Raw genomic sequence first — 63,842 nt, 5'->3', positions numbered from 1 at the left:
TGCCATGGTCTGACAGCACCATTGGAACCACTGCAGAGCACTTGCAGGAGGGGTTGGCTGTCCAATGGCAGCTTTTGGGACCTTTGTACATACTAGTGAGCTCTGTACTCTTAGTAGATTTCCTGTGAGCTCCAGTGTCCCAATCACCCCTGGTGTCCCAACAATCCTAATGCTCCAGGCTTTGCTTTCTCCAAGCACCTGCTAATGCTCCCACCTGCCCATTCCCTGGTTGTGCCACCCATGAGCATCCTGCCCTACAGATGCTGCTGTTTGACGCAATCTTGTCTTTGCTCCTTCCTGTCACTCCGTGTTTGAATTTTCTCCTTTCCAGGTCCCTGGGGTCCTGGGAAGCAGGGACAGAATTGCCCTGGACATTCCTCTTGCAGAAGTGTGAGAAGCTGCAATAAACAACATCTTTGCTGTTTTTTGGCTTCATGTGAGGGGGCAGATGGCTCAAGAGGACCCTTATAGCACCTCTGGGTTCTGGATGCAGGTGCTTTGCAGCCTGGCTGGGTTGCTGGAGTGGGACTGCAAGTCTTCACATCTATCTGTTTTGGGGACTGACTGTGCCCCTGCAGCACCACCTGCTCAGACCCGGAACTCGACCTTCCTCTTCTCAGGGTGACAGTACTAAGGAGCTTCTGCTTGGTTTCCCTGTGCTGCAATGGTGTCTGTGTGCTTAGCTTGGGGTGAGAAGTAAGGGATGAGGCCACTACCAACATTCAGTAATTGAGGGTGGTGGGGATTGTGTTGGTGGTAGTTTCAGGTTCTAGCTTGTTTTCATAATGGTTTATAAATGCTGAAAATAATTCATTTGGAAAACAGAACTCAAATTTTGTGTGAACGTAAAAACTGCACTCTGCTGGTAGAGCATCTCGATCAGGCTTCAGACTGATTCACCTCCTTGTGTCTGGTGTGTATGGCTTCGGTGTTCCTTCATGATCCCCCATGAAAACATGGATAACTAAGTGTTCCAGACTCCTGGTTTGTGAGCACGCATCTTGTGCTGCCCTGAGTCTGAGCCCAGGGAAGGTTTCCGGTGGGCCTGGTGTGGGAGAGCTACCAGCCACATGGAGTCAGTGCTGCTCCATTTGGAAGACTTCCCACTGAATTCTCGCAAAGCATGGGCTGAGCAATGTCAGAGGAGCTAATCTGCCCTCTGTTCTGACAGCTTTCCCAGGGAACAGAGGGGTATCTTTCCTTAAAGCAATACCTTTCTGGGATTTATTTTCATGAAACCTGGCTGGAAGTAGGGAAAAAAACCCTTCCCTGGCTGACTGCTGCAGTACCTTTGCATTTAGCAGTCAGCTGGCCTGGAAGCAGCCACAGAAATGTCTCAGTACAGGTGCTTGTGCTTTAATGGGGTCGGATAGGCAAGGGAGTATCCCTTATCAGGGCTGTGTGCAGGAGATGCTGCTGGCCATCACACACAGGAATCCATGGCATACATCTTGCTGGTGGCTGTCCGGGTGGCTGTTTGGCCCCAGGGGTGGGGATGCCTCTGGGGCTGACAGCAGCTGCTGGGGGCTACCAGGAAAGAGTTGGGAGTTGTGGTCACGGCCAGCAGTTGCAGGGTGACTTGGGACTGCCACACCATGGGGGCACGGCAGGAGAAAATAACTTGGGCAGCCAGCAGGGTTAACTTCTATCCCATAGGACCAGGCATAAGGATTGGAGATGACGTCTGGGGAGGCATCACCTGCCCAATGTCACTGACTGGGGGGGCTGTATTTCAACCAGCACATCCCTGCACCCACAGTCTCAGGCTTTGGCTGATGGCAGGGATTCAAGTCCAGCACAGCCACTGCTCTGAGTAAACATTAGCACACCTCCACCAGGACCTGGAGGCCCACTGATGTGGATGGATCCCTGCACCCTCTTCATGCCCTTACAGGGTTTATGGAGCCCCTCAGCCATGTTCTGCCTTGTGTAGCCTTCCCAGACAAGGGGCACAAGCTGGGCACAGAGGGGTCCCCCTTGGTTAGGCTAGACCCAGCAAGAAGCTTCTGTGCCCCCTGAGCTGGTCCTTCACCCCTTATCCCTGCAGGTCAAAAAGCTACTTAAGATAGGATGGGGTGGAATGAGACGGACTGACCTGTGCAGGCATAGAGACAGCAGGTCAGCAGGACAGATGCCACAAAGCATCCCATGGAGCCAGCCATTCCCAGCCAGCATGACCACCCAAAGTCATAGTGGACTCCCAGGAATATATTGTGTGACACCAGCATGACCCTCTCCATGTAGACATCCACTGCATACCACACGGAGCCTACGAGCCCCAGGATGCCTAGGAGGAATGGGGCTTGTTAAAAAAAAACATACAACACCCAAGCCCCACTGAGGAGGTGCCGCTAGCTCCTGGCATGCTCCCCAGCTCCCTGTGGGACATGAGGTCTGTCTGCTCCAAAGCTCTCCCAGCCACGCACTCCCAGCGCAGAGTATGACTCCAGCTCCATAGCACATCTTCAGTTTAACACAAGGATCTTCCTTGAGGAACGTGATGCAGTCGAGCCCAAGGACCAATGTAGCCAAAGCCAGGCCAGCCAGGAGGTCTGCCATGATCATCAGGGTCCGTGTCACCACAATCTTCACTGGGCAGGGAAGTTAAAACAATCAGAAATAGGAATGAGGAATTATCAGAGGAACAGGTGTCTCCACTCCAGATTTCTGCCCATGTCCTTTTTGAGTCACCCAGCTCACCAGTGGCCATCACATTGGAACCCACCAATCCCCATCCCTGCCATGAGCCAAAGGAAGGTGCTCAACAAGCTTATCAGAAACTTAATAAGGACCCATGATTAGACCAGCTCAAGAAACCAAACAACTCAAGGTATACCCATCAGCGCCTAGTATGTGGTCACCTGCTCAAGCCATTCTTGAGCAGAAGACACTGCTGTCCACACTGGTTTTTCCTCCAAGTTGTGTAGCAGGTGTTTTGAATAGCAAATATCAATATACCAGTGAAAAACTAGAGCTGTCATGGATCATATCACCAACTGTGATGGGACTGTACCCTGCAAAGCTTCCTTCTCCACAGAGCAAGGTGGCAGCCCCCCTTAGTCCATACCAACTACTTTCCTTCTCCATTGCCTGAATCTGTGTTTTTCCATGTCATGACCCAACAGAAAAGTTCTCCCTACAGGGCCTGATGTGCCCTGTGCAGGCCAGAAGAAATGTCCCTACTCTGATGTGACTCTCCCTGAGCTTTGGCATGAGTCCTTGGCCAGTGGGAATGGTCTTTGCTCTGCCTGCAGCATAGTGGGTAGTAAATCCTAGGCTCTGTATGCTGGAACATGCTTGTTGTGAGGTGGCACAGCTTCATAGCCTCTATTCTGCCTGATGTCCCCATGGCAGGTCTGGCTGCCAAGTTTCTGCCAAGACCAGGCTATTGGGGCAGGAGAACAAGAGCATGGGTGTGGCTGACTGACAAAGGGCAGCTTGGTGCAATGACAATCACTTTCCCTCTTCCCTTTCAAGAAGACTGAGCTGTGAATTTAATAAATGCCTCCAGGCCAGGTCAGCTCACCTGGGTGGTCAGCCAGAATTGAGTCATATTGGTCGCAGGTCCTGACCCCATCCTGCATGTTGGTGACACACTCTCTCCAAAGGCCCCGGCATTTGTGACTTACCTGGAAGCAGGAGAAAGGCACTAATGGAAAAAGCACTAGGGTTTTCCCAGCTTCTCATGGATCTCCCAGCTCAGCAGGGCAGATTTCAATTTCCCACCACTACACCTGGACATGTCCTGGTGACTCCCTGCACATACCTGCTCTCTGTTTTCTCCTGCTCCATCCCTCTATAATTTTCTAATCCTTCAACACAAGAAGCAGTGGGTTTGTCCCACCATGTCCCTTTTCCAAGCCAGCGGAGACATGGTGCAACCTCATGGATGGCAGGGCACTCACCTTGCTCTCAGCTGCTCACCTTGAGGATGATGGTTGCTCTGTGCACCTTAAAGGTGCACTTTGCTCACCTTCCAGGTGATTCCTCTGCTCACCTCCAAGCTGTCATCAGCATTGACCATCCAGCAGTCCGTGCATGTAGCCAGGAGTAAGAAGAGTGTTGAGAGAAGAGCGAGACCAAATGCTGTCACCTGCAGGGCTGCACTCATGGGGTGACCTGCAAGGGCAGAGAGATGTTCACCAACTCTGCTCTGGCTACTTCCAGACACCCAGTCTTACAAGGACAAAGTGCCACCAAGGCCAGGCATTCTCTGGATACCTAGGAGTCATCTTGGTCCTGTCTCACAGTGCTCACTTGCTGCCAAAATGCTCTAATATCCTCAACCAAGGTTAGGTCATCAGGTTTACATTTAGAGAGAGCTTTTAGACACACAGTAATTTTGTGGTGGATACATTCCCACATTGGTTCCCTCTCTTCTAAATAGAAGATGCCAACCATCAGTACTTGCCCTTTGGCAATCAAGAGCTGTTGGAAACCACTGTCAATTAACTGCTACTACGAAAACCTGTGACCTAAGCATGTCTCCAGAGAACCTCTAAAGATCTCCATCCCTGCCATATGACTTGGTGGGTACATCCTCTCCCTTTTCTTGCTTTTGTTTTTCACTCCAAGAAAAACTATGAGGTGTTGAACATCCAGGTTGGAGCACAAGCAAGTGTCCCATGGAGGTATCCTAATCTTAAGCACAAGCCCAAAGACATAGCTCCCATTCCAAGGGGGACAAAGGATGCTTGGGGCATGATGTTGGTGCCCTGAGGAGCTGCCAAGGCTTTCCACACAGGAGAAGGGATAGCACTACTTGTTTTCCATTCTAGATGGATTTTTCCCATTCCTAGATAAAGGGACTCTGCAGAGAGGGGAGTTGTGCCCAAGGTTTGAGCAGGGGACATTGTGTCTGCAAACCCTGGGCAGGAATCCTACTTTGTCATGTTTTGCAACCCAAAATGACAAATATTTTACTGTCTGAAGTTGCAACCACTGCAATAGCCCTTTGGACAGGGGTTCATGCAAATGTGTTAATTAGCAAGACCAGATAAGTTTCTATACTACACGAGTTAATTACCATGAGATGATAACTCATCATCACCAGGTTTAATACCTCCAGCCACAGGCTGCCCACCCTGGCATGGCATAGGCTCCCTGTGGGGCAAAGGTGGGAAGAAGGGTTGTGGTCCCCATACCCAATGTGCCCCCACATCTACCCCCACATCCCCTCTTGGGATGTTACTGGTAGTAGAGACATTACTCTCCCATCATCTCTGAGCACTTCTATCAGCTTCACTCCAAGTGAGCAATCTCTTAGACCCCAATTTACAATAAGTTTTTTAAAATTCCCCAGGCTCCCTTCTGAGCTAATTCCCCGGAGCCTTATTTGTTTCTGCTAGACCCTAGCTGTTTTGGAGCCTTTGAAGAAAATCTGTTCAGACACTTCAGCTATATAAGCAAGAAAAAAAAAGGAATAGAAACAAATTCTTAATGCTGGGAAAAATCAGCTCTAAAACTTGTTGATAATCAAAGATGTTCATGGGGAGCATTACCTTTACTGCAGGCTGATCCTTGTTGCAGAGGGGTGATGAGAGAATGTCTTTGTTGCTGATGATTTGGGATAAGGGATGTAGATCTGGAAGGCTTTTAAGTGCAGATGGAGTTGGATCCTGACTTACCTAATGGAGTCATGGATACACAGTACCAGCTGGAGCTTGTGCTGGGCTATTTAAGGTTTGTCCAAGGCAGGTCAGCTGGATTTTGTGCTCTGAAACATGATGGACATCCCTGCAGTTAGAGCAGTCATAGGCTAGGAACAGAGCCTCCCCAAAAATGTCACATGAGGAAACCATTGGAAACCTGCTGGGAACTCTCCCCAGGTGGGGGAACTATGTGTCCTGGACAAATAACCCGTTTTTTAATTAGACCTTTCAATTACTGCCTAAGAATGAGTGGCCTAAGACACTGGAACGGCCTAAGATCCAGGAGTGGTACCAGAGTTCAGAGGGTTGGAAGGGGCCAAAGAAAGGAGCTGGAATGCCAGGGTGATAATGAGCCTCTTTGGCTGGCAATTAATTCCTTTCTTTTTTTCTCATTAAGCAGAAAACAAGTGAAAACTACTGCAGTGGTGATGGCTCAGGTAACATGTCTGGTCAGCCCCCAAGGTGGTGCCCGTGAACCTGGGTAGCAGCACCCCAGCTGTCTGGCACTTGGAGCTGCCCTAAAAGCTTCAGGTTTGTTCTCTAATCCCCTACTGTTTGGGGATTACACAGGATCTGTGTTACAGCATCCTCTGAGCATCTGCACCTCATGGCTCTGCCACTGCTCATCCTTATCTCTCATTTCCATTTGTAGGTCATAGTTGAGGTGCACTTGTGTTTTTTAGGGTGGGTTTGGTTTTTGTGGTTTTTTTTTGTTTTGTTTTTTTTTTTTTTTTTCCTGTAGATAATCCTCTGCAGCATTTCGCAATAGGCATTTTGGCAAAACACCAATCTTGGCAAATCCTTCAACCCTGTAGAGATGCCCAGGTGTCTGATGTGAGACGTTCCTGGGGCTTTGAGTTATTCTATTTTCCCAGAATTCTGGCACATGGCAAATCTAATGCTTTGGAATGTAGCAATGAATCAAGGCTCAGAATGTTCAGAAGGGTTTGTGAACCTTCATTTTCCAGCCTTTACAGTTCAAGAATTTATGGTTCTTGGACATCTGTGACACATGAAATACTGTGTGACCCAAAGTGATACAAAACTATATCTCCATGGTCTTGGCAACACCTATAAAATAGGTGTATTTATATTTTCTGTTCTGTCTAAACACTAAATTTATGATATATCAAACAAATCTGCCTTGTTAATCCCCATCTGAAACTTTTTTGGGGGTAAAAAGAGGCAGGTAGAGGAGCAGAACTAGGAGTAGTCTGTCACAGCACAGGTAGTCTGTAGCTAAACAAGGTAAATCTGGCCATAACAAATCCAATTCAACTGACCTGGCTCATTCTAGAAAAAAGGTAACAAAGACCTCAGCCAACCCTGTTCAAGCATAGATGCAGATATACCACTGGCCAGAGAGCTGGGAGGAGAGAGGTCCCATCATCAGCTAAGCTGGAAGATTACAACACCTTATAATGTTAATTATAACATTATATATATATATATATATATAATGGGCAGCCATATTAAGCTCAACGCTCTTTGCTGATGACTCTCCGTTTTGTGTCCTGTGTCTCTCTCCAGCCCACAACTCCACACAACAGTAGTCAAATGATTAAGCTCCTTTCCCAGGTTAATGACAGTGAAAATCAGATCTTGGATTCTGTGAGGTTTGTCAAAACCATGTGTTAAAAAAGTTCTGACAAGACCCAAACCTTGAACTTCAGCAAATATTTTATTAAAAAGAACCTGCTGTGGCTGGAAGGGAAAAAAAGAAAAATGTTTTCTGAGATGGGATCATCTCACAGAACTAGAGAGGACTCAGGAGATGCTGTAGGGACAGAACACTGAATAAGAATTATTAAAACCACCACTAAATTCAAACAGCCATGGCTCAGATGTGTGAGAAGAGCCTTCTGCATGCCTATGTGTGGGAGTCATTTTCCCTTTTCCCTCATTTCTGCCTATTTAAAAAATGAATGTTGTTTCACAGTGTTTTGGCTGAAAGCAAGAGGTATGACCCAAAATCTCAATAGTGCTCATGAAACTGGTGTCTTTGTTTGAAGGACTGGAGTTTACTAGGGAAGGCAGGAGCCTACCTTGGAATGGAGAATGTAAACCCCCTCCTCCCGAATTATTATGATTTTGAACTTAAGGGGCTCTCAGGCAAAGATATGAAGATGCAGATAAGAGTTCTTTACTAGAATGTATAACAAGGCAAAGAAACAATAACTATGACATTAACAACAGAACCAGGGACCCAGTAAAAGCCTTTTTTGGCTGCTGGCACTTTCCCCTTTGGTGCAGTTATCGTCACAGCTGGTAGCAAATGAGAAAAAAAAAAACCCGGGGTGGTGGACTAGATGTATTAGAAGTTCCACAGTGGTAGCTGAAACTCAGGGATGGTGCCAGCTACAGCACGGAGAAACCCAGAGCCGTAGTGAAAACAGCGGGGATGGGGCAGGGACGGCCCGGCTCCGAGCTTTGCAGGGAGAGGCGAAGTTCAGCATTCTCAGGGCACACGACCAGCTGGGGGTCCATCCCTCAGAGCTGAACTCTGGCGGTGCCGGTGAATTCTCCTTGCAGTATGCGACAGCCTGGCCGTCCTCTTCCGATGCCGAAGAGCAAGAGCGCCCAGCTGCCTCCAACCCTGTCTTTTTACCTGACACCCCCCCCGCCCCGCCCATTCCCGCGGTATCTCTGTCCCTCGGAGAGAAACTCTCCGAGAAAAAAAAGGTATAGCCAGATGGTCCATTCTTCTCCCGTCTTCAGACACAGTCTTTTGTCTTTCTTAAGTACCCATAAGTATCCAGTAGTAAATTTCCTAGCATCGTATGGGGAAAAAAATTCTGTAAGAAACCCAATACCCAACAACTGGTTTAATGACCAAAAGATGTTCGTCGGAGGGGGGAAACTGTTTCAGCCTGCCTGTGCTGTGAACAAAGGTAGATCTCCCTCTTGGATGTGCTTCCAGCCTACATGTCCATCCCCAGGGAGTGTTCAGGTGACTATTGTGACTTAGGTCACAGCAACCACCCAGGACAGCAAATCCCTGGGTTTGAGGTGGGACGGGATGTATTTCTGGACCAGGTGCAGGGGCAAGACAAGGATCCTAAGACGACACAGCAGCCATGCAAAAACCTGGATGGAAAACATGATCTCTGAAGAAAAACATTCATAGCAGGGGTCATGTCCCTGCATAGGGGAGTAGAAATCAGCTTAAATTAGTAAATACCCAATTAGGCACAAGTCAGCTCTGAATTCATGGAAAATGGGAGAAAACAGGGAGACTTCAGCTATGAGGGCTCATGAGGGCTCATAAGAAGGCCCATAACTGGAAGATCCTGGTTGCATTTCAGCCTTTGGAAGAGACTTGTGGAGGGGCCAAGCTGGATTCCCAAGGATTTAACCAGAAGTTAAGAAATTTGTAAGACCACATCCCCAGCTTTGAGAGCAACATGTGGCAAAAGACGCAGTATATTTAGCCAGGAGGGCAAGAAGTGTTCAGGATTGGGGAGAGGCTCCTGCCACACTGCAGAAGTGGCTCTGAACCAGTACTGGAGTCACTGGAGGGGACTCGTCCAGATGGGGAGTGAGAGGAGATCAAAGAGACAGTTCCAGAAAGATACCCATGATTGAAAATATTTTAATACCACCAAGTCACAATTTTAAGTACAAAAAGCAAAGAAGAAAGAAAAAAAAAAGCATTCAAAAATCCTGACCCATCCCATTTCCAAGGTCATGCATCCTATGGAAAAGTTAATGGAATTTATATTAATAGAATAAAAACATTCTTTACACTGAAATATAAAAAGGCCTTTTTAGTGTGTTTGTTTTTTTTTGGGGGGGGGTTGCCTTTGTCTCTTTAAAACTTTGTTTTGAAGCACAAAGTTCCTTTTCAATCCTTACTGCAGTGGCTTTGTTTGGTGTTTTTCAAACCCCCAAATCTGCGTTCAGCACCTGATGAGTGATGCCAGCCTACAAGCACTGCTCTCCCCTGAGGGATGCAGGTCCCAGTTTTACAGGGGGACTGCAACCTAAAAGAGATAAAGGCAGTTAATGCCAGGGAGAAAGAGAGAAATCACCCACCCGGGTGGGAAAACATTGTTTCTCCTCCAGCACAGCCAGGGACCCAGACCTGCGCATGGACATATCATCAAATAGAGGGAAAGGAAATAAAACAGAATGAAAGAAAATAAAACAGAGAAAAGTAGAGTAAAATAAAATAGAGCAAAATAAAACAGAGAACTAGAAAATAAAATCAAGTAAAATAAAATAATAAAGCAAAATAAAATAGAGCAACCCAAAATTTTAAAAAATCAGCTTTCTCTTCATATTTGGGTTTTAAAATAAAATAAAATAAAATAATAGATAATGAAGCTGTTTGGATAATTTCCAGTGTCCTTCCCTGTGGGTTGGTTGGCCCAACACCTGCAGCAGGGCTGGAGGGATGGAGTACAGAGAGTTTGGAGGATTTACAGATTAAATTGGAGCTTTGGCAGTTGCAAAACAATTAGTAGCAGTAGAATAGAGGTACAAAGTGGTGGAGGTAATTAGCACGTTGTGTTTGGAACCTTCACTGTCTGCTCTAGGGGATCCTGGCGGGGAAGAGGGATTTGGACGCAGCAGGGAGGCACCAAAACTCAGGGTTGAGTCCATCTGCCACTCAAAATAGTTGTGTTAGGCACCAAAACTAAAAACAAATAATTTGTGGTCAGAGCCCCTTTTTGCTGCTTTAATTTGCCCAAACTAATTTTTTCTTGTTTAACAAGGCACAGCCTGGTCCTGGACAGGAACAAGTCCAAGGTAGTTTGGGCTGGCAGAGCTCAGTTGGAGCAACTGGCCTCCAGGCAGGAATCAATAATAATTAATAGTAATATTTAAGTGTTGCTTTTCAGTAGCAATGAGGCAGGGGAATGCTGCACCCTGAAAGCATGCCTCTGCCAATAGTGGGATGTGGGGATGCTTGAACCCTGAATTCGGCTGGTGCTGTTAGAAGTGAAAACCTCATCCAAGGAAAACCAAGCACTGGCTTTCCTCCCTGCTTGTTCCTGAAAACAGGATGTGGGAGAAGGGTAGCCATAGTACAAAGTGCTTCTGTGCAGCACACCCTCATGGGATTGGCAAATTGGCTCTGTGCCTCTGTGTCACTGGCATCAGCCTCTCTGCATCACCCCTGTGATAGACAGACATGGCCTGACCACAATGTGGGACTGGGGGGTGTCACCCCACCCAGCTGAGAACACAGCAATGATGGATATGGGAGGTGTGATACTTAAAACCTCTACTTTAGAGGCTGGCACTGAAAATGGTACTGAAATCTGGAAGGTAAGGAGAAAGGTCTCACAGGGAATTCAGGGTCTAGGCAGGGTGGGAGTACCAGGGTCTTGCCTGGTTTTGGGGGGGAAGGGAGGCACTGGGCAGCAGGAGCGCAGGGTTAGGGCTCAGACATACTCCCGGGCTGCAGAGGGCTGTGACTGCAGATGGTACTGCTGTCCTCGGCGCTCCTTGGCAGGGCAGGAGCAGCACAGGAGGGACCCCCCCAACATGGAGAGGCTGGCGGCCCCCCAGCCCACGAAGAGAGCAGAGCCAAATTCGTACCTGTGATGAAAGGGGCGAGGGAGCATGAGGGAGGGGCAGAGAGGCACAGGTGCAAACTAAGATGGGCAACAGGATACTCAAAACCCTGATGAGGTGATCAAGGTTATGTCAAGGCAGATTTTGGTTCTTCCCTCTCCATCCTCATCTTTCCTGTTGGCTGTATCCAGCTCCCATGTGTCCCCATGTTTTAATCCTCCCCTGGGCTGAAATTCCATATGTACACCATTACACTTATTACCCTTTCCCAGCTGGTAACAGCTAAAGCTTTAGCACCAGGGACATCTTCTGCAAGGTGGCAGCGAGGGCTTGCAGAGGTCCCACCCGTGGGACACACTGGCCCACAATGCTGTGCCTCATCAAAACCAGCAAGGGAAGGTCCAATGGGAAGTGCAGGGACAAGACAGGATTCAGAAGGGCACCCCCTGAGGCAGGCTCTTACCTAGCGTTGATGGGGATGGTGCTCTCTCTGAAGAACTCATAGGTCACCTGTGTTGCATACAATGACACGGCAGCCAATGTGCACAGACCTGGGCACAGAATCATGGAATCACAGAATGTTTTGGGTTGGAAGGGACCATTAAAGATCACCTAGTCCAAAGCCCGTGCTGTGAGAGAGTTGTCTAGCTTTTCCACTAGACATCAAACATTGATTGTCAGTGACATCCAGCCCTCACCAAACCTCTCCCCTTCCTCTATCAGTGTTGAAAGGAGTTTGAGGATTCCTGTACCACTGATGTATGAAGGCTAGAGCTACCTTACCAGAGAGAACGAAGAGAACACCTCCAGCAACAGCTATGCGGCTTTTGGTGATAGGATCCTCCTCCCCGACTTTAGTGCATTTCATGCCCATCACACTCACGATGATGCCAAAGAAGCCCAGGAGGAGAGAAATGACCATGAGAGCCCGGGATGTCTGGAAGTGAACTGCAAGGGGAGAAGAAAAACTGCTCCCAGCAGGTGCCTTTGGCCACAGCCGGGCACTGGAAGCAAGGTCACTGTATTCCATACTGGTGATGGATCTGTCCTTAACCCTGTCCTTGCTGTGTAGCTCCTGTGTCATATCCTCCCTACTTGACAGATACGGGCACCTCAGCTCAGCTCAAGATACTGCTCCCAATGCCTTCCCTGACCTTCTTCCCTGCCACCCTCATCCTGGTCATGACCAGGCTGGGCTAGGAAACACCTTGCCAGGACCAGAACCACAGTCACCAAATGCCAAAAGGGTGATGAACATCCATGGAGTGGGAGGGTTTTGATGTCCCCATGGGGCACTCTTGGTATCTATATGTGATGCCCATACTGGAGTTCAAACCTGCTGGGGCCAGGAGCGTCCCAGCCACACAAAGGGGCTCAAATTCATGGGGCCAAGAGAGGCTCAGTCTGGGGATGGGGAGGTTGCGGCCCAAGATTCACAGATGGAGAGGGAAGCCTGGACCCGCATCGAGGCTCAGCTCAGTGGATGAGTGGACTCAGACCCTTCTGAGGAGAGTCAGACCTACAATAGGGGTGGGGGCAAGAAGGACTTGGACCCGAAGGTGACTCAGGCTCCAGAAAGAGCCAGGGGAGCTCAAATGCATCCAGATATGAAGAGGGTACAGACCTGTTGGGAATCTGTGTTCAAACTTATACAGGTGGGTTCAAACACAGAGAAGGGCTCAGAGCCATATGGGGAAGGGTCAAACCCACAGCGGGGCACAGACTTACAAAAAGGGGCAAGGGCAGCTCAGGATCCCAGGGGAGCCCAGACCGAAGGCGGAGACAGGCTGGGGGGAGTGCACGCAGGAAAGAAAGCGGGGCTCATCCTACGGGGTCCCGGGCCCCTGTACCCACCTTCGAGGGAGAGCAGCGAGTCGTGCAGGCGACACTGCACCTGCCCGGTGCTCTGCGCGGCGCAACTCATCCACAGCCCCTCGTGGAGCCCCACGGCCGTGATGATGGCGTCCCCGGCGTACGAGCTCTGCCGCCAGTGCGGCAGCACGGCGGCCGCCAGAGCCGCCCCCCAGCCGACCAGCGCCGCCAGGTACCCGGCCAGCTGCCGCCCGCCGCCCATCGCCGCCGCGCCCGCCCGGCCCGCCCCGCCGGACGGGCCGTGGGAGGAGGGAAAGGGCCGGAGCGGGGGAAGGCGGGTGGGGAGTGCGGCAGTGTCGGGGGAGGATTTAAGGTGAAGGGAGAGATATGGGTCTTGCGCGGTGAGATTTAGGCCCCGGGGGGGATTTTTTGATTCGTCGAGTAGGAGAGCTGGGGCCAAGGGGGTGGGTTACTTGGAGTTTAGAGGGAATTGGGTACCGGGAGGCGGGAATTAGAAGCCTGGAAGGGGAGCACTGGGGCCCAGGGAAGAGCATTAGGTCTGAGGAGGAAAGATTTGAATCTGAGGAGAGTGATATGGAGTTGGAGGCAAGGGATTTGAATCCTAGAGGGAAGAATGTGGTCTTAGGGGAAAGATTTGGGGCATGGAGGGTATTTGGGTCCTACAGGAGAGATCTAAGTTTTGAGAGAGACAGAAACCCTCAAGTGACAGTGGAGGGATATGGGAAAATGGGGCTCCCCGACAGGAGGAGGAAGTGGGTTAATGGGAAGTTACCATCCTTGACCCCCTGCTGTGGGCTGGCAGACCCCAGAGGTCACTCCAGGAATTCAACAGGAAGCAGGGAAACGGTTCATTCAGTGAGGGAATTCAGGCACACCATGCCACCAACAAGAGAAGCCATTGTCAGTGTAGGAGAGGGACAGGGGGTGTGGGGAACACGTGTCACCACCCTGGTGACACCAGGCCCATTGCAGCCCCAGGACCTGGCAATCGTTAACTGCCATGGCCTCATCAGCAGTCTGCTCACGCGCTCAGGCAGCTGGGGGTGGACGCTGGGATGGTGGGCAGCCTGCACTGGGACTGTATGTTCACCCTGGAGACAACATCCTTCAGATCCCCCCTTGCCCACCCCAATGCTGAATGGCCCTCCAAGTGAGACTGGGGTGCTGGGTGGCTGCACACGGGGCAGGATTTATTTGCCCACATTCCTGGGACGGTTATAGTAATGGCCGGACATCTGTGGGAAGAATTCAATGTCCTGGGCGGGGTGGGGGGGGCGGGGGTGCCAGGGTGCTCAATGTCCTTATTCAAGGACAGTTCCCTCCTCGCTGGAATGTCCCACTTTATGGAAGCAGGGTCCAGGGGATGCTCAGCTGGAGATTGCATTGCACCTACTGCCCCTGAGGCACCTTGTCTCCCACGAACACCTCTGTGAGGCTACAGGGCTACAATACTCCTGGGCAGATGCTTGCCAGGAGGGAAGGTTGAACCCCAATACCGATGACAGCCAAAGGGTGGCACCAACCTTCAGTCCCCACTCGGAAAGTAACAGCTTAGAAAAAAAAATACATTTATTCACCCATTTTCTGCAGAAGGCACTTAAATAGGTGCAAGTTCAGGAAAAGCACACAGCTGCACCTGTTGGCACCATGGCCCCACCCCTAACACAGCATCCCTCCCTCGTCCCCATGTCACCCATCCCTGAGCCTCCATCACACACCCCACGTCAGCTCCGCAGAGGGATACTGGATGCTGCAGGGGTAGTACCTGGCATTCCCCAAAGCCCCATTCCAACTGGGCTGGGGGCAGAGGAGGTCCCATATGTTACCCTTATGACTGTGAACCCAAAGCCACAATGCTGACTTGACTAGTCCCAGCAGAGATGTCCTGGTCCCCGTAGGATGTCACAGCTCATCCTTCCCCACCACAATGGCAGCTGGTGATTCCTTCTCTGGTTCTGGCTCCAAAACTCCCTCTTTGATGCCGAAAAGCATTTTCACCAAGTCATCTGCCTGCACACGTTCCTGTGGGCAGACCCATGGTGGTAAGCATAGCCACTGTCCCACCCAAAAACCCTATGCGCTGCCGGGAGGGAGCTTACCCGCTCACTGTGCCGAGGGTCCAGGGTGAACCAGAGGGCAATAGCGCAGCGCTGACCCTTGGTCACAGCTTTCACCCCATGGGGGTTCTCTGAGCCAGAGGAGAAGCCCACAGCACGGCCACACTGCGGCTGGACCTCTGCCTGTCAAGGGTGGGAGACCAGGAGACCCCAGTCAGGGCTGAGTTGGTTCCCCTCAACCCAAGTTCATCTTTTGCAGAGGCTCAGGGGATGTTCCCAGGGGACAGGGCCAACAGGCAGGAGCTGGATTTGGTGCTGTGCATGGATCCTTGGAGCTGAGCTACTCACGGTCTCAGTCTTGGCATCTAGCTCGGTGAAGTAGAAAGCACCTCCTTCAAAGTCCCCATTGAGGTAGAGGATTGCACTAAAGGGAGCAGGGAAGAAGCGGAGGTGACAAGTAACCATCACCAGAGCTCCCCAACACCATGGCAAGAGGCAGAAGCAAGAAAACCCAGGTTTAGTGTCCTCTGACCTTGCTCCTCCCAATTCAGGTGCAACCAAATCATGGTAGCCTTAGGTGGGGAAGCTGCAGCTGACAGCCACCACCAGTACCTGTAATCCCGGAAAGTGTAGGCTGGGGGTTCCTTCACGCACAACAGTGCCTCTGCATTGAGAATGCAGTTGTCCACATGCACCTCGTGGCTATTGTCACTCCGGCCTTCTTGCTTCTCTAGGGTAGAACAGGACATGTCAGGACCCCTCTGTGCAAGAACAGGGTCCATCCCCAAGTATCTTGTGCTTGCAGATGAAAAAAGAGTAATGTTAGCCTAAAGCGCTTCCACATGCTTGGAGTGTGGATCATGCAAGACCATTTGGGTGGGCATGAAACACTGTTGACTTGTCCCATGGCATTTCCATAGCCTTCCAGGCACAACCTCTCTCAGCACCCATCCCAAAATGCCTCAGAGTGATGAAATCCTGTATGGCATGAAGCCATCTGCCCTGTTAGAGGTAACCAGCAGGGCTGCTTCTCATCTTCCCCAACTGGGCTTAGGGACAAGCTTCCTACACCCTCCTGGGAAGAGGAGTGGGTTAGGGACCAGCAAGGAGGTCTCCAAAGAAAGGTCCAAGACTACACCACTCTAGTATTAGAGGAGATTCAGACAAGACAAGACTTGTTCCTCTGGGCCACAATTACCATCAATAGCTGTGCGACACACTAGATGGGAGTAGGAGAAGTGGAGTGGAACCTCCAAGCGGAAGTAGGACTCAATCATGTGCCGCACCTTCTCTGTCACGTTGTAGTACAAGTAGGCACTGTGCAGGGGCACCTTGCCCTCCTGGCCGAGCTGTGGAGGACAGACAGGACAGGGACTCAGCCCCAGATGGGCATGGGCAACCATCTCCCCCAAAACTACATTCCCTTGTCCCCACAGCCTGTTTCTCCACACAACCACCCCAACCTTGAGGGCCTTGAGGACAGTGACGCCATAGAAGGTCTCGCTGGGAGTGTGAGGAGAGGTCTTCCCCCGATAGCCATCTCCAGCCAAGGCAGCCGCCTGTAAAACCCAACTGGTGTTACTGGTCTGATGTGTGAGCTGCAGGATGGGACCCCTTGGCATCCTCTGCCCATCTCTGCCAGCTCCACCTGTTCTTGCACTCACATTAGTGAGTCTCTGCAGCTCTCGGCACTCCTCAGCAGAAAGGACTCCATCCACCACGACACGCTGGGAGCCATTCAGGGCCCTGGAGTTCATGGTGACACTGGCTCCTTTGTACACCAAAGGGCCACCTGTCGCACAAATGGGATTGGTGGATGTGGGGAGAGATGCCACCAACTCTGCTGTGGTTGGGGGAAGCTGCAGTCCCTCCACCTGTTCCTCCTGCCACCCATCTGTGAAGGGACTGTGAGCTGGCAGCAGGGGTCACAAAGGTCTCCATCCCACCTCCCCTCCTGGCCTTCTCCACCTTCTCGGATGAACTTGCTCATGTCGGCAGACTCTTTGGCCTTCTCCTCCACCAGTGTCTCAATCTCCTTCATGAGGTTGCCGATTTCCTCAGAGATGCGTGCTGCTGTCTCCCGCTCCACCCTGAGCATGCGGCAGCCATCAGGACCACCACCCCACTGTCCCCACATCAGAAATCAGGGCCACTAAGACAAGGGCAGGACAAGTTGTCTCAGGTGCTGGTAACGAAGCTGGCACCTAGACTGGAGGGAGTCACCTCAATGCATCCTTCACTCTGAGGTGCTTGGGGTGACCTACACATGCCCATCATCCCATGAGCTGATGGGAAGTAGAGTTCTGCCCTCCAGCAGCCTCTTCCAGTCCCAACATTAAAACTTCCCCTGGCAGAAGCTCTATGCCATGTCCTTTAGCCCAAAACCCATGGAAGAAGAAGGGTTTGTCCTGTCGGACCCCCATTGGGTGAGTTTGGCAGGGGACAACACTCACTTCTGTTTCTCTCGCAGTCTTTTTGGCATCACCTCTTCAGGTGTCCATGTGTCCTGCCACCAGAAGAACAACATCAGGAGCTGGACAAAGATCTGGCCAGGACACAGACCCCTCATCTGCATTCCATCTGGCCACTGCATCACCCTGGTCTCACATCACCCACCGGGTCCACAAAAGGGATGCCAAAGACATCATAGCTGAAGAAGAGCATCTCCTTCTCCATCAGACTCTGCTGGTAATATACCTGGATCTCCTGTGGCAAGGGGCAGAGGGATGGGGTGAGGTACAGCAGGAGGATTCTGAAAAACCCTGAGTGTGAGCAGGAAGATGCAGGTTTACATCATTCCTGTGATCCTTGCTCCAGACCCGCAGCCTGTTTTCCTGCTCCATCGGGCAACAGGGAAGCAAGTGGCATTCTCCATCCTGTCTGAGCTTCCCTGTGGACAAGCCCTGGGGAGGTGAAGTTGAGCAGAGGCACGTGTGTGTCTCTTCTACAGGAAGCTCTTTAGTACTAGTTTCCCTTCCCCTACTCCAACTGGTGTGGGGCAGAGACTCCCATTATGCCTATCACATCCCAGGCAGGACCTGGCCATCCAAATTTGGCTATTTTGAAGACAAATCCCCTGCTTTTTAAGCAATTTCACTTCAGTTGTGGAAAAATGCAACAGAGGTGGCCTCAGATCCTCCTAAAAAGATTGTCCACCTGCCTCTCACAGCCCCTTCTCTCAGGAATGGGTCCATGTGTGCCAATCAATCAGCTTCACTTGCCCTAAGACATTTTGCCAGTGATGTTTTTCAGCTTTTCAACTACTCTCCAGCTTGTCTGACCTTAAATCCACCCATTCCTGTCCACCTTTGGTAGCTGGCACAGAGGAGACCCTACAGCTTCTGCAAAGGTCCCCAGTGAGGAGAGATTTCCCTCACTTAGCAATCGTCCTATCTTATTGCTCACCTCTCGCGGTTGGATGGGTCTGGCTAGGTTTTCCCCCAGGACAGTGGTGTAATAGGCCAAATTTTGGTTCATCACCTCGTCATGTGGGAAGAAGAGCAAATAGGTTTTGGCACATTCAATGGCTTTTTCATAATTCCCATCTGCAATGAGAAATGGGACTGTTAATGGCATGTCCAAGGACACTGGAGGCAGAAAAAAGACAGATATGGAGGAAAGATGAAGTTCCAAGCAGTGTCACAAGTAGGGCAGATGCCCTGGAGCAAGGATAACTGCTGCCACAAAGGCAAAAATCAGACTCTGTGGTGCTCTCCTGTCTCCAGAAACCATCACAACAGAAACCAGGGGTACTTGTACAGCTTGGGTACTTTTCTCACTTGGAAAATGTTACAAAGCCAATTTAGAGGTAGCCAGACCCAACCATTTACTGGCAAACCTGCAGTATCCAGCCACTGAAGCATCCTACCCCACTTTCATGTGGTCTTTCACAGAATCAGTCAGATTGGAAGGGACTACAATGGGTTGTCTGGTCCACCTCTCTGCTTGAGCAGGATCCTCCGAGAGCATACAGCACAGGCCTGTCTCCAGATTGCCTGGAATATCCCCAGTGAGAGAGATTGTGAGATAACCTCTCTGGACAACCTTTTCAGTGCTCAGTCGCTGCATACATCCTCATATCCAGGTGGAACTTCCTAGCCATGTTTCTGCCTCTTGTCCTATTGCTCAGCACCACAGAGCAGAGCCTGACTCCATCCTCCAGCACTACCCTGCAAATACTGACAAACATTGAAGAGGTCCCCTCACAGCTGTCTCTTCTTGAAGATTTCCATCCTCTTGGACTTCATATTTTTTCTCCTCCTTTTGAAGAAATTCACACAGAAACATTTTATACTTTTCTAAACAAGTAAATAAAAAATGAAATCAAATCAGGTGTATCTTCCTGGGTTGTAACTCTTCTGTGGTGGGAGTGTGCTGCTGTGATTTGAGGCAAGAGGTGGGCAGCTGGCAAGGAGGAAAAAAAACCCAGCTCCTCTCGGCTGTTGTTTCACTTGAAAAGTGAAGCTGCCCAGTAATAAAGCAACATGGAGAATAACTGCAGCCAAGCACGGAGAGATTCAAGCTCCTGGAGAATGTTTCAGGCAGGAGGAACATGCCTGTATCAACCTCATTCAGTACAAGGCCTATTGGAAGGCTCTCCATCAGCATCAGTGAAGATGGGGGCAGGTGGATGGGAATAGAGCACACCGGGGAGAAGGATATGGACATAACAGTAGATAAAAAATAGCACAGGACCCATCTGTACACTAGCAGCTCAGAAACACCCCCTCACCCAGGCTGATCCCTGGCAGCATGGGCAACAGGTGAGGGAGGGATTCTGCCCCTCTGCTCCACTCTGGTGACATGACACTTGCAGTGCTGCCTCCAGCTCTGGGTTCCCCCGCATAATGATATAGACTCATTAGAGTGGGTCTAGAGGAGGCCACAAAATGGTCAGAGGACTGGAGTCCCTCTGTGAAGAAAGACTGAGAGAATTTGGCTTGTTGAACCTGGACATGAGAAGGCTCCTGAGAGATCTTGATGGCCTTCCCATAACAAGAGGGGCCACAAGAGAGATGAAGGCAACTTTTTATAGTTTGTAAGGTTTATAGTGACAGGACAAGTGGAATTGTCTTAAACTGAAGAAGGGCAGCATTAGGTTGGCCATAAGGAAGGAATTTTCTCTGATGAGAGTGGTGAGGTCCTGGCACAGATTGCCCACAGTATTAAAGACCAGGTTGGATGGGGCTCTGGGAGATCTGAGTGACCAGTGCTAGAGGTCCCTTCATCTTCGGTTGGACTGATGAGATTATTTTTTGAAGGTCCTTTCCCCACCCAAACCACTCTGAGCATCCATGATATCAGGCAGAGTGCCCAGTGCTGACAACCACAGAGGATGAGGTGAGGAGCTGCTTACTGTTGTAGTAGGCAAACTGCAGGTAGTTGAAGTGCGAGGGCAGGAAATTCTCTAGAGGCTTCTCCTGGCCGGGCTGTGAGGCCAGCTCTGTGACGCAGCCCTGCTTGCAGCTTAGCACTTGCATGGAGTGATCTGGCAGAGAAAAACACCATGTCACTGCTCACAGTCACCCATGGGCTGATGGGCAGGACACTGAGGGGTATCCAATCTCCTGCTCATATTCAGGTTGTTGCAACCTTTTTGGTAGTGGAAAACCCTCAGGGATGGGGGTTGTCCACCTCTGAGATGATCAGTATGGGGTTGTGGTGCTCTCTCAGGACACACTAGCCATCCTCAGCCTCCCATGACATCCTGGTGACCCTCTCTTGGTCTCTCTTCTGTCTTTCCATGTTCCTCTGGAATTTGGAGAATTCCTGGGCATCAGCCCTAGTGCTAAATTAGGTAACCACTTCCTGCCACTTACTGGCCACACCTTCACACTAGTGAAAGCTAGGATGGGGTTTCCACTCTACAGGGACCCCCTACCCCCACCCCAGGTCTTTGTGGACCAACCCCTGGAGAATTGTACTCAACTCTTGTGACAGGACACAGAAGGCATGGCTCCCACCTGTAATGGCCTGGAAAAGGTCTGCATTGTACTCAAGGTAGTTGTAGCCCTCGTAGTCATATGGTCCCTCGCAGAGAGCGCGGCACTCAGTGTCTGCCACAAAATATTCCTCCAGTGCCTTCTCCAGGTGCAGGATGGCAGCAGCTGGCTGCTCCTCCATGTAAAACCGGATGCCCAGCTGAAACTCGCTCTGTGGAAGGATGAGAAATTATGAGGGGAATCTCAGTGCTTCACTCCTCATGATGGATCACAATGCCATAACGGCATCTCATGAGCTCTCTGAGCTAGCAGCTGTGGTGTGATTGCCCTGGGTTGCACAGTGGAGAGGGACTTTGGGAGGACAGGGTCTTACCAGGTGGGGTTTGGCCTCCAGGTCAGTGAAGTCATCCTCGTGGACTCCCACCATGGCCTGGTAGTACTCCAGGTTCTGCCTCATCTCCTGGTGCCCAGGGTTGGCCACGAAGAAAGTGTGAGCAGCCGCCGCTGCCTGCGCCGGCCGGTTCATCTGGGTGGGACGGGGGTGAGACGGCGCAGATCCCACGCGGCGCGGAGGGGACACCCACCCCCAGGGCATCCCGGCAGCCGGGGCGGAGGGCGGTGACAGGGGCGGCTCCGGCGAGCTCCGACGTGGCACTGGTGGGGGGGGGAGCGCGAAGGCGGGGGGGACAAGGCCGGGACTGATGGCCGGCAACCCCCATTCCGCCGGGGCAGACACCGAACCCTCCCGGAGTCCCGGGACCGGGATCGCCGCCGGCCGGTTCACTCGGTCCCACCCATCCATCCTCTCGCCTGATTCCGGGATCCTCCGCGCATCTCGCCCGTCCCAAAACCCGTCGTAGCGGGACACCCTTTCCCTTCCCTTTCCCCTTTCCTTCCCCGCCGCTGGTGCCGCACCTTGAAATAGGCGACCTGGAGGTAGTTGTAGGGGCTGCGCCGGCCGAACTCCCGGTCCAGCTCCTCGCCCAGGCGGTACCGAGAAGGCGCAGCGGGTCCGCAGCCCCGGAGGCAAGCGGCGCGGCGAAGCAGCGCTCGAAAGAACCACAAGTCCCGGAACACCGGGTCGGTTTGGGACTCGGTTCCCTCCGCCGGCCCCGCTGTGGCGTTGGCGCATCGCAGGCGGCACTGCACCAGGCGGGAGCGCACGGCGGCCCGCGCCCGCAGCGCCCTCTCCATCTGCAGCACTACGGTGGGCCAGTCTCCCCGCGCGTACGCCTCAGCACCGGCGGTGAACAGCGCGTCCGGGGACTGGGCGGGCAACGGCGGGTCGTCCGGTGCTAGGGTCGGTACCGGGACCGGTTCCGGTGGCGTGGCCGCCCGCGCCAGCAGCACCATCAGCAGCGTCGGCAGCAGCAACAGCAGAAGGAGCAGCGGCGACAGCGCCATGTCCGAACACTGGCCGAGGAGCGGCACCGCCCACCCCGGCACCGGCGCGGTACTGACTGCGCCCCTCCGCCCCGCCCGGCGGCCAATCAGGGACAGCAGAGCCCCGCCATGGCCGCACCGCTCACTGTGCGCGCTGTCGCCGCAGCGGAAGCCTCTCCGCCGGGCGGAACTGGTTGGTTGTGGCTGCCGATGGCAGAGGGCGGCGCGGAGCCTGGCGACGAGGGCCCCGGCCCCGGCCCCGGCCCCGGCCCCGGCCCCGGGTTGGCCCTGGTCGAGGGTAGCGCCGGCCGCGCCGGCCGCGTCGGGGAGCCCGGGGACCTAGTGGCCCTGGCCCAGCAGGTGCAGCAGGTGAGGGCAGGGTCCCAGCGGCGGGGCTGCGGGGGCAGGACTGGGCTCGCTGTCCGCTGCCTCCCGAACGTCTCCGGGGCCTTCTGAGGCGGCGGTGGCCTTGGTGCCTCCCAGCGTGTCCCACTGCTCTTCAGTGGCCCTGGCGGCCTCCTGGTGTGACCTGTGCTGTTTCCCACCATTTCCCACTGTCCTCTCCCAGTATGTTGCAGTGTCCTGCCTGTATCTTCCCGAGTTCCCACGTTGTTGGTCTCTCCAGAACCTCCCATTGCACTTCAGTACTTCCCACTTTGCCTTGCTGCCCCACAGTGACTCTTAGAGCATCTCACTGAAGTCCAATCCCAGCATGCCCTGCTGCCTCCCAGTATGTCCCACTATATATAGTTCACAGCAGCATGTACAGATGCCTCCCACTACCATCCTCCTAGTCCATCCTAGCACCCCTGATATGTCCTATGACTGCTTCAGTGATTCCCAGTCCATCCTGACTCTCAGTCCACCCCAGTTTTTCCTGATATGTTCTACTGGTCCTCCCAGTGCGCTCCAGTATGTTATACTATCCTCCCAGTGCCTCAGAATGCATCCTACTGATCTCCAGTGATGTACCCCAGAGCTGCTCAGTTCATCTAGATGCTCAGTGTATGTCCTACTTGCTCCTCCCTGTGTATCGCACTACCTTCCAGTCCAATCCATTGCCTCCCAGTATGTCATGCTACTCCTTCTCACTGCCCCTCAGCCTATCCAGACAGCTCCTAGTTCTTGCTCCTGCCTGGGGGTGCCAGGACAGCTCCTGTGGCCCCCAACTGTTGATGCCTTGAGCTTGACCGTATAGCTGGCTCAGCACAGTCCATAGGGCTGTGGTTCTTCCTGTTCTGACCAGCCCTGCTTTTCTCTCCCAGGCCAATGACTTTATTCGAGCAAATACCTGCAGCAAACTGACAGTCATCGCTGAGCAGATCCGGCACCTGCAGGAGCAGGCGCGGAAGGTGAGTAAGGATGGGCAGAAGGCTATTGTCTTGACTTGAGAAATGAGCATCTGCTGCTGTTGCTGAGCATTTGGGGAGAGCTGTGGCCTATGTGCGAGTTGGGGCCAGGAGCTGAGCAGAGACGATTTAATGGAAAAATAAGGAGGTTTATTGTCCAGTGTCAAGGGAGATGGGGGAGGGTTGATTTTTGTGCTTTCCCTGCATCCTCAGCAAACCAGGAAGGACTTTGTGAATAAAGTAGGGGAGCAAGGGTGGCTGGTTCAAAGCAGCTTGCAGGCATCAGGACAGAGAGAGATGACTCTGTTTTTGGGACTGGTAATTTGTGTGTGCACTGTGCTCTTAGAAGGATCTGATGATGATGCGGCCCTAGCTGGATCTGAGGCCCTGGGATAAAGTGGTGTGCTTCAGTGGGTTCCACTGTGAGCAACTAGCACTTTTGGGGCCTGGAGCACGCTCGCTATGATAGCTGACAACAGAGGCAAAGGATGGGTCTTTGTATGGACATCCAGGGATGGTTTATTAAGCCTCAAAAGCAATCGAGGGACAAAGACAAACTTGGACTGAGGGCAAAGGGTTTTATATGGTGAAAAAGGGGTGACTCTAAGGGTCAAGGTCCAATGGGAACAGATGAAAATGGTGCAGAGGAGGGGCAGCTAACCAGGGGAACCAATAGGGTAACAGAGGTGAAACACGGCCTTAGACTGGGACCAATGGGGATCAGGAGAGAGGAAAACATTCTAGGAAATATGGTGAACAGGTATCTGAACTGGGGTGGAGCAACTGTACGAACCAATGGACTTCAGACGTTAATATGTGCCTGCAAAGGCCTATGGGAGTGAGGCACTTCTCACCCTAATCTAAGAGGGGTATTTCTCCTTGCCTGCTTTTGCATCCCCAAGCTTAAAGGGAGGCTTTCAGGCCTCCATACTGGGAAAGATGAGTTCTCTACCTAATGAGAAGCTTGGTTTTCATGTTTATTCTGATTCATTTGCTGGAGTGGGTGGTCCCAGGAGTATACAGCAGGGCTTGGCTGTGTTCATCAGTCCAGCCTTCCACTCTTAGGAGTAAAATCAGGAGCCAGAGTGGGGAAGGATCTGCCAGTCATTGCAACTGATCCTGCCATTGAGGCCATTATATCATGTAATCATTAACTGGTGGAGCTGGGGCAGTCAGGTGGTGGAACAGGGTAGATGAATTCTTCTTTGTTTGCTGCCCCTTCCCTTGCAGGGTACAGCAGGAAGGCTTGTGTTAGGTTGCAAATTCAAGTTGTGGCTGGAGGTGTGTATTCTATTGCCATCTGTTAGAGGTGGGACAGTTATCTCCTATTAATGGGTCACCTGTTAAAACCAGGTGGGGCAGTTTTCTTTATCTCTTCTATGACCCATCCTTCCTCTGGGGAGATCTCTTCTGTCAATGGGCTATTGAGTGTCACTGCATGAGTGATAAAATTACATCATCCCATTGGGAGATGCTCTGCCCAGGGGGAGGAGCCAAGCATTCCTACCTGGATATACTCTGGCATTTGGAAGACCACAGCCAGCCTTTTCCCACTCAATTCCCAGAGAAGCAGCTTTGTTTTCCACTGGATTCCCAATGGAAGACCAGGCCCATCTGCACTGCCATTGGACCTTCAGAGGAAAACTACATCCTTCTACAGGATCCCTGCTCCACCAGAACCACATTTGTCACTCCAGGAGGACTGCAGCCATTATTTAATCAGACTGCTACCAACAGCCTGACCAACAGGGTGTCAGATCATATTTCTGATTCTGTCAGTGTTGTTTTGTATTACTGCATTTTTTTTTCTAATAAAGAATTGTTATTCCTACTCCCATATATTTGCCTGAGAGCCCTCTTAATTTCAAAATCATAATAATTTGGAGGGAGGAGGTTTACATTTTCCATTTCAAGAGAGGCTCCTACCTTCCTTAGCAGATTTCTGTCTTTTCAAACTAAGACAAGGCCCCAGTCCAGCAGCTGTGTGTGGAGATGAGGAATAAGCCCAGCATGTGGTGGTGTCAAGAGTAGAGGTGAATCTGGGGTGAGATGCAGAGGTATCTCCACCTCTGTGGAGAGGTTCTCTGAAGTCCTACAGACAGGAAAGAATTGGAAAAAACTTCATCTCTTTGGAAAGCGTCTCCTTCCTGTGTGCCAGGGAGATCAAGGCCACGTGACCTATAGGTCAAGTGATGTGCCTTGGACTATGGCTGAGAGGCAATAGCATGTTGCCATTTTATTTCAAGTGTAAAGATGTTAAGATGTAAAGATGTTTTGTGTATTCCAGGTCTTGGATGAAGCTAACAGGGATGCTGATCTGAACCATGTGGCCTGCAACCTTGTGAAGAAGCCAGGAAATGTTTACTACATGTACAGGCGGGAGAGTGGGCAGCGGTATTTCTCCATCCTGTCTCCTAAGGTGGGTGGTTACAGGCCATGAAGAAGCAGAGAGAGGAAAAAAGTAATGTTTTTGGTGCTTGGGAACATATGGAGCTCAGACAAAAGCACCAGCTTGATGGGGACATTTGTTTGTCCCTACTCAGGTTTGGTGCTTGCCCTTGCTCTTGGTTAGTCTGCTGGGGCCAGAGCTATTTTATAGTGTTCTCTGGCTTTTGATGGAGAATGGCAAGAAGCCCTCTGGGGCGTGGACCTGGATTTTGTCTTTTGGTACTGCGGTTCTTTGCCTGAAAGTAAAGAACTGACAGTGGGCTCTGAACCTTCCCTTGCTGGTGTGGCTGCCTGGCAGGAGGGTCTCTTCAGGTACTTCAGCCCAGGCAGCTGAAGAGATGATCTTGGAAATCTCCTCCTTCCAGACTACCTGTTTTCTTACATGCAAGGTGGAAGTTTCAGGGCAGGTCAGGGAGATCTTGTGTCCACATGCCTTCCTCTGTCAGCAGTGCTAGAGCTCGACCTGATCTTGGACTTGGGTATCTGACCCTGTATTTAGGTTAGGAAATGGTATGGTCATGTAGCTGGGACTGCTTTGAAGGTAGTAGGGCTGAGAGACAGCACAGCCAAGCTCCAAGGAAACCTGAACACTGATGGAATCTCTCTTTTCTCCACCAGGAATGGGGTACTACTCCCCATGAATTTCTTGGTGCCTATAAGCTCCAGCATGACATGTCCTGGACTCCGTTTGAGAACATAGAGAGACGAGATGCTGAAATAACTGTCCTGGAGAAGCTGCTGAGCCAGCCGGCAGCATTGCCCCTGTGCATGGAGCTCAACTTCCAGGGTGTGACCAAGTGACCACACAGGACCCCCTGAGCAGAGTCCCTGAGTGAGGGGACAGAGTACCTGTACGCTGCCAAAGGCAGGGTGGAAATAGACCAAGAAACAAAAATGCTGATTGCTTTTGTGCTTTAAGAAGTTTAATTCTGCATTCAGTCATACTGGACTTTCTAGTAATTGAATAATTTACTTCATTGACCTATGGCAAGCTGTAGTAAGAGGCAGATGATACCAGGAGGTGTGACTTCCAAGAGTGCTTGGAGCAAAAAGCAGAAATGCTTGGGGCAGATGTGCTAATGTTGTAAAATAATATCTCCTGTCTGCCTGGCTCTGGTGTACCTCGCTGTGAATGTATCAGGTAATGATCTCAGGGCTGGATTTTCCCCCTTATTAAAATGTACATGTTTAGAGAGCTCTGTGGTCTGGAAAGAGTGGTCAAAAGCTTATGCAAAGGGTCTGCTGTGATGAGTCTTCTGGTCTCTGTCCTAGCTGGTCTGAATCCCTGAGCTGGGAACATGAAGCTTTTCTCTGGAAAGAGCATCCCCAAAAGTGCCATGCAGGCTTCAGGTGTTCTTCAGATGATGTGTTTCACATCCTCATGCATTCCCCCTTGGATTTGAGTGCATGAGCTGCTAGGTAGAGGCAGGATACTGGATGACTTTATGCCAGAGCAGTGGGGAGAGTAAAATAAACCATGATCTCACAGGTACCACCAAGACAGGCCCTGTGTTCTTCCTGCGTGGCAAAAATACCTTTAGCTTTGCCAGGAAGACTTAGTGGCATGTGGAGCTAGTAGGATACCCCCAGCGTAATTTTTCCATCTAGAAAAACTAGGGAGAAGTAAAGATCAGAGCTGCTGAGGAGATATCCTCCCTCTGCCAAGCCACACAGGGCTTCTTCAGGAACTTGCCTGCTTTTCTGTGAGGAGCCAAAGTTGGAATTTATTGACAGAGAGGATGTCCAGGTTGGATCCTGGTATGTAACATTAGATCTGGTTGGATTCTCCCATGACTTGCTCACTTTTCTAACATGACAAGATGATCTTGTATGCTACTCCAGGCATTGCATGTACACAATCACCTTGCCACCTCCATGGGCAACATGGGAGAGTTGGGGACCACTTGTAGGAGCTGAATTCTGACCTTGGGATCTGGGCCAGCTATGGATGGATTTCATGCTTCTTGGTGGAGCCTGATTGTGAGCGCATCTACAAAAACAAGATCCTTGGGGACCAGCACTGTCACTGTGTTTTGCCATTGCTGGAATTTATTCCCCTTTTGCAGGACACAGCCTTACCTCAAGTCTCTAGCATTCCTCTGTCCTCATCCCCATGCACTGGGAGTTTGCCTTGGGAGATGCTCAAGGCTGCTGGCGGTGACAGTTCCTCATGGGAAGAGCTGTTTCCTACTGGTGTTACAGAGGATTGGAAGGTTTGGAGCAGCTCCCTAGCCCAGGATTTTTTGTCCCAGATTTTCTTCTCCTAGCTCTGTCCGGTGCAGTAGCTCACCTACATCCCCGCATGGCTGAGCCTCTGTTTGGCAGAAACCTGTTCCTTGGATTCAATATGAGGCTTTTTTTTCCATATCTTTCCTCACTTGGAGCACAAGGACATATTAACAGGAATTTGTTATTAGTAGTAGTAGTATTAGACCAGGCTATAATTAATTCCATAACAAGTTACAGGTGCTGAATTTGACAGGGTTTTTCTCTGCTTGTTTCACTGCCTTGAGTCTGATTTTACTGCATGGTATTATATCTTAACTTGGAAGGGATAAAGTTAATTACTGCATGGACTTTGTGTGGTTCACGTGTGTTGATTTATGCTCCTCTGGGAAGTGAGGATTCTTGCCCTGGTTTTATCTGTTTCCATCATTAATATCTGTACCATGGCATGCACAAGAGGCTTGAGGAGTGGTGGTTGTGGACCTCTGTAGCTTATGGTGGGATGTCATGTGTGTCTAGCAGACACCCCTGGCCCTCCATAGCCCACAAGTCACTAGTATTCTGCAGTTCTTCTAGGCACTGTCAAGTCTTTCTCTTGTGAAAAGACAAAGGAGGCCTCAAGAGACGGGACATGGAGGTAATGAGCTCATAGTCATCCTCATCCTTGGCATCCTCATTCCTTTGCACTGTGGGAAGTGGGGAATGAGGCTGGTGCAGGGAGCAGTTGATGGAAAGGGGGAACCATTCCCTCAATATTGCTTATGCACTGTTGAAGTGTAATTAAAGTCAAAGAACTGTGAGGCATCATCAGAAATACTGGAAGGTGCTCTAGAGCCAAAGCAAAACATAATCTGGAACACAGACAAGGATGAAGCTGGTTGAGGTGGAGCCTCATGTGATGCTTGCATCAAGAATGAGTTTCTGGAGGAATGATGAGATGGTGCCTTGTGGGAGACTCCAGGGTCTCTCCAGGTTCTTGTTCTCATCCACTCGGCTCAGCCTCTACCCAGCTGGAACATTTGTGCTTGACAGGGCAGGGATTTCATCGAAAATCATCTGGAAGAGACAGTGAGACACTGATATCCACTCATGATTTCATCTTGAAAATTCTTTTGAAAATGTTCCTCTTCCTTTGCTCTTTTGTGAGTGCTCCGGGCAGCAGTGAGCATATTTGGAAGGCAGTGGCTCTTTCCAGAATCCCCAGGGATGTAGAATATTTGCAGAAGGCACAGATATGCTTCTGACACCATTACATTGGGCAGAGTGGATTGTGTCCTGTCTTTGGCCATGCAGATGGACCAGGGCTCATTTAAGAAGTCCAATGCAAAGATGGTTTGAGGGTTTGACCTATTCCATGTGCTCTCCAGAGACAGTGTTTGGTGACTTGAAGCTGCTGGCATAGGTACTTGCAGCTTTTTCCAACTTTTAATATTTGAATTGCTCTGTAGTTTACTGTTTCAGGCCAGATTTTTGCTTTGCTTCTCAAAGTAGTTGTGCCTGGAGATTTTCTTTCCGGCCTCTTGTTCCTGAATGATGGGGGTGGTTAGGGGGATTTAACTTGCCATAAGTACCCTCTGCTCTGGGGTGTCATCTCCCAGCCATGAGGAGTGCCCCAACAGGATGAACTGTGGATCTTTGGCCCTTCTTATGTCGGCTTCAGGTCCAGGGAGAAAAGACAAAAAACCAAAAAAAAACACGAAAAAAACAAGAAAACAAAAAAAACAAAAAGCAAACCACACCAAACCAAACCTAGAGGGAGCCTGGGCGCTGTGCCGGCGAACCTCACATCCGGCAGGCCGTGCCCGCGCGCGCCCCCTGACGCTGCGCGCAGCGCGCTGCGAGCCGCGGCGCATGGCCGGCAGGGGGCGTCCTAGCTGGCACGCCCCTCACCAGCGCGCTGCGCGGTGACGTCAATCGACTGCCCCTGTGCCTGCGCCGAGGAGACCCCGCAGTGAGCTGCCAACGCCCGGCGGAGCGTCCGAGGTGAGAGTGGGGGGGCGGGGGAGGGGGGCGGAGACGGGACTGGGACCCCCGGCCGAGCTCCGGGACCTCCGGCCGAGCTCCGGGACCTCCGGCCGGTTCTGCTCTCCGCGCGCACCCACCAATAGAGCCCTGGCCTTCACCTCGGCCGGGGCGCCCGCTGTGCGTGCGGGGCCTCCCCGGCAGCCGCCTGCCGGGGGGAAGGGCGGCCTCCTCCCGGCGGGTCCCGGTGGCTGCTGGCGGACGCTTGCCTTTGTGGGCCTGGTCTGTTGAGGTGGTCGGCATGGCCGCCGCTTCTCCTGCCCACCCTTCCCCCGCTTCCGGGCGGCCGTCGGACTGGACCCTCGGAACGGCGCAGGAAGCGTTCTCGCAGCCATGGCGGGGCCCGCCCGCACTCCCTTGCCCCTGCCCGTCCCAGCCCCGCCCTGCCCGTCCCGGCCTTAGCCGCGGCCCTCCGCACTCGGTGCAGTCCGGCTGCGCTCGGGGCTGTGGGAGAAGCCTCGAGGGGCTGCGGGCACAGCAGCCCTGAACCGCAGCGGGGTGTGGGCATGGCGAGGAGTTGAGCTCTAGCTATGTGCCCTGCACAGACAGCGCTCAGTCGAGAAGTCGCAGACTCTTCTGGGTATCTGCCTCACGAGCTGCAGTGCTGTGGGTTATCCAAAGCTGTCCCACAGCTTTCGTTACATCGTGATGCCTCTGGCTGTAGCTGGGCCAGGAGCTAGCACTGCTTCAAAGGTTGGTGTTGACATATGTTTTTCATTCTCCTTGGAAATCTCATAAAAATGTACATACTGCAGAATCATAACTCCTGTCTCTGTTTTAAAGGTCTGGTTTAGTGATCTAGATTTCAGTTCCGTATCTGTAAGTAGATAGAACTTGCAGCTGGTGACAGCAGTAGGAGACAGTTGCAGAGCCAGGTAGCTGTGAAGACCTAGCATTGGAAACCTATGCTTAACAAAGAATGGTCGGGATTCCTGTTGTCCTTTCTGTGTGGATGCTGTGGCCAGGGCAGCCAGAGATCCTGTCTTGACAGCAGCATGAGGAAGACAAGCCCTGGCAAAGAGGCCGTGTTAGATGGCAACTGAGTGATCAGACATGGTAACTGGATGATCAGAACTGGCTGCTTGGTCTGGCCATCTATGATTGTCTTTGTGCTTCTCTCCCAGGAAAGGAGGTGTGGGCTGTTCAAAATATTGAGTTGCAGCGCCCAAAAGCTTTATTTTTTTTTCCGGAAGGGGCATTTAAAAACTGCATCAAGCTCATTGTATTGCTGATTGGGATAACTCAGTAAAGCATTACAGCTTCTGTTTTTCTGTAAGCAAATTATATTCAGCTGGCTGAATGTGAGGAAGTTGTATGTGAAGAAGCTGTTCTAAATTTCCCTTCTGTTGTAAACTTCTGCTTTGTACTCTTGTTAGTGTAAGGTTCTGAGGAAGATAATATAGGCAACTATATTTGAGTCAGGTCTTAGGCATGTATGGTTTGAATAAGTATATTGCCGACTGTAAAAATGGTTTGGTGTTTAAACTGTTCTCATTTATGCTTCAGTAACAACAACAACAAAAAAACTAAGTCTTGGCAAGGAATAAAAAATTACTGTGGTGCAAGATAAAACATGTTTTCACTTTGGTAACATATCCGAGGCAGAAATTTTAATCACTAAATTTGCATACTTTGAACTTGGTTATTCATGACCTGCAACTGATGTTCTGAATCATTAAGTGCTCTGCTTTAGGGTTGTTTGCCTAAAACTGATGACTGGGAAGTTCATGATGTTTTTACTGTTTAAATAGAAAAGCTCTGGAAGCTCTAGAGTGTGAAGTACCTAAAACTGAAACTGTCATTCTGCTAAAAGGCAACGGTAAACATAAATGGAGCCCCTGTGAAGCTCCCAGGGATTTCTCTTATAAGTGTTCTGTGGGCTTTCCTTGCTGTAAACCCTGTGTGAGGCTGATGGAAAGTGCAGCATGAAGCTAGCCACTAATCTTGATGTAAAGCTTCTTTTTCATTAAAATGTAGATGTAGTACTAAAGTAATTTTCCAAGTTTTATGAGCATAGATAGCTGGACCTTACAATTAAAACCTTTTCAGCAGCTCTCTTGTTACCATGGGGGTTGGTTGGTGTACCTGGGTTCCAGCTCTGCTGTTAGCTCCGGAAGACTCGGACAATAAATGAACATGCTGCACTACAGCTGAGGTTTGTGTAAGATGTTGCAGGTGAGATGTGTATAATCTGCTTGATGCCCATGTGAGTGCTCACAGCTTTTAAAAGTTGTTTGTGGGCTTGTGTTTTTGATCCTGCTCATTCCTCTGCCTGCCCTTTGTGGTCAGGAGAGCTGAGCTCTCCTGCTGTCATTTGGCTCCATCATGAATTTATGATACGAGTTTCTGGAGCAAGAGACAGTTAGGAGGAATTGTAGAGGGTTTAGTTATCATTGCTCTTTAGGAAAAGATTCTTTGCTGAGGAAAGAATGACATATTTCTCATTTTAGAAGATGAAAGTTCTGTCAAATCAAATGGAAGTGGAATTGGTTTCTGGTGCTTCAGGTAGCAAGAAGCTCTCTAACCACTTAGTCTTCTTCCTTGGTTCCTTTCACTCCCTTACATTAAATGTAGGTGAAAGCACCCTATATTCAATAGTTAATATATGACAAATAAAACAATTTATTGACCAGATAAGCTTTTATGCAAAGTTTTAAGAGAAATTTAAAGTACCTTTACATTTCTGCAGCCTGTCACCATTTAATTATCTGGCTTCTCCCAGACCCTACACTTTATTACGGTTTGACACGATACAAGCTAAGTGTATATCCCTCAGGAAGGACTGCCATTAGGAGTGGTAGGTAAAAAAAATCCCTTTCCCCAGAGTTTTTGCAAGGGCTGAAGCTTGGCACAAAAGTTCTCCCTCTCTGAGGTTGTTTGGCCACCCCAACATAGTGGTCAGCTGCCCCTTGCAGCCCATGGTGTGTATGTTAATACCTGAGGTGAGTGACAGGAATGGCATTAAGGCAGGTAATTCCCAGCTTCTGGTGGGGGATCCTTTAGGTTGCTTTTGAGTGGATGAACTGAATTTGATTACCTGGCCCTGGGTGTGCAGAAAACTGCAAACAGAGCAAGAAGCAGAGTTTGTGGAATTAATCTTTGTAATCTCCCCTTGGAGTTCCAAAGAATGACTCTGACCTAAAGAGTTGTAAACCTTCATAATACTAATTGGCCTGTTTTCAGTAGAGTGATGTTGAGAGTGTTGATTTTTCTTCTAAACAAGTGATATTTTATAAAGAGAACACAAAAAATTTGTTTTCAAAAGCTTTTAAAAGCTGTTATTCTGTTTTAAGCTCTTGTACTGCCAGTTCACTCCATTACTTTAGAGTGTTGTGGCATAATTCCTACCAGGAGATTTGGTCCATGCACCATTTTATTGTCTCATGAAAAACCAATACAGAAGCTTTTTAAATTAAGTAACATGAGGTCTTCCTTGGGGCCTTTGTCTGGAGAGGGTGTGTAGGTACTTCCAGCTACATTTTTGCCAAGTTGTCCATGCCTATGATCAGATTGTGTGGGATCAGCATGTGTTTTCCATCATAGACCAAACACTGGCGGGTGAAGGTTTTCACTAGGCTGAGGTGGTGTTAGAGCAAGCCTTAGGCTGCTGTGGATTGGGACCAGTAGAGACCCTGGGGGAATTGCGGAGGATTGCTGTGGCATGCATTGTTAGAGTCACAGCAGTAGCTGAGGCTGCCAGAATTGTCTTGCTTTGGAACAAGCTGGTTTGAATTGCTCAGCTCTTCTCAAGTTGAAGGATGCTGTGCTGTTTTTCTGGCCAATGAGTATTCTGTTAGGGGAAATAATGACAAAAGTGCTCCTGCAGCTTTGTATGCAAGTCAGGAAAGCCTCTGCCACTTGATGAGCTGGATGACTGTGCATGCCAAAGAGTGGCTGGGGAACAGCTGAATGCAGAGGAGCTTGGGTCTGACTGCATCAGTATGTTTGAGCAGTTGCCTTGAGTTCAGTGGTGCTTCAGGGTTTAGTGCATATGAAGTGTTGGTGAGTCTTCCATGTCCTGGAGTGCTGTTACTTTTTTGTGAGCCTCTTGTGCATCTGGCCATGGCTGAGTAACTGCCAGTTTCCCAGCAGGCTCTTGGTCTTGAGAAGGGGGATGCTAAGGCTCATCTTGGGCTGGGCAAAGTGGGATGGTTCCAGCTGCTCTGTTTGCTTCTGTTGGTTAGGTGAATGAAGGGCAGCTCCCCTGCTGCTCTCATGGTGTTGGTGAGCCTTCCAGCTACTTTCTTTTAACAGTGATCCAGGATAGCTCAGTATCTGAAAAAAGTTGCTTTTGCAGTGTTTTGTAACCATGCTTTATCTTTGGAGTCTTCAAACAGCATCTTGGTACACAGCCTGAACTATTCTCCCTGAACACAGTGCACCTTCCTAGAAACTTTCTGTTTGTGTGGATGGAGGACCTGCAGCTGTCCTGTTCCCTGAGCATAACAGGAGTAAGTAGGATCTGCTGCAGTGTGCAAGACAGGGTGCTTCTCATGAAGGAAAAACATGCCTCAAAATAGAGGAACTTCTGTCAATGTCTTTTCTACCTCTGTTGAATATAACTGGCCACAGGAAAATGGGGAGAACCATCAGGGCCACATGGGCCTTGGTTGGATGCTGTGTTCAAATAAGAGTGTAGGTGCAGGTTGTATTTGTAAATATTATCAGTATGCAACTAAGTTAGTGAAAATAGGGGTTTTTAAGTGGTAGTAAAATACTGAACAGGATTTTGTTGCATGGTTGAGGAATACAGCCTCCTGTAGAGTATGAAAGTGAAGAGTAGTAAGATAAGATTAAAATGGCTTTGGCAGAAAAGGACTTAATGTAACCCCACACAGGTCCCAGTGCTTAATCTGGGGCAGGTTTTTCCAGTGGTAATCACAGAATAATGAGGTTGGAAGAGGCCTCTAAGATAATCAGGTCCAACCTATGCCCTAACACCACAACTAGACTATAGCATCAGGTGCCAAGTCCAGTCTTTTTTTAAACATATCCAGAGATGGTGATTCCACCACCTCCCTAGGAAGACAATTCCAGTATTTTATTATTCTTTCAGTGAAAATTTTTTTCCTAATATCCAACCTAAACCTTCCCTGACGTAGCTTGAGACTGTGTCCTCTTGTTCTGCCAGTTGCTGCCTGGTGGAAGAGATCGATCCTCACCTGTCTACAACCTCCCTTCAGGAAGCTGTAGAGAGCAATAAGGTCACCTTCTAAGCCTCCTCTTCTCCAGGCTAAACAACCCCAACTCGCTCAAACATTCCTCACAGTGCTTGTGTTCCAAGCCCCTCACCAGCCTCATTGCCCTCCTCTGGATGCGCTCAAGCATCTCAATGTCCTTCCTGAACTGAGGGGCCCAGAACTGGACACAGTACTCAAGATGTGGTCTCACCAGCGCCGAGTATAGGGGAAGAATAACCTCCCTACTCCTGCTGGTCACACAAGTCCTAATGCAGGCCAGGATGCCCTTGGCCTTCTTGGCCACCGAGGCACATTGCTGGCTCATATCCAACTGGCTCTCAACCAGCACCTCCAGGTCCCTTTCTGCCTGGACACTGTCCAGACATACTGTCCCCAACCTGTAACACTGTAGGGCATTTTTGTGTCCAAAATGTAGAACTCGGCACTTAGACTTCATGCTGTTGGACTCTGCCCATCCGTCCAATCGATCCAAATCTCTCTGCAGAGCCCTCCTTCCAACAGATCAACAAGCTCCCAGCTTAGTGTCGTCTGCACATTTACTAATGAAGGATTCAATGTCCTCATCCATGTCATCTATAAAAATATTAAATAGAACTGGTCCCAGCACAGACCCCTGAGGGACACCACTGGTGACTGTCCCCAGCTAGATGCAGCACTGTTCACCACCACTCTCTGGGCCTGGCCATGCAGCCAGTTCCTAACCCAGCGAAGGGTGCTCCCATCCAAGCCATGGCTGCCAGCTTTTCCAGGAGTATGCTATGGGAAACAGTATCAAAGGCCTTGCTGAAGTCTAAATAGACAACATCCACAGCCTTTCCTGCATCTACCAGACGAGTCACCTGGTTATAGAAGGAAACCAGGTTGGTCAGACATGACCTACCCTTTGTAAACCCATGCTGACTGGGTCTGATACCCTGGCCATCTTGTAAGTGCTGTGTGATAGCATTAAGTATGAACTGTCCCATTATCTTACCTGGTACTGAGGTCAGGCTAACTGGCCTGTAATTACCAGGATCCTCCTTCCTACCTTTTGGTAGTTTTGGCCAGTTTCCAATCGTCTGGGACCTCACCAATGAGCCACAACTCCTGATAAATGATGGAGAGCGGCTTTGCAAGCACATCTGCCAGCTCCCTCATCACCCTAGGGTGGATCCCATCTGGTCCCATTGATTTATAAATATCCAAGTGTCCCAGCAGTTCTCTTGACTGCCTCCTCTTGGATAACAAGGGGACCATTCTGCTCCCTGGCACCACCTATCAACCCCTGAGGACAGTTGTCTTGAGGACAAGCTGCCTTAGCACTAAAGACTGAGGCAAAGAAGGCATTAAGCATTTCTGCCTTTTCCTCATCTTTAGTTACTAGGTCGCCTGCCTCATCCAATAAGGAACCAAGGTTGGTTATACGCTTCCTTTTACCATTAATATATTTGTAAAAACTTTTGAAAATTATTTTTAACAGAAGTTGCCAAGTTAAATTCAAACTGAGTTTGGCCTAATTTTTTTCCTACATGATGCTACTTTTGACAGTGTAACCTTAACCAGAGTGATAATGGGAGAGTTGTCACATTTTTGTGTGGAGTTTGTGTTCAGGTAAAGGTGGTTGGTTGGAGCCTTGAAGTGGGATAGTGGGCAGTACCTGTGGTAAAGGAGGTGCAGGCACAGCTGTACTGCAGTGTAACTGGTGTGGCAACAGACCCTGCTGAGTCAGTTTTCTGGTTTTGAATTTAGGGCTAAAATGACATGTTTTTCCTCTTCTTTTTTTGAAGTTGCAAAACTTGGAATGTGTGTTACGGTGCTGCTGGTAGTTTGGGCTCAGGTTATTCAAATTCTCCTGCCCAACTGTCTTCACTTCCTGTCCTGTGCATGTATGTACCAGGTGATTGTGAGGAGTCTTTAGGAAGGTGTGCAAAGTAGCTCTCAAATCTTACAGAATTAGGAAAAGAAAATTGCATTAAGTATTGAAAATATCAGTTGACCTCAAACAGTGGGGTCCATTCCAGCTCAGCATATTCTGTTCTGTTCTGTGATAGCTCTATGATAGTTGCATTTTGAGAAGAGATCTCTTACTGCTTCTTTGGCAATTCATAGTTATTTGTCCAGAAATGGGACTTCAAACCTGCAGAGGTGCTGGGGTATACAGGTTCTGTTGAGTGGCAAATTAAGGGATGCTTGAGGACCTCAGACGCATGCTTTACCTCCCAGCAAGGATTCCCATGATGATAGCAAACTTTGTGGGTTTCAAGAACAACAGGAACCTGTGAGATAAATCAGGGCTGTCATGATATTGATCCAGCTCTATTGGTGATGGTGATCTTGTGGTTCTTCCCACTGCTTGTTTTTGTGTACCTACCCACAAATTTCTCATGGTGACATCCAACACTAGCTTGAGACTGTTGATGTGAGCAGGCATGTGGGATAGAACCTAGCATTATGCTCTGCTACTGTCAGTCTCTTCAACCTCAGATAAAAACCCACCCACTGCAGATCCAGGTCTTTACCTGAATTCTTGTGTTTATCTTGACAAAGCTTCTAGTGCAACTGAACTTTTGTGGCTCTGTCTCATAATTAGACACACTTATAAAGTAAAACAGCAACACTGGTTTTTGGAGACAGAATTTGTACTCTGCAAGGAGACCTGGTACTATTGAAAGGATCGTGTCTGATCTGTTAGTGACAGTTAACCCCAAAACAATGCTTAAAGCAGGATAGCCTTTTCAAGATCCTGAACTGATGGAGTACAATATTGTGTCTCAAGTCCATCCCTTGTGCTTTTGCAGGTTTTAGCTTGAATTTCATGATTTGCCTTGCTCTAGAGGAGTGGAACTCCAATACTGTGCTGGTTGTAGTGCAACAGCCAGTTTAAGCCTCACCTAAGAAACTAAAGACCCAGGCAATAAGCTTGGCTTGGAACCTCTGGGAACAAGTGTGTTTGTGTATAGAGATTAAGTGTCTGCAGCAGCCTAAGCTCTGGCCAGGATGGGCAGTTGAGCTTGGGTACCAGGTAGTTTACAACCTAATATATTATTTTATGTGTCATTTATCACCTTACTAGTGTAGAAGTGGCAGATGTGTTTAGTTCTGGGGTGAGATCTTCATGAAGAAGATGATTCCTAGCAAGCTGGAAGGTGGGCTTTGGGCTGGAGGATTTTCATTGTGTCTGTAGAATGTTGCTGCAGATGTGCAGAGGAGATCTCTGGCCATGGTGATACTGTTTTGCTTTCTGTGCCAGTTCATCCTTCTGTAGTTAACTCTTAATCAGAGAGTGGCTTCTGTTTGTGTTTTGCATCACAGGTTTGTGACTGTACCAAGAGGTCCAAGGTCTTCTCCCTTTGTGGTTGGCAGCTGAGCTCATGTGGTCCCTTCGTTAGTGGCTTGGGATCTCTGCAGAGAAACAGTGTGTTGTATGTGTTGAGCTTTGTCATGTAGTGTTTGTAATACAGGCATAGAATACCTCCTCCATGTTATGCTGGTAGGTATCTGGTGAGGCAAATCAGGTTGCTGGGGTTGTAGCAGCCAAGTACCTCTCCTTGATGCCCCTGTGACTGGAGATATTTGTCACTTGGAAAAGCAAAAATGTTAGTTTGTAGTAGGGCTAGAAGAGGTGGCTGCGGGTAAGGACCTTGAAATGGATTGGATTAATTTGGGAAGCAATTATCAAGTACAAAGCAGGACTTTATTTAGAACTGTGTGGTTTTATAGGATATGAAATAAAACTACCATGGAAGAGCAAAAGTAGTTACAAGAGCTCATGAATAAAATCCTGTGAATATTGTTCCTGTCAGCGTGGACTCCTGAGTGCTTTGAGTTGGATGAATAAACTGTTAACTGTAAAATACTATTGGATGGGAAAAAAAAAAAAGTTAGTTTTCAGAAATGGCTGCTTGTTTTCTTGGAATGAGGAGCAGGTGCTCAAACAGGATCTGGAAGCTGTGATGGACTGGTTAAGGTTCTACTCTTATGCTAATGGTGTATCCCATAGAGCCAACAAATTGGTTCTTGGTTGGCAGTACCTTCCAGTGAGCCAATCCTAGTGATGAAATGGCAGCAGTTTCAGTCTGCCTGATAGAGGGAAGTGGTGGTGCTGCTGAGGCAGGAAGCGAGTTCAGGACATGCATACAGATCTGAGGCCACAGTTTCGTTTGGCTGAGAGAATGTGCACATTTTAACCTGAAAAAAAACTTCAGTAGCTTAAAAGTTAGGGAAATTTTAACAAACTTGAAGGCTTGTGATTTCTCCTTCAGAATACATATGAAGCAATAGTGGAGGTGAGATTGTGCAGATTCTTAACTCTGGGTGTGGTAGGGAACACTGATTGTGTAGAAAACCCCGCAAAATTTCACTTTAATTCTCCAGTTAATAGTGCACATGGGTACTGGAACAGATTGGAGCTACTCTTAAGTTACAGAAAGTTTGTGAAAGCCAATTGCTCCTGTAGTACCACCATATTTCATATGCTTGCCTTGCCTTTAGGATGGGAAAGTCAGACGTTGCACAGGAAGTGCAAGTGTGTTTGGGATGGTATGGCTTGTGCTTAGTCAGTGGGAACCTGCCAGAGGTACTGTGGATTTCTTCAGCCTCTTGTGATTGGTCAGTGTCTTGGTGCTTGAACAGGCCTGTGTGACCAAATTGCATCACTCTTGAATTTCCTTTGCACCAGGAAGGTTTACAAAGCTCTGGAATGTCCTGCTGGAGACTTCAGTTCCTTGTTTGTCGTATTACTCGCATCTCTGTTAACACTTATGGAATTAATCCTAAATGCAGATCAGCTGTCTTCCACAAAAGTGAAATTGAGCTTTTAAGCAAAATTTTCCTAAAATGGGCCTCTGAATTTGACAGTTTGCATGGCTGTGTAATCCACAGTTTCCAGATGCGAGATCCCAGTTCTCTAGGAGAGCATTGAGTTCTCTGAAATCCTGCTGTTGTGATCACATGCTGAGCAGGTTAAAATCCAGTGAATACTGCAAATATCATTAGTTAACATGTACTTTATTGAATTGCTCTAGGTTTTGGTTACACTGCAGAGAGGCTTGAGGGATCAAATCAGTGCAATGCTCTGTTTTTTTTTTTTTGTTTTTGTGATTTTTATTTATGTTTTTAAGAAGTCTTCAGAACTCCTTGAACAGAACTAAGTCATATTGACCTGCATTGCAGTCCCAGTCCCAGCTCTCCTGTCTGGGCTTGGCCAGATGGCACAGTTACATGGCTCAAAATCTACTCATTGCCCTCAGGCTGGGATGACTTCAGTGGTTTCCAGTCTCTTTCAATTCCTACAGATATTTAAAACTGCTTGGAGTGGTCTCTCTGCTGGGTGTTGTACACACAGACTCCCTTTTATTAGGTGGTGACTTCTGAGGGGAAGCAAGACCAAAGCCTCTGTAACTTCTTTGTTTCTATTTCCCTTGTCGTTGCACTCTGAGGATGAGTTATTCTGTGGTTAATCTCAAATTGGATTAAATTACTTTTAAACCACAAGTCAAGGATGTAGGTATCCTTAAAGCTATTCCTATGGAAGAGGAGGTCGCAGAATAGTGAATCTAAGCTCCTTAGAAATTAGCTTGTTTTCAGCTGTGATCTGTAGACTTCTTACAAGTGCAAAAATTAGCTCATCCGGCTAATCTAGAAGGTCTACTAATCCAAGGAAAATAATTTATTCAACAACTCCACTTTGCTGCTGCTAAGACTTTGGAGGCCTGTGCTGAACACTCTATTTAAAACTTACACCATCTTCAGTATTTAAACGTAAAGTTATGCATCCATTTAAAAAAAAAATGGGGGGATCTCTTTACCTAAGATATGTGCTCCAATTTTTGTTTCTTTTAATGTGTAATTTTGAAGTGTCTAATTGTGGTGGGGGGCAACCAGAATTGAACAACTTGTGTGAGAGCAGTGGTACTTGCTTGTTTCATAGAGAATTTCCAGTGATCCAGTTCAATTGTTTTCATGGTAGTTTTATGTTTTAGAAAAGAGTAAAAAAAAAAAAAAAGAAAGAAAACAACCCTGCCTGGGCTTTTCCAGAACCCTGTTGTGCCATTCAAATTCTGATTTAGGCTCCAGTGCAAGGCCTTGGGTTATTTGCTCTTTGTTTTGTTCCCACTGCCGGAAAACTGAAAGGATGAGGTCACTGGTAGAAAAAGATAGTGTGTGCTGTCTCACCCAGAGTGCAGTGGTGTGCTGTTTGAGTCGTTGATCTGCACCACACCAATGCTTCACTTCAGGATGGAATTGGAGGTGCAGAGAGAATGAATGAGCAGTACTCCTGTAGATGCTCTTGATTTGGTGTTCTCTGCAAGAGAAAACTGTGTGCATAGGGCTGATAGCTCACTGCTGGAGTCGGAGCTGTGGCAGGCATAATGAGATGTGTGCAGCTGGTGCTGTGTAAGCCCCAGTCTCTGACCTGAGCCCTTGCCAGAGAACAACAGCTTCTTGCCCAGTGTCAGCATGGGGACTTGGCTGTGTCCAAGGACAGGGAAGAAGTGAAGGCTTGCGGCACACTCTGTGACCTTAGATGCTTTCTAGTACTGTGGCCTCCTTGGTGCTCTCTGGAGTAATAAGCTTTAAAGAGTAATACTAGACCTATGTTTTTTCTTTTTACAAAGGTGTGAGTTTTTTTGGTAATATACAAAATCTGGGTTTATGGAGAATAATGGATTGGTCTGTTGTAGTGAGCACAGGGAATGCTTCAGAGCCAGGATTTTATCTCTGGTGTGCTTTCTGGGCTGTGGAAAGAAGGTGATCTGAAGCAGATGTGTAACCTGCTAATTACAGGTAGAACAGGAAGGGAGGATTACAGCATGGAGGTGTTCTGGTCTGCCAAGGGAAGAGCTGTGTGGAAAGAGTGCTTCTCTAAAGGTTTGACTGTAAGTGCTGTTACATGGGAGGGATGTTCCTCCACTTGTGCCAGCCCCGAGGTGAGCAAGGACAGCTGGAGCACAGGTTCCAGGGACTGACTGGGCTGTGTAACAAACTTGAGTGGAAATTGGAAAAACATGAGAAGTGGCTGGGAAACCCAGTTTGGAGATTTGCTTTGTACTTCATTTAGTAACTCTGAGACGAATTCTTGGAGGCAGCATCTTACCTACACTGAGCAGTGCTAGAGCTGAATGCTTTGGGCTTTGCCTAAACTGAAAGGTGGATGGTAAAAAGAAAGATGGTAGAATTGTGTTGCCTATGTGAGTGGGGCATACTAGTGGCTGTGGCTGGGATTAGCTGGAATGAACTTGGATTCATTCTGACTTTTAGCATGTTTTCCTTTTGAAATCACCTTAATGAGTGGCTCACCCCTTTTCACCTTTGTTCTGAGCATGAACACTTTCTTAATATGGGCCTGAGCTGTGCTGTTCCACTGCCTGCTTTCTGCCTGGTTGCCTTTTTTATTTTTTTGTTGTGAAGTGGGGCTTTCTCTGAGATCAGTCAGTGCCGACGGCATGGCAAGGCAGAGCTGTGGGAGCCCTTCACAACTGAGGCAATATTGAATAATAGTACTTGGATGTAAACAGTTGAACTGGCCTGAACACAGAAGATGTCTTTTGAAATGTAAATAGTTACTTTTTCCTTCTGAGTAAATATGTGTTTGCTTCAGGGCCAAATTGCAGAGGTTTTTGTTTTATTAATGAAGGGCCTTGTTGATACATCTGCACAGTGCATCCTTCTGGATGTCAGCTGGGAAACTGAGATCTGCATAAATGAATAGATTCTGTTGATATTGAAGTGGATCACCAAATAGAGGACTGGTGGCAACACCTGATGCTTACGCACATAATTTATTATCTCTGTGCTTGCTGAAAGAAGAATTATAGATGAGGATGGCAATGTGAGTGCCTGGTGTATCAGGTTCGGCTGATGGCCTGCCCTGAGAATCTTTGCTGCCATTTCCTAAAACTGCTTGTGGTTTTGTCCAGGTCTTGTGGGAATGTCTGTGGCTAGTAGGCTAGTATTCCCCTACAGGTACTGTTCTTAGGAACTTTTGAGGATTATTATGAAGGTAGCTGTCTTTCTTGAAATCCTAGAACAACCTTGTGACATCTGAAGAGTGGGGGATTGTATGTTTCTCATGAGTTCCTAGCAATTTCCTTTCCTTGCAGGCATGATGGTGTGATACAGTATCAGATCATATTGCTGGCTGTGACTAAAGCCTCAAAAATCTGGATTTGCACTGTACTTTATTTACATTACTGTAAGAAGTGAAATCCCCAGGAAGTGACCAAATGCATAGTTAAGGAGGAATTGATTGGATTTTTGAATACAGTTACTCTGACTTGCAGTTACCCAGACCTGAGAGCCACGGCAGCATCCTTGCTTGCTAAAGCTTTGCTGTTCCTGTGATGGCAAATTTGCTGCTTGCAATACCTCCTGCCCCCCATCAGGACTTTACAAATACTTTGCAGCAAGTCTTTTTTGCTGTAAATAAGTGTTTTGGATGATATTATGCTGTCAGTCAGTGAGAGCTTTGCTACTGATTTCCTGGGGTCAGGATTTCACACGTTTATGTGAAAGCATGACCAGATGCCTGGTACACCTCTAATGAAAGACAGCTGAGCAACACTGGAGATAGCTAGCTGTTTGGAGGCGATATTGGTGATGCAAACTGGTTTAGTTCACATTAGTTTTTGCTGAAACAGTGTTGGAGTAGCTGGGTGTGTTTGGATTTTGTGATGTCTGAAGAGTAATCCCATCCCCTTGGGATCTGAATGCCCTGCTGAGCCCTCAGTGCTTTTAACACTTCACAGTGCGCATAAAGGTGTGTGTTAACTAGCAACTCTTAACCGGAAAAATGTAAAACAGTGCTTAGGTCTTAAAAAAGGCAGGGAAAGAAAAAAATAGTCATGTTTATTTCTGTCTGTAAATGTTGATTTTTATTCCATAAGCACTTCTGGTGTGTCTCACGCTGAGCTGCTCTCCAGAGAGAACTCTATAGAAGGCAGGTGTGTTCCTGAGCAGCTCTCAAGACCAGAGCTTACACTTCAGCTTCCAGTGCATCTGAGGCTAGATGCTTCCATGCATAAAAAATTGAGTCTGGAAAAACCAATGGGTGTTTTTGCCCACCTTTAGGTAACTAGGCAAAATTTTTTCCGCTTATGAATGTGAGTAGCTTTGTGTATGTGGTGGAGGCAAAGGATCTACCAGCTCATTTAGGAATGTCATGTTTCATATCTCAAATGTGCTGTTAGTAGTTTGGGCTACTGTCAAAGGTGATGCGAATTGCTACCTAGTGCATGTGGGAAATATCTAAATATATGTATCTTTTTTTTTTCTTCTAGGTTCTCTTTGGAGTTGATATTCTAATAGATTACAGCAATGCAGACGATCAAGTGTGTAGTAGTGGGTGATGGTGCTGTTGGTAAAACCTGTCTCTTAATTTCTTATACAACAAATAAATTCCCGTCGGAATACGTACCAACGGTAAGTGTGAGAATGGATCAAGTTGTTCTTTGGGCATGATGGAGTGGGGTAGCATGAGTTCCCTTCTGAACTAACCTTTATGGCATGCATGCCCTAATGTTTGTTCTTACAGCCTCTTGGAGACTGACCAATACTCATGGAAAAGTGAGAGTCAGTCTGATTCTCTGCTGTTGCCTTCCATGTCACCTGGTAGTGCTAGTCAGTTCACCTGTTTATGGTCAGTTCTTGCTACTTGACTGCTGTGCAGAATCTGCGTTTTCTTTGTGGATGGATTCTGTGAGTGAGAGAAGCAGTGCGAATAACTGCAGACCAGTGGAGAGCAGGCATTAGGAACACCTGCTCTTCCAATTGTGCTCTCACTTCCTGCTGCATCTTTGTTTTTAGGGAAGGGAGTGTTTTGTGTTGCTAGAATAGTCCGTGACTAAGTTAACATTTTCTGAGGCTCATTTTTCTCACTCATTTTTCTCATCCTCACTATGGAGGGTGATTGATTAACTTCAGCTAAGTATGAGGAGTGTGTTTGGACGCAGTCACATTCTTTTGTATTTCCAAATGTATGCATAGTCTTTAACTATGTTGAAGTAACTGTTTTGAGTTTCACAGGCTCAGTTTTTTGAAATACTGAAACCCTTAACTTATTCAAAGTTCAAGTTGAGAGCAGTATGACTGCCTGTGAGGCATGTGCATGGTCTTCCTGTTAGAAAAGTGCTTTTCTACTTAATATTGCATATGCAAGATCAGTGTACTGCCACTGAGGTGGGTCGGTTTTCAGTGAAGTTGCTGCAAGAGACTGAGAGCTAGATGCTCTTTTTACTAATTTTCTCTGTTATTGACCGAAAAGGCCATCTTCTATTAAAATGCAAGTTGTAGAGTTTATCTATGTATCTCAAACAAATTTGGATGTGGAAATGCATCTGCCAGTGAAGGGATTGGTAATATTCTCTGTGTTACAAAGTAACTCAGAAGACCAGGTAGCTCCTCTGAGATGCCAGGTAGCTCTGCCTGATAGTTCTTTTGGATTAGAACTTTACAAAAATGTCTTCTCTTTGTGGGGAAGAAGTTGCAGTGAACATCATCATGTCTTTTTGAGATATCGGCTTTGTATGCTATCCAGAATTTTTCAACTTGCCAAATACAAGGTTTGTCCTGGGTAGGACAAACTTCCACAAAATAAAAATGTTTGTCTTTAGCTGTAGATCAGGAGCTAAAGGTGGAAGGACTCCCAAACCTTGTACTGTTCATGGTAGAGGCAGTGGCCACTACTGGGACCTTGTGGATTGTGCGGTAAGCATGGAGACCCAGGATCAACCTCTCTCATGGGCTCTGTTATGGATTGGTAGAGAAGTGGCATTTGAAACAGTTTTGCCGTCCTTAAGTTTTTCAGTGGTGTCAGGTATACTGATGTGATGCTTGTAGGACAGCCATATTCTGTGCTGAACCTGTGAAAGGCTGCTTGTCCTATTTAAGCTGTTCTATATAACCAAGGCAAAATGTAATTGATCAGTGAGTTCAGCAGTGGGTGTTTCTATACTTATCCCTTAAGGGAAGTGATTAAGCTGAAAAATTTTATAATCTTAAAATGTATGTTTTGAAAGCCTTCAAGTTGATCTTCTGTTCTGCACACAGTAGTACTAGCTGTAAATCTCTGCTAGCAAGGAATGTGAAAAACTTGATAAAAAGTTAATTGCCAATGAAGTGTGTTCAAAGTGTGCTAAGGCTTTTGTATATTTTAAATCTATTTTAAATCTGCCTCATGTTTCCAAAATGTTATTTACCTCTGAACTTCATTGCTTGAGGAACTCACTGTTCTGGAGATATCAGAGGCCCGTTCCTAATTCTGTGAACAGCCTAGAGGCATACTTCAGACTCTGGAAACTGGTATGTAACCTCTGATATTCCAGCTAATGTTTCTAGTAATAAATAGACAGAGAGAACGGATACTTTTGTTCTTCTGCAGTGTCCTGGCCACACTATGGATGGAAAGCACAGCATTTCAGACTGACAGATAGTTCTGTTTAGTTGACTCTGTGTTTTGCAGTCCTTTCTCTTCATGGAGGATATTTCCCAGTGGAAGATGGGTTTCATGGTGGTACTGCACATAGTTTGTTACTTGTCTGTTTTTGATGTTGTTGCTATTCTCAGAAATCAAGGCAGTGAGGGGCATGTCTTTGGAAAGGCACTAGCAACGTCTGGATTGTGACAGCTCAAGTGTGAGTCCTGTCCCATGAGAGCTTATGCCAGTTGCTGCAATGGGCTGTCTGGCATTGGCAAGAACTGCTTTGGGCTCTGGTTTTTAGCCATTTTGGCACAACTGAGGATGAAGTTGTCTATGAATTGTACTGTGGAACTATAGTTGCCTGGTTTCTATGAAGACCAGCATCATAACCCTGTCCTTCTTAGGGCTCTACCCCAAACATTTCAATAGAAGCTGTACCTTGACAAAAATATTGAAATAAAAAAAATCCAATTTTAAAGATAGGGAGCTTTAAAAACATCAACAACAACAAAAAGATATGAAAGGAGACATGCTAATTGCCCTGAAAGGGCAGCTACAGGTGGTAGCTGAGCAAAAATGGGGGGAATATTGCTGGGTGATTGAGCTGCTGACCATCTTCTGACATGTGGAAGAGGAAATGCTCTAACCTTCATCATTCTGGTTCCTTGTTATGCTCCTAGGAATAGAGGAGTCCTCATCCTGATCTGTCTTTTGAGGTCTTGAAGCAGTACAGTCATGGGATAGTGAATGTGCCCTGTGAATACTTTCCATTTGGAGCTAGACAAATGCTCAGTAAGGCAAACCCAATGCAGTGTGTGATGGATTGGGTTGCAGGTAGTGGGGAGGAGTGGTAATGTTTCTTGCAGTGCTTTAAAATCTTGAATGTGCTAATTCAAAATAGTGTGGGAAGTGGATTTCTGCTTCTGGATAATGGTCTGGGGATATGCAGTGTGCAGTAGCTGTAGTTGCTTTCTCAGTCATTGTAAGTTGTGAAAAGCTGAAAAATTAGAGTATTGTTAGGTCTGTCTTTAACCAGGGCAGTCACGTGGGAAGGAGACATCTGAACTCTGGGGAGTATAGCTTTGAAGTACAGTCTCACTGCTCTTACCTCAAATTTTGTTGCTTTTTTTTTTTTTTTCAAGGACCTAAGTCGTACTATATTAACACCTGATGCATGGTTTTCCACATCCCTCCCTGCTCACTTCCATGAAAAGTCTTTGAGGTGGCTGCTGACCTCTTTCCTGTTGGGGTTTACTTCAGCTTTGAGGGCTGCTCAGGCTGCAGTTCTGTGAGGAAGCAGAATTTCCCCATCATTCTTTGGAGATCCTGACTGGCCCCAAGTGACCATGCAGCAACTTGTGGGGCCAGGTGTTTTTTTTTTTTTTTTTTTTTTTTTGTTTTGTTTTGTTTTGTTGGTTTGTTTTTTGTAGCAGGGAGGATCTTTTGCAAAAGGTAGTTTCTGCAATACTGTTTGTTGTGGTTCTGAAGATAACATCATTATTGGAATGAAGGATGCTGACCTCAAACAGTGCTCTCCTGACTGGGTGGGTGCTGGAGTTGAGCTTTTGGGTAGGTGCTTGTGCTCAGTTGTACTGTAAACCACTTAGTGTGTGCAACACTGGGTAGTGCTGGTTTTAATCTGTGTGACGTCCTGGAAGGCAGTACTGTTGTGCCAGGCGCTGTTGCAGAGGCAGTAGAATTTGATATCTGGAGCCAGACTCTCCTTTTAGATTGAATTTGACACAGACTGATTTTTTTACCAGATACTGCTTCCTTTGAAGATGGAGGATAAATCCCTCTTGAAAGGATGGACCCTATAATAGAGTTCCCTAGATATTCAACAATATGGACTTCAGAGGATTTAAGTACTGTGAGATGCAGCTCCATCACTGTGTGCCCTTGAAGGGCAGGGCTGACTTTACTTGTTCTATCCTTCTGAGGATGTGTTTACTGTGTCAGACTAAGGTTGAAGTTTGAAATTTCCGTGGCAGTGCGGGAAACCTTGTTGCAGTAACAAGCAAACACTGTTGTAGGTGTTTTGCTCAGTGGTTTTTACCATGTGTTATTCAGTGGTGTACATTATATGCCTCTGCTTGAGTATGTCATGGAAACAGCTGGAGTATCCCTATTCCATATGTTAATGGTATTAGTGCTAATAGCACTGTAAGCCTGATGGTTTTGTTTTCCTGTAGAGGTGTCTCTTGTTCAAATCAGAGGTACTCTGGCAAGGTGGGTAGGATGATGATTTGAGATATGGCTTAGTCATGTCTCCTTTAAACATGTGTTTCTTTTCTTGCCAGGTTTTTGATAACTATGCTGTAACAGTGATGATTGGAGGAGAGCCTTACACCCTTGGCCTCTTTGATACTGCAGGTGAGAAACCAAGTGTTTGTGTCATTTGTATTTGACCAAGACTTACCTGAGGTGATGTTGAACATGAAGACATACAGTTGGGGTTTTTTTGTTGAGATTTTTTTTTTAATAGAAAAGGAAAATCTCTCTTGATTCTGTCAAGACAGAATGACTAATATTAGAACCTTTTAAATGTGTGTAAGTCTCTGCATCCTTAATGTGGATGAAGTAATGGAGTGGATTTGATAAGCCCTCTCACTGCTTGCTTTTAAAAATTAAAAAATCTGCTGGCCTCTTGTTTAAGCTGCATCTCAGTTTTAGGGTGGAGAAATGTGTGGTGATGAAACAGTTAAACATTGCTTTTCATGTGTGAAAAGTTACCAAGAAATGGTAGAAACTGGTTCAGCTGCTGGATACTCGGTTCCTACTGCCTAATAATACTGAAGTGGTGTGGCAGCAACTCTTCTTCAAAAGAGCTCTTCTAAAGAGCTTAGTTCATAAGCTTTCATCTAAAATTGTCTTGATATAATTTCATCTGTTTCTAGCATATTCTTACATGCATAATTAGGATCTAATTTGATCAATGAAACAATCTTAGGTTCCCAGTTAAACCCTATAGCTGTTAAAGAAACTTTCCTTTTTAGCCATCTGGTCACACTTCACCACTTGAGCTGGGACTGAAGCCTGTTCATAGTGGCAACTTCAGTGACCCAGTAGTGGTGGTGCCTCGCTTGATTCTCAATATGCACCACACTTCACAGTCAGATAAGGTCTCCTTACTGCCTTGGCCCCAGGTTTCCCATAGATGTCTCAGGCATCCAGAGCCTTAAAATTTATTTGTGGCGAAAAACCAAAATAACAGCCTGAGCTAGTGCCTCTGGGAAGAGATCCTGAACAAAGCAAATTGTGGGTTTTTATATCCCTCACAGCATGTGTTTGAAAGTCTGGGGGCTTCCAGCTGTGATGCTGTTGAGTAAGAAATGACACAGACTCACCAGAAGGCTGGTTTGCACAGCATAGCTGCTTTACTTCGAATTTTCTCTTCTTATTCATTGTTCCAATACAGACCGACCAGATCAGTCTAGATAGATTGCTTTCACATGATTGGCTAATTAACAAAATGCCTTTCTTATAAACAATCTTTGAGGAAAACGGAGAGTAGGAAAACACCTGCAGGTGGTTTATAATAATAAGCTATCATTGTTTAACTCTATAAAGTCTCACAAGCTGATTCTGGGAGAACTTACCTAGTTTTTTCGCTCTCTAACCAGGCTGTCATATCCATACAGCTGAGTCCTTGGCTCCTATTGTATTTCTGTGCCATGGGTCCCTGGGCCCTTCGTTGAGCAGAGGGTCAGTGCCAGCTCTTCTGGGGCTCCCAGACACCCAGAGCTCAGCCTGCAGCTGGCACTGCATCTGTACCTTGAGCTGTCTGTACTGAATGTATTCTTCAGAATGGCTTTGCTTAGCTCTCCATGTTCTCCTCCCAAGTGTGATTTGTGTTCCTGTTATTGTAAGCTCCCTAGTTCATGGATGAAGAGTTAGGTGGAAAAGAGAGACTCCTTCCTGACCACACATTGTGTGGTGTGCTGTAGGGATCTTGGTGGTCCTGTGGCAGTTGTAGCATTTGCAACGTCCCTGTGTGGGATGTGTTGGGTCTTTCTCTGCCTGTTTTCCAGCTGAGGGTTCAGACTTCTGAGAAGTGTTGTGTGTGTAGTTACGCACATTTTCTGTTATCAACATGAGCAGTGATCCAGCTAGTAATTTTGAGACGTTACCAAATTACTTTAATGCATATGGGTGATGCTGTGCACTTGTAAATGTAAAGGCTTTCTTTCCAGAGCTGGACTGCTGAGGGGAAAGTATTAGTTCTTAATGATTGCATGCTTTTTCTAAATAGCAGCCAGCACAAGTGAAAAAATTTAGCGATGTATGAAACCCCTATTGCTAGTTCTCAGATTAAAACCCAAGTCTTTGTTTTAAGCGTGTTCTTGAAAGACAGACTTTTGGAGTAGTCTGTTAATTGCAACAAGATATTTTAGATTCAGATTAGATGCTAGGAAGAAATTCTTTCCTGTGAGGATGGGCAGGCCATGGCACAGGTTGCCCAGAGTAGCTGTGGCTGTCCTTGCATCCCTAGAAGTGTCCAAGGTCATGTTGGCTGGGGCTTGGAGAAACCTGATCTAGTGGAACGTGTCCCTGCCCATAGCAGGGGGTTGGAATGAGGTGATCTTCAAGGTTCTTTCAACCCTACACTATTCTGAGACTATGATTCTGGTCAGTGCTCACTCTTCTGTGTCCAGCCAAGCACAGTAGACAGGATGGGCTGTCTAGATTTCCATCTTCAAACTGTAGGTCTTCTCCATTGAGGTGTCCCAGCTTTTGTGTCAGTTCCTTCAAGATCTTGTAGGTCTTTGTCCTGTATGATGAGTGAGACAGCATTAGTTGGAATCTGAGACATTTTAAATAAGAGTTTCAAATTTCATTGCTGGTAAGTGCAGCAGCTTCAGTGCCAAATAGAGTTTCTAAAAGCAGTGCTGCTGAATCGGGCAGGAGGAAGTTTAAGAATGAAATTGGACAGTCAGGCTGATGGATCAGTGCTAATGGTGCCTTGTGGGGACTGTGTGCCCAAAGGGACTCAAAAGGAGGAGGTTGGCTTCTTCCAAAGCACAGCCCATGCTGGGACTTTGGTGAGGTTTTAGGGTAATACTGCTGGGTGGCCTGGTCACAGTCACGCGTACCAACAACATTCTCCTCCTTATGCCTGGAGACACTTCACTGAGTGCTGCCAGCATAAGTCAGAACATTCTTATGATCAAAACTATTTTTTTTCTCCCCTCCAAAGAGGTGGGGTTTTTTTGTAGGGTAATGAAATTTGATGGCATAATAGTTACAATGGATGGACTAGAGGACCTAATCTATAACAGGATCGACGTTGTACAACTTTCCTTTATAACTGAACAGAAGGTTATGCAGTCCAAGGGTGTTTTATTTCAAAATGTATTGGAGGCTTCGCAGCTTTCCTGTAACTTTGAGCAGCTCACTGTTACGTAGCAACTGAATGAATTCTGGATTTGAAACGTAGATTTTTACAAATGTTTGAGTTCACGGTATGCTTGGCTCTTTGCTTAAGAGTTAGGATTGATCACAGCCATGTTATTGTGATGAAATGTGCATTCTGACTTCCTGTAAAGGGCAGGATTTTGTTGTCTGGGTCTAATACAGTGTTAATTTCCTCCTCTCTAGGTCAGGAAGACTATGATAGATTACGGCCCCTCAGCTATCCACAGACAGATGTATTTCTGGTCTGTTTTTCAGTGGTCTCTCCTTCTTCATTTGAAAATGTGAAAGAAAAGGTTGGTTGAACTCTGCATGAAAACAGAGCTGCTGAAGTATGTCAGGAGTTATCTTAGGTGGTTAAGTAACAAATGCTGTGTCTCTTCTGTCTTTAGTGGGTACCTGAAATTACTCACCACTGTCCAAAGACTCCTTTTCTGCTTGTTGGGACCCAGATTGATTTAAGAGATGATCCTTCAACAATTGAGAAACTTGCCAAGAACAAGCAGAAGCCCATAACTCCAGAGACTGCTGAAAAGCTGGCCCGGGACCTGAAGGCTGTAAAATACGTGGAATGCTCTGCACTTACGCAGGTAAGGGTTGGTCTTTGACCATTTTTGCTTGCTTTTATTCCATACTTTTTTTTCAGTTCCGGGAGAAACAACTCAGTGTGGATGTGAAGGGGTGTAAGATCTGTTTCTGCTATTTACAGTGTAGCTTTCTCTTTGTCATGCTGTTCTAAGGCACAGAGAGTTGGCAGTGGTACAAGGAAAATCAGCCTGTGTGGTTTAGGCCTAATGTGGGTGATGGAGGAGGATGTGCTTTAGTGTGTTTGCTTCTGTGCTGGAGAAAAATAACTGTTGAAAACTTAGAAGGTACATTATGGACATTAATTGGGTTGGGACACAGAGTGCACCTCACTGCTGAAACAAGCAGGCAAAGGAAAAAAAATGCCTCTCATTAAAGTTAATGCTGGTACTTTGAAGACTGGAAACCTTCATAGTTGAGAGCTGCCTTCTCTTCTTGTGCAGCTGGTGGTGAGCTGTTTCCTGTGTCCTTGCTTCAGATAGAAGTTCTATTAAAACAGAAAGTAACAGTCAAATAGTTCTTACATGATGTTTATAACTTATGAATGTGAGTCGAAAGCCAACTAAAGTAGCTGATTTAAGAGCAAGAAACTCAACTGTTTTTTCCTTTTCAGTTAGGAACACTAGAGTGGGAGCCATTTTCTGGCTAGCTGACCTATTGCCTTGACCTTGGATGTTCTGGGAGCTTAATCCTAGGTTCTTACTCTTGCAGAATTGACTATAACACTTTGAACAACTTCCTTAATACTGGTCTGTAAAGAATTTGTTCTTCTGTGATGTGCATGGAACCAGGGGTGCACAGTATCAAGCCCCTCACTCTTTCCAGTTAGGTTGTGCATTCATCTCCTTGAGCATAAAACGATTACCAAACTGCACAAATCCTGAAGTTCTACTTATCTTGCCCCTTTTTTCCAGATTGCATGTTTACTCTTCCATTTAAAATCCTCAGGCTTTTTTGTAACAAAGATTTGCCTGGGTGTCTCTGAAGGAAGTGGCTTTGCTGGAGTTGTTTAGGACACTGGCACTGGAGGTGGTGTGGTGAGGCATGCTGCTGTTCATTCTGGGAATCCCTGATCAAAAGGTGGTCTTGGCCATGCTTCCTAACTGCCCACAGGCAAGCTGAGAGCTGTTTATGCTTGAGCTGTAGTTTTTCTTGGATCTGTTCAACACCAGAGTACTGTTTTAGATAGTGTCTGTCACAGCCTGAATGCTGCCGCTAGCTAGTTTGTAGAGCCTGCTAGTTGGTAAATACCTGCCAGGGCCTTTGTCCTGTATTGCCTTCTGAGACCCTTTCCTCTGTAGCTTTGGACTTGAGCTTGTGTCTGCTCAAATTGCATGGAATCACTTGGAATTACCAGAGCAAGAGTTGATATGACAAAAAATGTCAGTGTTTATCCAGTCTTTCTATTTCCAGAGAGACTAAGCTATATTCTGTTGTAGTGAACAACTTTGTGCACTTGGAAGCTCAGCCTGAGTTTTCTTGCAGAGCGTTAGTGCTTGTGTACCAAGTGATGGTTTTAGGAGTCAGGAGTGACCTGGGATTCAGAAGCCTTCTCACGTGGACAACTAGTCGGTTTGCATCTGCTCCATTCTTCTCCCTTCATTTGTTGTTGACTCACAAAACACTTTTTTCCTGGGTCTGTCATCAGTAGCTGGTGAACAGCAGTGTAACTGATCTGCAGAGGGCTGTGTGGAGCTCCTGCAGTGATCTCACTGGCGGCTTGCTGAACACAGAAGGCAGCTGCTTCACTGGCCTGGAGGGTTATTTTCCTACCTGCAAGGCAATGCTATAGTAGCTGATTTCAGCTGAAGTGAGACTCAATTAGGTATTTAGTCTCTCTTTGCCTTGGGTGCTGTCTGTGCAGTTCACGTCAGCAGTCCAGGGTGTTTTTTTTTTCTTCCCAACTAATCTATAAATTAGTTTGACACCACTATAGAAAATACTCATAGACTCATGGAGCTGGCATTATTTGTTTTTGTACTGTATGAGTCATGAGAGGCTGAGTTTTTGAGTTTCTTCTGTAAAGATAATCTTCTCCCCAAGTTTGGATAACTGCTCCATTGGAGAGCAAGTTCTATCCCCCTTTCCTCAGATTGTGGAATCCCTTTTTGTGATGAAGGCATTTTCAGTGTCTGTCTCCAGTTTTTCTTTACAAAATGGCCCAGTGTCACAGTGACAAGTAGGTAAGGCTGTTTAGGAGAGGGTGACTGACAGATTGCAACAACAGCGATTGTTAGTTCTGTTACTCTTGGGTACATGTGTCTGGACTTTCTGAAGCCCAATCCTAGTACTTAACACCAGAGAGAATGCTGAATTTGAATTCTTTTTCCTCCTGGTGGTGGGTTAACCAGTTTTGGCACAGATATATAAAGTGCCTTAAGCTGTCCATAAACAGAGGAAACCCAATCTCAGCCTGTTTCTAGTGTAACACAAAAGTCATGATTTTAACAGGCCTGTGTGCCTGTGGTATTGAACACAGTTTCTTCCCTTCATGTTGTTACTCTTGGTCATTCAGGTTTTTAACCCCGGTCCATTTTCACAACAGTTTTGTCCCAGTCCTTTTTTTAAATCCTTTTCCCTTTTTTGCTAGGTCCTTCAAAAAAAATTCCAAATTCTGCACTGCTGAACAAATTTGTTGCAGGCAATACAAAAATAAGAGTAGTCCCTGAATAGGAGAATTTAAGTAAAATTGTTTTATTAACTCTTGCCCTGCCTGTGTTCTTCATCTGTCTAACAGTACATAATTGATTTTATGCTACAGCTTTATTCTCACAGAGAAATTAAATCTAATTACTATTTAGACTTCAGAGGCGTTATTTGTCTGAATTCTTTAGCTCTTTTGTGAGCCTGAGTTGCAACTTACTTAAAGAAAAATTGCTGGGGAGGATGTACAGAATGTACATGGTAGTTTCCTTACATGATTATTCTTTCAAGTATAATATTGCATGCTATGTGATGGTCTTAAATGCTTCCAGATGGCACTGCCTTAGAGGTCTCCCATGTATGTGCTTCTGTAAAACAAAATTAAAGTTCTTGTAAAAGGGATATACCAGTATAACCTGTAAGGGAGAAACCAGTTGCATTTGAGTGATCTTAAAAGAAGTCTTAAGTTTTGCACAGATTGCAGTTTACAGGATGTAATTGAAGCTTTTCTGGTTGCCTTCAGCTGTCATATAGCAGTTCTCTTGAATTTTTGAAAGGTGCACTCATGACAGTAGATTTAGGCGAGTCCAGTTAGCCTAAACTGAGCCAGGTTTCACTTCTGATGTGGTGTGTAACTTAGCAGAGTTGGGTGGGAGTGGTAACGCCCTGCACTATTCCTGTTATGCTTACAGTAAATACAGTGCATACTCCATGCTTTGATGTAACCCCTGCAGGGTCCTGCAGCTCTGTGACTGCTTTTCTGGTGATGGATCCCAGTTGTTGCATTCATAACGCTGTTCCTGTCTTTCTGTGGTTACACTTGCTTTGGCAACTAAACTGAATAACTGAAATGCACCATTTCCATGCTGGCTCCCAGTGTCAGAGTAGCGCTGGTGAGGTATTGCATCACTTCTAAAGACTGAGAATGACTGCCAGTGATGATGGCTTACCAGAGTGGTCCTGATTCCATCCCAGAATGTATGTCCCAGCCATTTGGAGACCTTCAGTTATTCAGGGGCTGAATTCACAAAGCAGAGGAGTTGTTTGGAGCCCTTTGATCTGGGGAGTTGGGAGCAATTGTCTATGCAGCTGAGGTGTTCCCTTATCTACAGTAGGTGATGACAAAAGGTTTAACTGACCTTTTAGGTCCCCCTGCTGGGACAAGCTGTTGTGTGCTTGATTTGTTCCCCTGTAAACTCCCTCAGTGTAGTGCAGCAGTGGAGTGAAAACCATCACCATTTGTGTGGCCCCCTCCCCTATATTCTTGCCGTGTTTGTGCTTCTGCCCTTCTGAATGTTAATTTTGTCTAACTTGGCCTGTCACATGTTCTGTCTGTCTCTGTCACTGACTTTTGGGTTATTTAATGAGATTTTCTCCTGGGATCTACTTTGTTTTTTTGCAAAGTAAATCTGTTTACTGCCTCTGTGAATTCAGCCTGCTCCTGAATGCTCTTTGTATCTGCTTGTTTTTCTCTAATCCTCTAACCTGGCTGCTGTTTTTTCTCCTCCCCTCTGTCTTGTAGAGAGGTCTGAAGAATGTGTTTGATGAGGCTATCCTAGCTGCCCTCGAGCCTCCGGAAACTCAGCCCAAAAGGAAGTGCTGTATATTCTAAACTTTCTTCTTCCCCTATTGCTGCTGCTTCCTCTGTCCCACTACTGTAGAAACCCGGTTAAAAATGAATCAAATCACCTTGATTGAAAGCTGTGGTGCCTGCTTACCATCTTAGAGCAACCTCTGTATTAGATCTTGGACTGAAAACAGTACTTGAGATCTTTAGTAAAACTTTGTGACTGTGGAACATGAACTGGACTCGCTTAACTCCCTGCTGCTTGGGTTGCCAGGTGTGGCTAGCTTTATAATTCAGGCTGTTGGGGAAAAGATCTGGTTACATTGTTATTTAAAGAACGACCAAAAATAAGAGATGATGTTTGATCTTCCTGAATCCAACTGGAAGAAACAATACATGTGTTTTCCATTTCTACTTGTGACTCTTAACTGTATTTGCATGACAAAAGTACCTGAACTGGTGATCTGGAAATTATGCTGTAAAGTGAAGGGTTTTCTGGTTCTCCTGTGTGCAGTGAGATATTTGCTGTTGCTTTGACTGTCTGTGCTATAGTGGAGTATCTGTCAGTCCCTGGGGGGAAGGAAATATTGATGTACTTGCTACTGCTTTATGAACTGTTAAAATTTTTGCTTTCACTAACATGATAGAGCTCTTCATTTCAATAATAGATCCTTAAAGCCTGTTACTGTAAGATGTAAAGCTGCTGCTTACTTTCATGCTTCTGATTTTAATTGTTTTAAGGAAAAAAACATCAATTGTAGCTTGTCTTTAAATTTTGAAATTAAAAATTGCAGTTGTTTGTATAAATGACTGATGAAACTTTATTCAAGTTGCATTTCCTGGCTCCAGTTTAATCCTTAACAGAGTGTATGGTACCCCTCTGTACTCCCAGCTTGACTTCTCTGCTACTATGGTAGATTCTGGGCTCTGCCTGGCTGCTTCTAACACTGGGGTGTTTAGGGCTGGATGCCCAGCCAGAGCATGTACTGGGCAAGATTATAATTGCATAGTTACCTTGTCTCTCCTCCACTGACACAGTGGTGTGTGTTGTCGCAGGCATGGTCCAGGTTGTATTCTTTCATCTGAATGCAGCACCTTCTACTTTGTCATTAGCATGTGAAGTATGAGTAGCTGGTTACTCATAAAAGTTGCCTTAAGGAAATTATTTTGATGGACATTTTTCTACTCGTGAAGCACACTGGTCTGCTCTCTGAGGATTAGGCTTCTTGTTCTGAAAATGAGATGCTCTGCTCAGAAGCTGCTGAGAGCAGTGGTACAGAGCCTCACTGGGCAGGCAGGCAGGCTTTGGGGATGGCAAATCTCCATGTGTTCTTAGAGGGATGTGGCTACCACTTGGTTTTCTGGGGTTTTGTTTGTGTGAAAACTCAAAAATGAGACTGCCCCTTTCTCTCTTTGCCCCTTTTCAGAAAGGCCTAAAGAATGTATTTGACGAAGCGATATTGGCTGCCCTGGAGCCCCCGGAGCCGAAGAAGACTCGCAGGTGTGTGCTGCTATGAACGTCCCTCCACAGCCCCTTCTGCAAAGCTGGTGTTTGATGTCATACTAAAAGCAATGTTAAAATCAAACTAAAGATAGAAATTTTTAAAATTTGTTTTTGCAATAATGACGAATGCCCTGCACTCCCATCTCCCCCACATGATCCCTGTGTGAGATGAGAATGTTAGTGTTTATTCCCCAGTGTCCCCTCAATTCACTTAAACTAGTTCATTTTGAGTAATTATGTATTATCAGGAGACATTGATCATTACTAGTTTTTTTTTAATTTTTTTTTTTTTGTTCCTAATTTTTTTTTGTTTAACATCAAGGCATGCTCAATGACTTTTTCTGTAACAGACTAATTTTAGGCTGTTTAACTGAAGTCTTGCCCCTTACGCTGGTGTGGTAAGACTTGGTTCTCGTTTTTAGACCTTGTAGGGTTGTTCTGCAGCCAGCCAGCAGTCTGGGTATGAGCAGACTTTAGTCGGGAAAGCAAAATGTCCCAACCTAGTGCTCCTCTAAGAAGGATTGTAGAAAATACACCTTCTCTGAAGTTGCCTTGTATCTTTTTCCCCTGGCTTTTTAACTGTGCAGGTAATAAATTTATACCCCATCCTCTAAGTCACAAAGCCTTAGGAACAGAAGGATGATTTCTCTGGATGCACCATCAGACTTGAGACTAACTTGCCGGTCTCTTCCTTAATCTTTGCCATCATAATCCTTTGGCTCGTGTTGAAGAAATAACCACGCCTTTGGAAACACGCCTAGCTGGGTCAGTTGGCTTTTAATGAATCTATCTTCTGCCAATCCTTAATTATTAGAGAAATGCTCACAATGACCAGCACATACACTGCTGCTTGGACACCCTGAAGGGACCTGGGATATGCTACAATGGGTTTGGGAGCTGGCTCTGATGGTGCATCTCTTGCTGAATGGCTTGGCATCCTTTGGGGAGAGGTGGAAAGATAGACCCGTGTCAGTTGAAAAGAAGTTTAGGGAGGGGCTTCTGGTGTTTGGTGTGACACCATATGGGGACCAGTTGAGGGAACCCCTTTTTGTGCATTATGCTTATGAGTAACCTTGAACCAGTAAGAGTGGCTCCACCCCTGAGGATCATGTGCAGTGTCTCTACACAGACCATCTGCAGTATCATAAGGATTTTACAAAAAATGTATTTTGGTTTGCAAATTCAAAAAAATTTAAGATTTAGGGAATCTTCTCCATCTTCCACAATTTCAATTTCTTGTAGACTCATTAGTGTTGAACCAATGCTTTTTCATGTCTAAGTTCTTTGTATATGCATTCTTTTCAGATGTATTAAAAGTATCTTCACAAGCCTGCCTGAGGGTAGTTATTTTCTTTGCTTTTCTCCTGAGTGTGAAGGACTTGTAAATATGGCTTTTATCCCTTGTGAGACCCTTCTCTTCCTTGTGAGCTAACTCAAATCTTTCCTTAATGTTTAATCCTTGTCAGTTGGCTTCTGGCCTCAGTCCTGTCGAAATCGCTCTAGTCTTTGATGCAGCATCTTTGCTGTCAGACCCATATGAAGAAGAGGGTTTGGTAGTTCTTAAACAAATAAATATTCAGTGTACTCCCAAATAGTAAAAGCTGGCTTTTGGGGCTTATTGGGTTCCTGAACCTCTTCTGTCAAGAAATTTCCTGTTGTTCCGTGCTCATGGGCAGATGGCAGAAAGCCTAAAGGGACAAACAATGTCATACCTATCCCAAAACTGCACACACTTCATCGCACCTTTTTGTTCATGCTCGAGAAGAATAGTGAAGTCTTACACTGTTGATAATAACTTGTATTTATTATTAAAACACATTAGAAAGAACCTCACTTTTCTTTTAAGAAGCTGATTTTAATCCCAAATCTTATGTAAAATGTGTGTTTTTTTCACTTTTCATAGTGATTAGTGGTGCTGTTCAACTTTGCAATTCAGTTTTAATTGCTGCCTTCTATGGGGAGGTTTGGCTGGAACCCTGGGCTTCTTGGAGAAGGTTATGCTGGTATGTATTGGTGGCTGTTCTTACAGCTTCTTCACCTTGTTACAGCTAATCCTAATTCCTATGTCTAAAGCCAGCAAGACCAAGGGATTGCCTGCAGGAAACTGCCTTTGGAGTGGAGGGAGAAGCCCTATGACTTCTTCTGGGTTACCCTGTCTAGCCTTTTCTGTCTTGGATATGTCCTTAAGTAGTCCCTCTGCATATGTCTTCATGGCAATGATCTATGCCAGTCCTTTTGGCCAAGCAATAAAGTCTGTTCTGTCGAATCAAGGCCACAAGGTTAAACTTGGCTCTGGAGGGAATCCAGGAGATGCTAGATGATGGAAATCATACTTTTCAAGGAGTGGTGCTGTTTCCTTCTTCCTAGTATTGCACTAGCTTTGCAGAATTCTGATAGCTCCCTGCATCTGCTAGGATATAGTTGTCCCAGGCTTGTGACTGGTTAGACAAGCTCAAACAGCTCTCATGCTGTTTCACACTATGTCTGTTTTTTTCTGGAGTGTGGTGGAGAGGTTTATCTGAGGCTAGGTGTGTGGGATGTGCTCTCTCTTGCCAGGTTCTCAAATGAGCTCTGTGGTGACTGCCTACCTGTATGAAAGCATGAAAAACTGTCAAAAGCAGGCAAATCCACCACTTGCTTCCCCTTCTGTAACTGCCACTTTCAGCTAGTGGGTTTGAGAGCACAGGGCTTGGAGGCAGGTAGGAATATGTGGCACTTTTTTCATCCTAGTATGGCAAACCAGTCTGTAGTGTGAGCTGGGATTTCCTCATGTTACTGACAGAGGATTTACTACTGCAGATGTACTTGTGGCTAATGGCTGTTGTGCTCTCACCTGTGAGGGCTACTGAGGTACCTGCAGCAGCTCATGCATACAAATAGGACATGAGGTTTCGACTGGCTGCTTAACCAGCTGCTACATAAAATCCCAGAATCCCAGACTGATTTGGGTTGGAAGGGACCTGAAAGCCCATCTCATTCCACCTCTGCCGTGGGCAGGTACACTTTCCACTTGACTTGGTAGCTCCAAGCCCTGTACAGCTTGGCCTTACATGTGCTAATGCAGTCCTGTGTAAAGGGCCAAACATCTCTGGAGGGAAGATGCCTGAGAATTTTATTAAGCTTGGGCTGAGGGCTGCATGGAGGCTGAAGAGCAGCTTTGTGTTTTATTAGCTGGGACACTGCAATTTCTTATTAAATTTTTTGAGTTATTCATGCAAGTCTTTTACTAAACAGCCACTTCTTCCTGCACAAGGATTAAATTTGTGATTTGAGGGTTTTGGTTGGCTCTTATTGTGAACCACTAGTTCCTAATATTAATCAGCTTCTTCCTTCTGTTATCCACTCAAAGCAAGTGGTACTTGATTAGCTGGTTGTTGTCTCTCAAGCAGGAATCATCTCTTTTCCCTGTCTGGGCTCTATGTTCTCACACATCCTTCACATCAGTTCCATCAGCTCCTGTACAGGGAGACAGTTACATTGACTGCATGGCAATGTGACATCTTACACAATATTTTCCTGATGAACTAGTGGAACCTGTTTTTCAGGGTCAAGTTGATACCAAAAAGAGTGCAAGGTAGGAGGTAGGAGAGCACATCTGCTGTAGAGGTTTAGGGAGTAGGTGGGAGCATGCCCGCAGTGTGACCACTACAGCTATATCAGGTAAACTCCTGTGTGCTGTGGTGACAAACAGCATGAATCAGTTTGTTTTCCCACTGTGCTGTTGTCAATGGAATTTACATAAGGAAATCGAGCACTAAATACAGAAGTAGTTAATGCGGAGAAAAACCTTGCCTCTTGTAGGGGACATACTTGTACCTGAAATCCAAACCAAGACACTGGACTCCAAGGTTGATTACTGGTGGGAAGAGTGCTCCAGGGCAGCATTTGCTTTCCTGAGCAGAAGATAATTTTAAGTATACCCTAAGCTTAGTCCCTCCCTTGCAGATTTAGATGGTATGTGGAAATTTTCCACTGTACATAAGATGATTCAGCTAATCCTGCTGTTTCTGTGCCTCCTGGTGCAGACATAGGCTCTGCATGGCTGCTATAATGCTGACTGGTGCTAAGTTTGTATTAAACTGGTGGCTGTTTTTTCTCTCCAAGCTTTCCTGTGCTCTACTGTCATGTTGGATTCTTGCTCTCTCTTGCTTGTTTCCCTGTGGGACAATGGGAAACTGTTACGCCATGGAATAAATGGCAGTGTTGAACATCAGATGCAGTGAGGGTCATCTTTACTGAAGTGTTTGGGAGATCAGTGAGGCAGGCTGAGCTCTGCAACTTTCCCAGAAGGCAGCTTCTTTGGTCAGCTGTGTTCTTCACTCATCTCCTCTCTCTCCTTCCCAGTAATCTGCTGGGCATTATACACAGTGTGGGGATTAAGTATGGGGAAAGTATCAAGTAAGGAGAGATGGGCACATTTGATAGGACCTCTGAGAGAAGAACTTTCAGGAGCAATGACATCTTCCTTAACACAACTGAGTCACCCAGGCTTCTGAGCAATTGGTTTCATGGCATTACACAAACCTGTCATACACCCCCAGTTAGCTGTTGACTGTGGCCTTGAAGGGCTTTCTGAGGATTGTGTTACTTCCTCTGACCTAAGATGGTTCCTGTTGTGTTTCACTGTCACTGCCTTGATTATGTGTGTCTGCCCTTCCTGTCCCAAGAGGTTCTCAAAAAGGAGATTTGACAGAATGCAGCTATGGAGCTGCTTTAGTGTTACATTGGATTGATATACAAATCTCCTGAATTTTCTGTCCTTTATGTGCTCCATTTCATATCCTAGAGTGTGTTTGGAGTGTTCTAGTGAGATTGGCACTAGGTGAAATGTAAGTGGATATTTCCCTTTAGTAGAGAATGGAATTTGGGTCATCAGGGAGGGAGTTTGAATGGCTCCCAAATTCTTTGTGTTGCTGTTGGGTTGGTTTTGCTTGGTGGATCTGCTCCTGCTGCCTCTGCTGCTTGCTGCTGCACACAGCTAAAAACAGACCAATGATTTTGTCATGTTCCCAAGAGATAGCAGTGTCCTCTGGTACTTGGCCACCATCTAGGTCTTGATTTGTAGATGGCAGAAACTGCCTCTTTTTAAAACCAGACTCTG

At 47.1% G+C, this 63,842-nt stretch overlaps 5 protein-coding genes across 16 annotated transcripts; 2 read left to right on the top strand and 3 right to left on the bottom strand.

Annotated features, from left to right (window-relative positions):
• Positions 1-1,223: 1,223 nt before the first annotated feature.
• Positions 1,224-5,543, bottom strand: LOC144247448 (claudin-16-like). Its single transcript, XM_077788236.2, has 4 exons — positions 3,998-5,543; positions 3,527-3,629; positions 2,427-2,591; positions 1,224-2,287 (listed from the first exon to the last, which is right to left on the bottom strand). Exons 1-4 carry the CDS (start codon positions 4,109-4,111, stop codon positions 2,061-2,063), a joined length of 609 nt encoding a protein of 202 aa, XP_077644362.2. The 5' UTR covers positions 4,112-5,543; the 3' UTR covers positions 1,224-2,060.
• Positions 5,544-7,127: 1,584 nt separating this feature from the next.
• Positions 7,128-14,412, bottom strand: CLDN19 (claudin 19). Of its 3 annotated transcripts, none has more exons than XM_085559080.1 (4): positions 13,029-14,412; positions 11,958-12,122; positions 11,638-11,725; positions 7,128-8,738 (listed from the first exon to the last, which is right to left on the bottom strand). In XM_085559080.1, exons 1-4 carry the CDS (start codon positions 13,246-13,248, stop codon positions 8,621-8,623), a joined length of 591 nt encoding a protein of 196 aa, XP_085415206.1. In that variant the 5' UTR covers positions 13,249-14,412; the 3' UTR covers positions 7,128-8,620. The 3 variants fall into 3 exon arrangements, with proteins under 3 accessions (XP_085415206.1, XP_021389481.1, XP_085415205.1); XM_021533806.3 differs by lacking the exon at positions 7,128-8,738 and adding an exon at positions 9,224-11,198; XM_085559079.1 differs by lacking the exon at positions 7,128-8,738 and adding an exon at positions 9,224-9,634.
• Positions 14,413-14,551: 139 nt separating this feature from the next.
• Positions 14,552-22,421, bottom strand: P3H1 (prolyl 3-hydroxylase 1). 3 transcript variants are annotated; one of them, XM_021533751.4, is made up of 15 exons: positions 21,922-22,421; positions 21,380-21,532; positions 21,028-21,217; positions 20,421-20,552; positions 18,470-18,609; positions 17,681-17,770; positions 17,518-17,570; positions 17,033-17,154; positions 16,729-16,856; positions 16,528-16,623; positions 16,263-16,413; positions 15,677-15,794; positions 15,413-15,488; positions 15,107-15,247; positions 14,552-15,029 (listed from the first exon to the last, which is right to left on the bottom strand). In XM_021533751.4, the coding sequence occupies exons 1-15, from the start codon at positions 22,408-22,410 to the stop codon at positions 14,910-14,912; spliced, it is 2,199 nt and encodes a 732-aa protein (XP_021389426.2). In that variant the 5' UTR covers positions 22,411-22,421; the 3' UTR covers positions 14,552-14,909. The 3 variants fall into 3 exon arrangements, 2 of the variants coding, with proteins under 2 accessions (XP_021389426.2, XP_077644342.2); XR_014949823.1 differs by lacking the exon at positions 15,413-15,488; XM_077788216.2 differs by lacking the exon at positions 17,681-17,770.
• A 67-nt stretch (positions 22,422-22,488) lies between these two features.
• Positions 22,489-28,763, top strand: C21H1orf50 (chromosome 21 C1orf50 homolog). Of its 2 annotated transcripts, XM_031506638.3 has the most exons (4): positions 22,530-22,758; positions 23,655-23,741; positions 26,026-26,157; positions 26,805-28,763. In XM_031506638.3, exons 1-4 carry the CDS (start codon positions 22,600-22,602, stop codon positions 26,985-26,987), a joined length of 561 nt encoding a protein of 186 aa, XP_031362498.3. In that variant the 5' UTR covers positions 22,530-22,599; the 3' UTR covers positions 26,988-28,763. The 2 variants fall into 2 exon arrangements, with proteins under 2 accessions (XP_085415203.1, XP_031362498.3); XM_085559077.1 differs by lacking the exons at positions 26,026-26,157; positions 26,805-28,763 and adding an exon at positions 25,304-25,577 and having other exon boundaries at positions 22,489-22,758.
• Positions 28,764-30,338: 1,575 nt separating this feature from the next.
• CDC42 (cell division cycle 42) lies at positions 30,339-60,069 on the top strand. Of its 7 annotated transcripts, XM_085559081.1 has the most exons (8): positions 30,339-31,127; positions 44,893-45,034; positions 46,225-46,318; positions 46,831-46,912; positions 49,331-49,403; positions 52,629-52,738; positions 52,835-53,032; positions 58,665-60,069. In XM_085559081.1, exons 3-8 carry the CDS (start codon positions 46,275-46,277, stop codon positions 58,752-58,754), a joined length of 597 nt encoding a protein of 198 aa, XP_085415207.1. In that variant the 5' UTR covers positions 30,339-31,127; positions 44,893-45,034; positions 46,225-46,274; the 3' UTR covers positions 58,755-60,069. The 7 variants fall into 7 exon arrangements, with proteins under 7 accessions (XP_085415207.1, XP_021389429.1, XP_085415209.1 ...); XM_021533754.4 differs by lacking the exons at positions 46,225-46,318; positions 46,831-46,912 and having other exon boundaries at positions 30,339-30,395; XM_085559083.1 differs by lacking the exons at positions 46,225-46,318; positions 46,831-46,912.
• Positions 60,070-63,842: the final 3,773 nt, after the last annotated feature.

Source organism: Lonchura striata, chromosome 21, assembly GCF_050655825.1.
Source record: "Lonchura striata isolate lonStrDom1 chromosome 21, ASM5065582v1, whole genome shotgun sequence".
Classification (NCBI taxonomy): Eukaryota; Metazoa; Chordata; class Aves; order Passeriformes; family Estrildidae; genus Lonchura; species Lonchura striata.
The sequence above is the reverse complement of the archived record's forward strand: the minus strand, read 5'-3'. Positions and strand labels throughout refer to the sequence as shown.

Excerpts from the sequence above, each read along its gene's own strand:
- C21H1orf50 (XM_031506638.3), top strand. The coding sequence starts at position 22,600 with ATGGCAGAGGGCGGCGCGGAGCCTGGCGACGAGGGCCCCGGCCCCGGC. Across the intron at positions 23,742-26,025 it reads TGCAGGAGCAGGCGCGGAAG|GTCTTGGATGAAGCTAACAG; the intron begins GTGAGTAAGGAT and ends TGTGTATTCCAG. Across the intron at positions 26,158-26,804 it reads TCTCCATCCTGTCTCCTAAG|GAATGGGGTACTACTCCCCA; the intron begins GTGGGTGGTTAC and ends TTTCTCCACCAG.
- CLDN19 (XM_021533806.3), bottom strand. The coding sequence starts at position 13,248 with ATGGGCGGCGGGCGGCAGCTGGCCGGGTACCTGGCGGCGCTGGTCGGC. Across the intron at positions 11,726-11,957 it reads TGTTCTCTTCGTTCTCTCTG|GTCTGTGCACATTGGCTGCC; the intron begins GTAAGGTAGCTC and ends TTCTGTGCCCAG. Across the intron at positions 11,199-11,637 it reads ACCATCCCCATCAACGCTAG|GTACGAATTTGGCTCTGCTC; the intron begins GTAAGAGCCTGC and ends CTTTCATCACAG.
- LOC144247448 (XM_077788236.2), bottom strand. The coding sequence starts at position 4,111 with ATGAGTGCAGCCCTGCAGGTGACAGCATTTGGTCTCGCTCTTCTCTCA. Across the intron at positions 3,630-3,997 it reads ATGCTGATGACAGCTTGGAG|GTAAGTCACAAATGCCGGGG; the intron begins GTGAGCAGAGGA and ends TCCTGCTTCCAG. Across the intron at positions 2,288-2,426 it reads AGTCATACTCTGCGCTGGGA|GCATCCTGGGGCTCGTAGGC; the intron begins GTGCGTGGCTGG and ends CATTCCTCCTAG.
- P3H1 (XM_021533751.4), bottom strand. The coding sequence starts at position 22,410 with ATGGCGCTGTCGCCGCTGCTCCTTCTGCTGTTGCTGCTGCCGACGCTG. Across the intron at positions 21,533-21,921 it reads TCCAGGTCGCCTATTTCAAG|ATGAACCGGCCGGCGCAGGC; the intron begins GTGCGGCACCAG and ends CGTCCCACCCAG. Across the intron at positions 20,553-21,027 it reads CCTTTTCCAGGCCATTACAG|ATCACTCCATGCAAGTGCTA; the intron begins GTGGGAGCCATG and ends TTTCTCTGCCAG.
- CDC42 (XM_085559081.1), top strand. The coding sequence starts at position 46,275 with ATGGTAGAGGCAGTGGCCACTACTGGGACCTTGTGGATTGTGCG. Across the intron at positions 46,913-49,330 it reads ACTTCAGACTCTGGAAACTG|GTTTTTGATAACTATGCTGT; the intron begins GTATGTAACCTC and ends TTTTCTTGCCAG. Across the intron at positions 53,033-58,664 it reads AATGCTCTGCACTTACGCAG|AAAGGCCTAAAGAATGTATT; the intron begins GTAAGGGTTGGT and ends GCCCCTTTTCAG.